Below are 68,666 nucleotides of genomic sequence, written 5' to 3'. Positions count from 1 at the left end.
CGAAAATATCAAGTGCCCCCCCCCCCCCCGGAGAAAAAAAAACCTGGAAGAAACACCGTACCTGAATTACATATGGCAACGTAGAGGCCGTTTGGTATAGTACTGACCACACTCTTCATACGTCCTATGTCACAGAAACATGTGAACTCAACTTAACCTGACCCCCATGAACCGCAAGGTTCAAAGGGTACTTTTTTAAAACCACCCTGACCATGTTTCAGTTTTAGGATAATGTAGGTGTTGAGGTAATGTTGAAGCAAACTCAAGTAATAAATGAGAAACTTGAGGTGGTTTACACTTTAACCTTTAAAAAAGTAGCTTAACTTGGTTTACTTATTCTTTATCTGTTTAATTACAAAAGGTTCCCTCCAATCAGTAGGCTCATTTTTTTTGTGTTGAAGCACGTTAATGAAAAGTTGGTAAAAAAAAATCCTCTTGTAATTGCTAGCTTCTCTACTCCTCACCGCCTCGTACACACACAAACACATCCCCCCACACACACCCGCACACATACACTAACGTATACACTCGTACACACACATACAGTATCGTATACACTCAGACACGCACATATTCACCTACACACCTCTCAAACAATGGTTTTTAATTTAATTTAACTTAACTCAGCCAAGTTGTTTTATTTGTAAACAAAAATTAATCAGTCTGTAATATTGTATAGCATGAGGGTTTTTTATATTATTATGTAACATAATATGGGATGGTGGATAATAGCCGTGCTATTATACACTTTTTATTTATTTATTTTTCAAAATTTTCACCACTTGTGCGTTTCTGTTTAATGATTCATTTTCCCGAGGAATTTCAGGAAAAGTTTTGAACAATTATTACAAAACGTTTCAGCTATTAAATGAAAAATCGTTCATACATCTTTTCTTCTGTATGTAGGGTGAAGAAGGGTGGCGATCAGTGTTTCTTTCAGACTTTTTTCTCTGGGGGTCACTTGCAATTTTCGGGGGAGGGATGGGGTGTGGGGGAGGGGGTGGAGTAACTTTTTAGGGGGGGGGGGGGGGAGGACGACAACGACGACGACGACGACAATGGTAAAAGTATTTATTTTCTATATAAATTCTATTTCGTTCGGGAGGGGGGGGGGGGGTGGTAGACATTCATAGGGGATGGGTGGAGGAGGGTGGGATGGAGCTCGCTTTATAAAGATTAGGGTAGTGGGTTAAAAGTGTTCTAATTTTTATTTTATTTTTTTGCATACTCTATGCACGACCCACGAAATAGTTGTATCTACGGCATCCCCCCCACCCCCAACTCATCTCTACTTGAGTATGACGTCGTGACCGCTGGAATGATCTGCATTCCAAGTCAAAAAGATAATGCATTAAAAAATGGTACATTAAAAAATAATGGAGGTGTAATTTATCATTAATAAATTACACCCCTGGCTTTGACGTCATCATTCGTCACCCACATCCACCCCTGCCCTCGGCTATGGATATATTTATTTCAGTTTACTAACCCCTGCATATATAAATAACGCCGATCATATTTTTTTTTGTTCTAGAATTATCTATGCTAACGGGAGCTGATACGTCCCCGGCTATCGTTTTTTTTACAGCGCGTACTTGAGACTCATATCATATTCATGTTTTATTGTAGGCAGCAATGTTGGAATTCTCACGTGGCTAGTGCAGATCACTTCAAGAAGGTCTCGACTTCAACTCCCAGTTTGGAAATGAATTTTAAATGTCATTTTAAAATAATATACTGTTACTGGTAAGCTAGGAAATTTTGTACTGGGTTTCTGGTAGGCCTATAGAAAAACAAAGAAATCTTGTACTCTATGACTGATATAGCAAAACAAGTAAATCTTGCACTGTATGACTGGTATAGCAAAACAAGGAAATCTTGCACTGTATGACTGATATAGCAACAAGAAAATCTTGCACTGTATGACTGGTATAGCAAAACAAGGAAATCTTGCACTGTATGACTGGTATAGGAACACAAGAAAATCTTGCACTGTATGACTGGTATAGCAAAACAAGGAAATCTTGCACTCTATGACTGATATAGCAACACAAAGAAATCTTGCACTGTATGACTGATATAGCAACACAAGGAAATCTTGCACTGTATGACTAGTATAGCAACACAAAGAAATCTTGCACTGTATGACTGGTATAGCAACACAAGGAAATCTTGCACTGTATGACGGGTATAGCAAAACCAGGAAATCTTGCACTGTATGACTGATATAGCAACACAAGGAAATCTTGCACTGTATGCCTATAAATAGTATCGCAAAACTATGAAATCTTGCTCTTTAATACTGGAATTGCAAAAAGTAGAAATATTGCTCTTTATTACTGTTTTTGTAAAACGTGCATATTCCGCTAATATAATTATGTTGAAAGTTGGTGGCGATAAAGTTTATAAAAAATTGATTAAGTATTTATAAAACATCAATAATACACTTTTGATACTTACTCATTTTCATGGGGAAGTAATTTTAATACAGGGAATGGAAACCAAATTTTTTTTTGTTGTTGCGCGGCTAAAGTTAGGACTCATGTCAAGAAGTGGGGGTTGAGGCCATGCCCAGTGTCATATAGATAGCTGGGCAATGGCCCGTGTCATATAGATAGCTGGGCAATGAGCCGTGTCATATGGATAGCTGGGCAATGACCCGTGTCATATGGATAGCTGGGCAATGACCCGTGTCATATGGATAGCTGGGCAATGACCCGTGTCATATGGATAGCTGGGCAATGACCCGTGTCATATAGATAGCTGGGCAATGACCCGTGTCATATAGATAGCTGGACAATGACCCGTGTCATTTAGATGGCTGGACAATGACCCGTGTCATATAGATAGCAGGGCAATGACCCGTGTCATATAGATGGCTGGGCAATGACCCGTGTCTTATAGATAGCTGGGCAATGACCCGTGTCATATAGATGGCTGGACAATGACCCGTGTCGTATAGATGGCTGGGCAATGACCCGTGTCATATAGATGGCTGGACAATGACCCGTGTCATATAGATAGCAGGGCAATGACCCGTGTCATATAGATGGCTGGGCAATGACCCGTGTCTTATAGATAACTGGGCAATGACCCGTGTCACATGGATAGCTGGGCAATGACCCGTGTCATATGGATAGCTGGGCAATGACCCGTGTCATATAGATGGCTGGACAATGACCCGTGTCATATAGATAGCAGGGCAATGACCCGTGTCATATAGATGGCTGGGAGATGACCCGTGTCATATGGATAGCTGGGCAATGACCCGTGTCATATAGATGGCTGGGCAATGACCCGTGTCATATAGATGATTGGGCAATGACCCGTGTCCGGAAACGGGGCTGGGGTTATAACCCGTGTCAAAAAGCATAGCTTTGCTCATGACCCGTGTCAAGAAAGGTGGCTGGGATCATGACCTATGTCAAGATGTGTGCCTGTGTCATAACCCGTGTCAAGAAGTATGGATGGGGTCATAACCCGTGTCAAGAGGCGGGGCTGGGGTCATGACTAGAGATAATAAGAAACGATGGGAAAATAGTTTAACCTTCGGCGACATTTTGTTTTGAAATTCTTAAACACGCGTATCCAAACCTACTTAAACTTTTAGCTTTAAGCTCTAATTTGACAAAAATAAAGACATAATAAATTATCATGAACACAAATTTATTGCCTTTTTAGTATTATTGTCTTATTTTGTTTAATATTTATATTTAAGAAACATCCTAGGTCAAAACATCATGTGATGTTTAATTTTAGAATTTGTTATTTAAATTATTGTTTTATCTTAATTGTACAAACACTAATAAACATGTATTTGTCGTCTGCAGGATTGAGGGCATCGACGCAAAAGATTTTATGACGCTGTTGATAACACAAATGTATTCATAAACTTTCACCTGTTTCTTACATGCCTTTACATGGCGTGATAACAGCATGAATAAGAAGTTTTGTCATGCTTTGCACTACAATGACTTTTGATCTGAACCCAGTAGCGACAGGCATACACCGCATGAAACCACACTTCTGAAAGGCTATGAACGTGATTCTTTAGTTACACGAAAGAAAGACGTATAACAACTACCTACGTAACCCACCATCACCGCTTAGAACAGAATCTCTTCCAAGATTTCCAACGCGACTAACAATGTCATTATCATCGCAGAGGAACATTTTTTACGAAACAATTTTTTTATATTAAAAAAGAATAATCTAAAATTTATATTTAAACGTACATGAATTTACGAGTGATAAAACAACAATAGAAAAAAAATAGTAGAAATAAAAAGCCGCATTGAAACATATTACAGGTCATTATGGTAAAAATCTTAAACCCAATTCAGCTAGTACTGTAAACCTCCTTGTCAACAGGAAAAGTTACGGCGACCCAAACAGGAATTTTAATGAGCTGTTGGCTCCCAACACCCGGTTGTTGTTTGCGCAAATAAAAAAAAACAGTTCAACAAACTCAACAAAAGTATCTACATGTCTACATAACATTTTTGTACATTTTCTTTTGTAATTTTCATTTTTTTTAAAGAAATAATTTGTTTGCACCCTGAGACCGCTTTTTTATATTTATTTCATTTAAGGAGTAGGGGGTAAAAATGCTCAATATATATATATATATATATATATATATATATATATATATATATATATATATATATATATATATATATATATATATATATATATATATATATTACTCTACAAGACAATATTCAATATTTGCAAGCTCGATCAGAGTTTCTTCCAGGCATCTCTTCGGAGGTGGGGTTGAGCCCCCCCCCCCCTCCCCTCCCGAAGAAAGTCTATCCCTCCCCCGAACGAAATTATATTAATATAGAAAATACATTACACATGTGTTTATTAAAATTTAGGTTTTCGTGACTTTCAGACGGTACTCGGTATTTTAAATCATCAAATTGTTTTCAGTCAACAAGAATAGAACATAAAAGTTTGTCCTGAAATGTTGGTGCTGTGTGCTTCAGCTTTTTTTGACACGACAGCCCGACTACACCCCTGATGTCAAATTATTTCCTTTGTCTGAGATCCTATTTCATCAGTGCAATACACTCACGCTCTTTGGGCAATGCTGACAGACGAAGAAAAAAACTGCAGAACATACAAGGGGGAGGGGATGGAAGGTGTTCGGACATCACATTATACCAATGGTTGTTTTTTTAAAGCTAGCCAATTATTTTCTTCTTTCAAGTTTTGTATAACACCTGCGGTGGGGTGTTATTTGTTATTATTAACAGTAACATTATTTTGAGATATATTTTGAAATTCTGAAATATCAAATATTATACGATAAAGGCTATTTAGCCGTTTTATCGCAAGAGCTAATCAAAATTTGAATATTGTAGAGGAAATGACTATACATCACGCGAACAAAAGTATTCACCAGCCATTTATAAAAAATGTTAAAATTAGACACATTACAGTAAACAAAGAAAACATGTTCAAAAGTAGTATCTACCACTACATATAAAAAGAACCATTTTTTTTTTCGAAAGTATGATGGTTTTCAAAAGAAAAGCAGGCTGATATCGGAGTCAATGGCCTCAACTGGCGCATAACCAGTTGACACGTATCCTTTATTGTGATGGAGGCGTGGGCGAGTAGGAAAAAGCTCAATTTTTTATAAATTCGAAAAAAGTCTCGAGTTCAAACCCTCTGGCAGATAAGGCTCGGTCACTAAAAATTAAGAACGAAGAAGAAGAAGAAGAAGGTAATATTTGTATACATACATAAAATATATTTAGTCTCTGTATTATTTTTTCATGTTTTTACAGAAATTCTAGCTGAGTTTTCTCAAGGTTTTGTTGCAGCTGATGATTTTCTTTTTTCTTGTAGTATTTCTGACTTATTTCTTCATGATCTAATGATCCAGTATTTCAGGAAAACGTTAATTTTCTCGAGGGCTGATAAAGTGATGTTTTCCTTGAGACTGTTAATTGATATTAATACTTCTTTTTTCCTCTCTTTTTTTTTCGAATCAGATGAGTTCCCAGTCCATGTCTTAGCTTTGCTTAAAATATAGTTCTTTTAAATCTATGTCAGAGTAATTTTTTGGAATAAATCATGATTTTACTGCTAAATCTCAAAACAGTCTATCTATAAATATCCGTTGCTACCAGTCTATTTCATCTTCTGTTCTTTGTCTAGTCGTGTTAATTAAATTAAGTGAGATTGCTTTCTTTGTTTTAGCTATTTGATTGTACTAAATTACAATCTAAATAGATGTGTTTCTCATTTTTTGTTGTATATTTTGTTTACATGTTCGACATGTTATTTTAACATTTTGTTTTGACTTTGTATTTCGCGAAACTGTTTTGTTAAAAATCAGCCTGTTTGCTACTTCTCTTTTTATTGGTGAAATACGTTTAGTATGTAGGTTTCTAAATTATCTTTAATGTATATAGTATTGTGTTCACTGGCCCGACTAATTTTGGTGTATAAGGGTGTCGCTTATTGTGTGATTAGGATGTCGTATATTAAGTGGCGTAGCTACAGTAAAGCTAACGTAAGCAAGGCATAGGGGCCCACGGTATTTGGGGGACCCTTTTCCCTCTTTAAAAAGTAAAACTTTTACATTGAAATTTTAATATTTGTTTAATATAAATAATTTTAACAAAGAAAAGAAAAATTCAGCTTCTTTTCTATTGTAGAAATAATTAATAGTTCCAAAAAAGGCCCCCAGTCCTTTCTTACTTTACAAGTAGTGAGATTCAGTGGTGGGGGGGGGGGTGGTCTAACAGGGCCAATCCGTAATAATATTACTGAAGGCGTTGTACCTCGGCGGTCGTGTAACCCGGTGTGCCCTGGTGTCCCCCATGAGAACTACGGCGCCTATATTCGTTTTATGGAGCGTCATACATTATGGATACACATTGTATTTTGAACCTGAACGTGTGTTGGATATTTTTCTTCATCCCAATTCATCACCCCCACTCTCACATCTGGGTGGTTGTTGATTATCCCCCCTCACTGTACCCCCTTTGTCCATTTTTATCAGCATATAGTAAGGGGATACTGGAACAGTAGGTTGAGTCTGGCGATTTCAACCATGTGTAGTGATTCATACAGTTCGTTTGATTTCACTGTTAGGAACCACTCATTGGGTCTCCCCTAGTTGTAACAATTAAGGACTTGTTGATGACTAGTGTGTGTATCGTAGACAAAGATCTCTTCTAGAGTGATTTCATCTAGCTTTCTGGCTTTGCTTCCTTTTATGATCATTCTTAAGGTGTTCTTGTGGTATTGCCCTGGTGCAACCCCCTGGATGTTGATCTTTCTTATAAGTGAAGTTGTTGTACTCTCGATTCATCTGCTTCATTTGGGTAGTCGATTCTGTCCTCTGGGTGTAGTTGGGGCAAACTGGGGGTATCTAAAGAGACAGCCTTTACCACGGCCAGACATTTTTTTGATGAACAAGTGTTCGGAAACAGTTAAATAATTTTTTTTTAAAGTTAAAGAATTTATAGATTTTTAAAAAAAAAAATGTATTTATTTTTTATTTATTTTTTATTTATTTATTTATTTATTTTTAATTTTTAAATACTTTTAGGCGTGTAGCTATCACGTGGTGTAGGGATACTGTGGAGTTTTAAAGGTCGAAAATTGGTTAACATTGTTCTCATAAAAGAGTTCAAATAAGGCCGTACATGTTATTAAAGTTAACAAAACAACTAAGTATTAATTTAGGGATAATAAAATGAATACAAAAGGAGGAGGGGTCATTGGGGTCATTTGTACGTTGTGGACCAAAGTACCGTACATATATGATAATAGTAAAATATTGTCAAATGATGACTTTACAATGTTTGTTTGTAAGCTGTATAAATAAAACAATGCACAAATAAGCAACAATAGGAAACTGAATGACAAATGATAAATGAAGCGAAACAAGATGGGGACATGGGGGTTGAGGGGTGGGAGTCAAATTAATGTTGTTAGAAATGTATTTGAATAATACATCATCTTCAGTATTTAACATAGTATTTCTTCAGAGGGGTGGGGTCGTGGGGACGAAGTGGATGCAGTTATGGGGGCAAAATGATATTGGGATCATAGGGTTTAGGGGCGGGGGCGGGGAGGGTGTGATGAGGGGGGGTATTGGTTGGGATTAGGCGGGCCAGGTAGCCAATGCAGTGTAATATGCTCTTTACGTTTTGGTGTTGCTAATTATGGTATACGTGTTTGAGTGCTGTCATTGTCGAGTCGTCTACGATAAATCAAGTCTAGTTCGTGTCCCGTGAACTGTACCTTATCGTGTTTTGCTTTTATTCTATGGTTCCAAATGGTCTGTCTGTAGATAGCTACGGTCCTAGCTGTTTGCTCAAGGTCCGTCCTGTCTTTCTGTTTAGGGATTTTGTTTAAAGTTATAACTATATCGATGTTAAGGGTCTCGTTTTTTGTTATTTTGGTTTCTAGCGTCTTTTTGATGTTTTGTACGGTGGGGCATTCTAAAAGAATCTATATTTTTTTTTTTTTTTTTTTCTAAAAGAATCTATAGATAAACGCAAAGAAAGGGTTCCATCTCTTAAAACAATAAAATATAACTTTTTTTCATTTAAGTAAATATTTAGTGTCTAAAATACTTAAGGTTTTTATTTGTAATTAAAATCAACTTTTAATTTAAAAGAAAATGCTTTGACAAAATAGTCATTAAATTAAATTGAAATAAATATTTTGTGTAGAATGAAAACAAGAAATTTAAAAACATATTTTCTGACTATTGTAATACACATCAAGTTATTTTTCAACACATAATACATATTAATTCCCCTTGAAAGTTTTTTTTAATGTTAAAGGGAAGTAACAAGCAAATATATTTTTAATTTTAAAGAATTAACCTATTTTTCTTTAACATTGTTACATTTTGCGTGCCGTTTTTTGTTTGAACTTTCAGTGAGAGATTGTCTTGAGACAACAGGTCTAGTGAGGTACCTGATACAACAGGTCTAGTGAGGTACCTGATACAACAGGTCTAGTGAGGTGTCTTGAGACAACAGGTCTAGTGAGGTACCTGATACAACAGGACTAGTGAGGTATAATCTACGAGTCACAACTCAGATGAAGGTTTCAACATTTCAATACACTGAGATTCGCAAAGCCTGTTGAGTTCTTATATCAAACAAGTGTGAGGCGACATAAACGTCACCGGTTAGGTGCAATGTTGTTAGAGGCTAACTCATAAATGTCGCAGGGCACCATTTATTGAGGTCACAGCTTGCCACCAATGGCCCCGTCAAAACGACCCCGACAAATCGGCCCCGACATAAGAGCCCCGTCAAATTGACCTCGTCAAAATGGCCAGCGACATATGGACCCTGTCATAAAGGCTCCCGATAAATAGGCTCCCGCCATTTAGACAAATAGGCCCCCGTTTTATAGGCTCCCTACAAAAGTGCTCCCGTCAATAAGGCTCCTGACAAATAGGCTCCCGTCTTTTTGACTCATTTAGTTTTTCCCACAAAACGGCCCCCCTCATTACGACTCCCGACAAATAGGCTCCCGCCATTTAGTTTCTTCACAAAACGGCCCCGTCATTACGACTCCCGACAAATAGGCTAGCGTCATTTTGGCTCACGACAAAAAGGCTCCTGTCAATTTTGCTCCAGACAAAAGGACCACTGACAATACCTTTTCTGTAGAGACTAAGTCTCCCGGCAAAGCGGTCTCATAGAATATGTTGGTTCATGAAAAACTATTTCATTCAGGCATTAAAAAGATGTTATAGTAGTAGTGGAGGTAGGACAAAATGGTTACTTTTATGCCAATAGTGGTCATGCCATTCATTTGTCTGGAGCCAATATGTCGGGAGTCATTTTGTCGGTAGCCAATATGTCGGGAGCCCATTTGTCGGGAGCCAATATTTCGGGAGCCCATTTGTTGGTAGCCAATATGTCGTGAGCCCATTTGTCGTGAGCCCATTTGTTGTAAGCCCTTATGTTGGGAGCCAATATGCCGGGAGCTACTTTTTCGGAAGCCAGTATGTCCTGAGCCTATTTGTCGGGAGCCAATATGTCGAGAGTCCATTTCTCGGGAGCCTAAATATTGGTAGCTCATTTGTCGGGAGCCTATATGTCGCGAGTCAATATAACGGGAGCCCATTTGACGGGAGCCAATAAGTCGGAGCCCTTTTGACGGGGCTATTTTGACTAGGTCGTTTTGTCGGTGGTCGATTTGACGGGGTCATATTAACGGGGCCGTTTTGACGGGGCCGATTTGTCCCGGGCCGTTTTGACAGGGCACCCAATAAAACCAGCATTAGCCATAGAACCGGTTCGTGACCTACTTACCAGCCCTATAGACATGTGTGTCTATACTGCCGAGACACTCATGTGTCGTTGAGACACACGGCTCACTGAGACACACATGTCTTTGAGATGCATGGTCTTCTGGAACAAATGTGTCGTTGTATTTGAGACACAAGACATTCTAAGACACGCGTATATTTGAGACTCAAGACTTTCTGAGACATGCGTATCTTTGAGACACACAACTTTCTGAGACATGCGTATCTTTGAGACAAGCGACTTTCTGATTTTCTGAAACAAATGTATTCCATCGCCTAATCGGACACACGTCTTTCAGAACACCGCATTTGAAATCCATAATATATTCCCTTCTTTTTTTAATCCTCAACTGTACTGTTGGAAGCAATTTCCTCTAAAACAATAAAAAATTGTTGGTCAACCTGTTATGCGCCGTATGGACCATTGACTCTGATTTGAACCTGATATTCTTTCAGGATTTGTATCCATAGCCTTTGTCCGACCGAGAACAAACTACAAGTCAGCAGCTGTTTGCCGAGCATACTAAAACATCAAGTGCTCTTACCATCAAGAAACTGAAGATTTCTTTTTCTAACCTATTCGGCTAAAATGTGTCAGCCATTAAAGCACAGACTAGCGCCTTTAAAAAAGGAAGGCCGTTTTCCACCACATTTATAGAGCATTTATAAACATGTTTTAATAACCTATTTCAGTTTATATTTTCCCCCATCAAACAAAAAGTACTTTTCAGCTCCAATCTTAGAGATTTGTTTCAGCCAACCTGCCCAGACATGAGCGTGGTCCTTGTATCGACGACCAACTCCAGACTTAACAACACCAATGTTAGAGATTTGTTTCAACCAACCTGCCCAGACATGAGCGTGGTCCTTGTATCGACGACCAACTCCAGACTTAACAACCCGACAGCTCAAACACTAGAGGATGTCTTTAGTGCTGCTGGAGCGTTGAGTGACACGCCATACAAGTATGACATATTGGTGTGGGTTATAGAGGTGTCAAGTACCCTATACATTGTGTGTGTAGGGGGGGGGGGATGAGAAAAGATTATTTGTAAAATAAAGAAGATATCAGCGATAACTCAACTAACAATGGGGCCGTACCAACAGGAGGTCGTACATACAGGGGGGGGGGGGGGACGGACCCATAGGGGCGCACAACAGGATGCAGCACCAATAGAAGGTCATAGCAACAAGGGGTCGTACTAATAGGGGGCTGCACTAAATGAGAGCCGCAACAACAAGGGGTCCCACCAACAGTGCCGCAAAAACGGGGGCCGCATCAGCGGGACCCGCATGCGTGTCTGTGTGTGCTTGTGAGTGTGTGTGTGTGTGTGAAAGATTCTAATTCATTTAATGTTACCCGTTTTACCTGTTTTACCTGGTCATTTCGATTTTTAGCTTGCCATAAAGTATGACATTTACATCATACACCGTACCAATAACTGTCACTCGATTGGCCTTTGTTACAGAGGGTGGAACAATAAGCCAATAAAATAGGACTGGGTATTCCAAGGCTACGGCGCAGAATACTATAGGAACAACCTTAGAGCTATTTCTGCCGACCCCTTTGAATAAATTTAAAGGTCACTTAACTGCAGTTTGCAGAAATGCGTGTTAGAAACTCCGTTCACTTGTGCGCTGGGGAGGGGGGGGGGGGGGGTGGGTGGAGTGTGGGTGATTGGGGGAAGAAAAGGAGGGGGGTAAATCTTCTGGTTGCTTAACTTTGGCGTTAAAACAATAGTGAACTTTGAACTTTGTGCACTGCTTATTGTAGCATATCACGTTAGATGCTAGGTATATGGATCATTGTGATAAGAAATGGCAGTGTAAAACTTTACACTTAGGGGCCGATGTACGGTGCGTAGAGGGGGTGGTGGGTTCGGATACCGACAAGTTATAACGGCTCTGTGTTTTTAAAAATAATATTATGGACCAACCTTTGTGACGGCGTAGCCTAAGCGTTAGAGCGCTAGGCTGCTAAAACCGAGAGTCACGAGGTCGAATCCGGGTTCAAATCAACGTCCATGACTTCACACAGCTGTGATGGGTACCTAATTCACGTAAACGCGGCGGAGCAAAATGCTGACCCATACACTATCTCTTCATATGCCGAGGTCAAGAAACATGAACTCAGCTTCCTCTATCCAATGGATGGCTAGGTCCATAGAGGATTCTTTACTTTTTTTTTTTACTTTTTGACGTTGAAATTAAAGTCATATTCAATTTGTTGTTACAGTAACACAGTCTGCTTTAAATCCCCTTATATGTAAAAATTACCTGTTTCTTAATTTGAAAACTAATTAAATAATTTAATTTTTTAAATTCGTAGACAAAACAAATGCTTATTATTATTATTTAAAGTTTTAAAATTTGTTGTTTTTGTGTTGATAAAGTTATTAAATCGTTTATGTAAAGTGCAGGATTTTCCAAGCTTAAGAAATCTTGAGGCTCCATAAATCATGTGTATGATTTTTATTGAGGCTTTCTGTCTGGAGCAGGGGAATAACTCGTCCTCTTGTCTACAGGGACCCCCCAATCAGTCGGGTCACAAAATTATTTGCATATATTTTGCTCAGGTATTATTTAGTCACATGACTACATTTTATTTTGACAACTTCATATCGTAGGAGGAGTAACGTGTTTATGAAGCAGTTGTTGTGCAGATTCTGTCATGGATTTTATTATTAACATATGTAGAAGGAATCAATGCGACTTTTTTAATATGTAAAAATGAAAACAAAAACAACCTTTTATTACGTACCTCTACCGCTGGTAAAGATAACGCAATACCCGAATTTGTTTAGGATGGCCATAGACTGATGACTTACGAAACTAAAAGGTTACCAGACAACAAAAACTCTCCGTGGACTCGAATATAATGTCTAGGGTAAAAACACACACGAAGACCTTCTTTTAATCAATCTACAACCTTCTAATATGTATACAAGTCTAAATAATAAATAGCTATGTAAAACAATAGAAATATACAAATAATGACAGACCCAACTTACGAGTTAAAGGGTAACACACTGAAACTACTAACACTGGATACGGTACCTAAGTAATCAACACAACCTACACGTTATCAAACTGAGACAGAAAAATACTGAATACACTGGTACTTAGAGATAATTGCTGCTTAAACTAGAAAATACAACATGGCGTCGTACGTGGCTCTCTCTCCTGTGGATCTCTTGTGGGTTGTCGTGCGAGGAAAATTCCTACCTTACACAAGACTCCAAAATTATGGGATGTCGATCTCAATGTTAAGGACCATTGGGAGGAAGTCGCCAAAGCACGAGCCGAACGAACTCAGTGGTGAATACTATTACATGAGCATGATGGAAAATTTCTTTAGTTTGAAAAACAGACCACTCAAGGCCAATTAAATAATTTAAAAAATCAAACTATTAAAAAAAGAAGACCTAAGTAGGTCACATCCACCTCCTTTTAAAGAGGCAGATTTGTTATAAAAAGAACACATATCGAACAAATCTGACATAAAAAATGGTAAACAGAGGTGGCAAACAAAAAATTCCACGTAAGAAAAAAACGTCCCAAGAATTCCAAGGGAAACAATTCTACCTTTAACAATTGTCAAAAGGGAATAATCCTTAAAGGGTAACAAAATATATCCATGTGAATAAAACATATGGGAAACCCGACAAGGTAATTTCCTGGATTTAAGGCCATCCATAACACCAGCTTAGCCATGATGTACATATTATAATAACTTAATACATATAATGAAAAACCACATTCAAAAGAGATTTACTTGAAAATAACAAGCATTTTCAACAATATGACATTCGTAGGAGTTTGCAGAATGCAGATCATTCACATTCTTGTGGCAGGGTAAACCACCCAATAACTTGAAAATGGTTACAGCAATCCAAGAACAAAAAACACATCAATCATGTACTCAATTTCATGTTTCATGATAACAGTTTTTTCTGGGTTAATTCGGTAAGGATGCTGCTTCTCAGGTTTGGCATCACCTACATCAACATCATGAGGGGGAACATTTGCTTCTTTAGGAATATCACCAAAAATAGAAGGAAATGTATTAATCAATTGTGACAATTTTTTTTACTCTCATCAGTGGATAGATGTACAAATTTCTCACCTAAATGAGACAAAAATGATGAATTTAACAATTTTGATGGTTTAAGTTTGTCATGGATAATATCATCAGATCTATCAGAAACACATATAGGTAAAATAACCGTATCTGTTGAAAGAGAACCTGTACTAGAATCATAGTACATTTTTAATGAGTTAACATGATATATCTGTTGTTTCTTCCTCAGATCTGGAGTGTTGATGACATAGTTCAGATCATTCTATCTTGCACTGACCGTAAAGGGTCCACAGTACCTTAAAGATAATGCATTGTTAATGGTAGGTACAGTAGCGTACGCAGGGGGGGGGAGCAGGGGGAGCGGCCGCTCCCCCTCTGGCCATTTTTAGCAAAGTGGCGCCTTTTTGGAAACTTTTTAAACTCAAAGTTTTAAACATTGATATTTGTTAAAAAATTATCTTTGGTCGGCACATTTGAAATGTAAATCTCTGTGAATATTGTTTTTGCAATTACCAGTAAAAGGTGTGTGAGCAATACAGTGATCTAACCCATATTTTCTTATTATGTCAAAAAATTATCTTTAATAAACCCAAAAAGTCAGTAGCTAATTAAAAAGTGCTTGATCTGAAATGTAAGACCGTTATTTAAGTTAAATGTAAGCTATTATTCCGAAAGTTGTGCTCTTATTTGGAAAAGCTGGTTTTTATACCAACTCTGATTTAAAAAAGGTTCATTATGCTGTAATACTTTAGCATTTATGATGACAATATATTTAATTCTGATTGTAGACAAAACATATTTTTACAAACGAATAGTGTTAAGCTACTTTATTAGATTCGAAAGTATTTATTGATTTGTTTTGATATTTATACTAAAATGTGTAGACATATATATATTTATATTAAGATATTGATTATTTCCCCTTTTCTCTAGTCTTAATAGATGTCCCAGGAATTATTATGTAATTTTTTTACAAGGATTACAAAACAGATTATGCCGCGTTCATTGTTTTTGGTTTTAGTGTGTTTATATATATATATATATATATATATATATATATATATATATATATATATATATATATATATATATATATATATATATATATATATATATATAAAACCTTTTGTTTTTTATTCGTCGGCCTACATTGTGTGTTTTTTTTTATTTCTTCAGAGTGCTAATTTAGATTTATTTTACATCATATCGAAGAAATAACATACAGCTAATATATATATATATATATATATATATATATATATATATATATATATATATATATATATATATATATATATATATAGTTATATAGAAGATATTACAAATTGGGCGCCTTTTTTGCTATTTCCGCTCCCCCTACACCGAAAACCTGGATACGCCTCTGGGTAGGTACGAGATCAAGGACTTTCTCGCCTGGATTGAATGTTCGCTTTTGAGTGACCTTGTCAAATAGTTCTTCTAACACAGGAATCGGTTTCAACGGGGCTATTTCTATACAGATTTATCTTCCGACATCTCTTCGAGGAGTGGGGGTGGAGGGGTGGACACACGCACGCTTACCGCATCTTCCCTCTTCCAACGAAATATAAACGTATATAACTTATATATAGAATATATAACAAGTGTCCGCCCCAGAGGCGTAGCGGGGGGGGGGGGGGGCGGATCGCACCGGGTTACACCATTTAGGGGGGGGTGACACCAAGGCAAAAAATAGAAAAATATATAGAGAAAATTTTGAGGGGGGGGGTGCAAATCGTAAGTTTGAGGGGGGGGGGGGCTGCAAATCGAAAATTGAAAGCTTGTCACTGGGAAGGGTCGCTACGCCTCTGGGGGGTGACACCATTAAGTGCCGCACCGGGTAACACCCGACCTCGCTACGCCACTGGTCCGCCCCACACCCCGGAAATTTTAAGTGCCCCCATTCTGGGCACCCAACGGCTGCTACAAGTACTTAGAGCTTCAGCGTCTTTCAGCCGAAGAATGGAAAGTCATCTCTGACGATTGTTATTACATCAGAGCAGTGGCGTAGCGAGTTCGTGTGTTACCCGGTGCGGTCCGCACCCCCGCCCCCCCCCCCCTCGCTACGACTCTACATCAGAGCTAAATCTCTGAAAATTAACAGAGCTTTAGATTTTAAATTTTAGCTAAATGATTTTGGAAATAACTTATCTGAACATTTAAAAAAAAAAATTAGTAAAGCTGTAGATCATAAGTTTAACTTAGATTTTAAATTATTTGTAAAATAAAACGCCCCGTTTGAATTTTAGCACAACCAACCACTTGAAAGTCGCATACTGTTTGAAACCAAAATTGTCAAAAAAATATTATAAAATACAAAATAAAAATAAGAAAAGCAAATTAACTTTCACTGAAATCATTTTTTTTTATTGAGAAATAAATCTTTCTAGAGGGTTCCACTCTCTACCAGTAGACAGGTGACGGGTACGTTCGCACCTCCGTTCTCCACATGGTACGGTTATACCCAGGTCAAGTAGTCCCGACCCCCCACCCCCCTCTACCACCCCTCAGTCTGGCTGGTCTAGTGTTCTGTTGTGACAGCGCCGCCCACCTAGTTTCCCTGACAGTTTTATCTTCCATGAGCATTAATTGTTTCCTATTGTCCTAAGTGTTTGTTGGTAGACAAGTTATATATCACACCTAGGTAGCTGGGTGTTATTTTTCAGCTATTTTTTTTTACTCTACTTCTTGTTAGTACATACAGATTTACAACTAATTTCACGAATACAAATCTATCATTTTCAGACTTTTACTCTTTCCACACCCATGTTTGACGTCGCCCCCCCCCCGAAGAAAAAAGTCTGGAAGCAACACTCTTTGTAGGTAGTTACAGTACCTCATTTTGTTACAATTTACACCTTGTTGGCGCGATGCCCTATTCGACCCTGTTAAGATCTTGCATTTGTTAGTATAGTATTGTGGGTTGTTCCCAAAAAGCGTCCGCTGAAATTTTAAAAGGTTTTTTAATAAGGAACCACATTGGACGTCCACAAAGATTACTCTATCAAGTGTTCATTATGAATACATATTGTTCTTCATTTTGACGTAGTTTAAGTGTCTATAAAGTTGTTAATGCCTGAAGGAAAGACAGAATATTATAGACACGTAAGGTGGGCTGGCGGGGACGGTGTGGTCGGATAGAAGAGCTTACACTTACTTACCCAAAAGTCACGGGTTCGGATCCCGGGCTCGAATCGCTAGGACGTACCTAACCACCCAGCTCACGTTAAGGAAGTAAAGGCGGTTGGGCATAGTGCTAACAACAGAAGCCGCCTGCATGCCGAAGTTATTAAAACAGATGAACTCTACTTCATCTGTCCCAAATTAATAAGGGAAAAGATGACGAAGGTGGGTTTCTAAACGACAATGCTGGATAACGTATGGTGAACACAGATTTTAACGTGAACTTCAGCGTGGGTTTATCACACAATTATCGACTAGATTATAAAGGATGTGTAACTTCATTATCTCAACATTACATCTAGAAAATCTCGACTTCACTTTTTTTTTCTCAATTTTAATTCGGCACACCCAAATTATCATAAAACTCGTACAATCAAATTGAGCAAGAGACATAAAAAAAGAAAACTGACGTAATTTAATTTTTATGAAACAGTGCGATCCCAACCACTACGCTAACCCAGGTGCGAAATCACGTGTAAGGCTGGGTTGAAGAGAAAAGAATAGAGTAGAAAAGGTAAACATTTGAAAGCAGACCAACATTTTTCTAGATTAATTAGATATTAATCAGGGAACGGTGAGAATGTGAGATTTATTAGTGTTGTTAAGGTATCGGGCAAAGAGAATTCATACACACTCATACACACGTATGTAAATGTGTGTGTAAATATATACATATATATATATATATATATATATATATATATATATATATATATATATATATATATATATATATATATATATATATATATATGCCTATATATGTGCCTATATATATATGCCTATATATATATGCCTATATATATATATATATATATATATATATATATATATATATATATATATATATATATATATATATATATATATATACGGGTGAGTCCATGGGAGGGGTTATAACCCCCCCCCCCCCCCCACTTCCCACCCCCCTTGCCTACTCCACTGCCTACGACAGAGCAGCGATGTCACTGCACTATATGAGTCAGCATGAATGAAACTGCACCCACTGACCTTTCCCAGACGGCCACCACTCACGCCGACCGACCCCCCACTCCCACGCCCTCCCCCGTCAGCTGCTTCACCCAGACGATGGGCTGATACGCGGCAACCGGATAGCCCAGGAGAGGTGAGGTGTTACCTGTAAGCGTGACCTGCTTAGGTCACCACTCCTCCTGCGCCAACCTCTCCTTTTTTTCCCAATTCGGGGACAAGGAATTCGATACCTAGACTGACATCAGTTACCGGAAACCGATTGGCTGTTGTTGTTTGTCGTCTGCGCCAACAATAGTTACTGTTCTTTTTCGCTTTCTTTGGATATATTTTAATAATTTATTTCACGGACTCAGGTAAGAGAATTATTTGGATTGAATATTTTCAAAGCGTGAAGGTAAACATGTTTATATTTAATCAATGTATAATATATCGATTTTCAAACTGTTTGAAGTTATTAAATTCACATTGTGAAAATAAATATTACAACCTCAAAAAGAAAAAAAAAACTCTTGAAAAACGTATATATATATATATATATATATATATATATATATATATATATATATATATATATATATATATATATATATATATATATATATATATATATATATATATATATATATATATATATATATATATATATATATATATACTAGCTGTATGTCATTGCTTCGTTATGATGTAAAATAAATTGAAATCAGGACTCTGAAGAAACAAGAAAAAAACACAATGTAAGCCGACACAATAACACACTTTATCACCCTAAAATATAAATATATACATACAATACAACCAAAACCAATGAACGCAACACAATCTGTTTTGTAATCCTTGTAAAAAAAAACAATTTGACATTATCATTTCTAGAATATTGATTAAGACAGGCGAACTAGGGGAAATAATCAGTCTCTTAATATAGATATGTGTATTTCTACAAATTTAATTGTAATTGTCAAAACAGATCAATAATTACTTGAGTATGTAATAAAGTAGCTTAACAATATTTGTTTTGACAAAAATATGTTGTCTGCAATCATAATTAAATATATTCTCATCATAAATGCTAAAATATTACAGCCAAATACAAAAAAATCTGGAATCAGAGGTGGTATAAAATCAAACTTTTCAAAATTAGAGAAAAACTAAATCGAGTAGGTGGAACATTCTGAATAATAAACTTCATATATTAATTGGTTTTGAAGTTAAGATTATTCATTTTTTATTAGCTACTGTTTTTTGTGTTCTTTAAAGATAATTTTTAACATAATGATAAGGTATGGGTTGGATCACTGTATTGATCACACACCTCTTTACTGGTAATTGCAAAAACAATATGTACAGAGTTTTACCTGTACCTGATTCAAAAGCTATGATTCTGGCGGCATGGTACTTTGGTACCTCATTACACGTTTTCCCAAATGTACCTAACAGATCAGTTCGAAGTTGGTTGGGGGGGGGGGGGGGGGGTTAACTTCAGGCGGGGGGGGGGGAATAACTAAAGAAGAGCGTCAGTTTTTAGATGACTGTTCTAAACATACATATACAAATATACATATATACCGATTTATAAATAGATTTATATAATCGAAAATATTTACGTTAATTAAGGTAAAATGAAATTTCGTTTTTCTACAAATTTTATTGCCTGTACTCAAGTATTAAGGTCAGGGGAGGATCAAGAGGGTAACTACACGGCAGAGGAGTAGCGACCCTTGACAAACTCTTAATTTGGCGCCGCCTCCCCTCCCCCCCCCCCCCCCGGGACAAACTTATACATCTTTTATATTTATAATGCAAAACTTCAGCTAAAATAAGCTTTTGATTTTTTTTTTCAACCCATTTTGGCGCCCCCTACAGTGGCGGTGCCCGGAAACATATATATTCCTTCCCGCCCCCCCCCTCCTCTTCGCTACGCCTCTGCTACACGGGTTGATGACAAGGCCCCAACTATACAGAATAAAATTATAATACGTATTTAAAAAACATGAATGATAATTTGAAAAAAAAATCATATTACCTAAACAAAGTGTCATATTAATAAAAAGTCAACCCCCCCCCCCCCTCATTAGATTTAAACTTATTAGAAAAATAGGTTTAAAACTCAACGTAAGGATAATTAGATTCGGCATTCAGTAACACTCTCTGAAGCGAGTTCAATTAAATGGTAGGTAAGAGAGTTAAGCTCGCTAAGTCATGTAGACATTATTTCTTAATACGATAGCAGGTACATTAGAATGAATGTTAATTTAGATTTTAATTAAAGTGAAAAGGGTGTTTCTGGGTCAATAGAGTAAACAAGGTTTGTTCATGTTTGTTATTTATACAAGACTTTTAATAGCGTCTTGTACATTTTTTTAGATAAATCTTCATGTACACCCATTTTAAAATTAACACCGTGTGCCTTTTCAACAGAACATGACAGAAATCCCATTTTAATTATCCGGGTTTTAAAATATTTTAAATTTTGCGGGACCTGTTCGCGTTGTCAAAGAATTCAGATGATAAATGACAAGAAGCTAAAAAAAGCAAAACAAAACATATCGTATCAGAATAGCTTGTTTAACTTTTAACAAAGTAAAATAATAATCGGGTACAGATTAGAAACATGTTGTTATGTGGTTTATATATATATATATATATATATATATATATATATATATATATATATATATATATATATATATATATATATATATATATATATATAATTTGGAGAACCTAGCTAAAACGGGACTCAAATATCTTGTTTACGTAGCCAAACACACACACACACACACACACAAACTGACAGACAGAATAAATTGCAAAACAAATTCATACCGACCCGAATAGTTGCAAAACGTATTCTTTGTATGAGCACAATGCTTTCTCTATATTCCGTATACGAGAAAGTAAAATATGCAAGCGATTGTATGACGTTAGTTAGAAGCCGACACTGGCCTCACAATCGTGAGAAAATAAACATTGGTGGCAAACGGTTGAAGCTACGCATTTGGCTAGTTGCTCTTTTGTTTTAGTTAATTTTGTTTTAGTTAATACAACCAAATTTAGCGACCAGATGCGTATGTAAATAGTGAAATTAAATCGAATAGTGCTGGGAAATGTGCAGACGTTTCGAAGTGTGATGACGTATGTGCGTGTATGGATGGGTGGAGTGAAATTCAGATGGTTGGTTTAAAAATATATTACGAATTAGTTTTTATCGACATTCTTACGCTTCAATTATTTTATACGTCACGTGTCATATATTTTTTATATAAAACTCATGACGTCAATTATGACAGATTACATCACGTGACTTGACTGTATATGATTGGCCGGCAGCTGTCGCGAGGTGGAAATAACTCTTACATAGCTCGATGTAGGAACTATAACTCTGAGAGACACTAGATCAACTGAGCTGCACACGTATACGTTATTTCAACCAACCAACTTGTACCTCTGCTTAACATAAGCAATCGACTACATATTCTTTAGATATTTTATATATATATATATATATATATATATATATATATATATATATATATATATATATATATATATATATATATATATATATATATATATATATATATATATATATATATATATATATATATATATATATATTATATATATTATATATATATATAAGTTTATATATATATATATATATATATATATATATATATATATATATATATATATATATATATATATATATATATATATATATATATATATATATATATATATATAATATATATATAATATATATAATATATATAATATATTTTATATATATATATATATATATATATATACATATATATATATATATATATATATATATATATATATATATATATATATATATATATATATATAATTATATCATTGTTCGTACAGGCTAAAAGGAGGGGCAAGAATGCAACTGAATACATATTTTCTGCTGTGTATTGTGACCGTCTTCACAATCGCTGCCGGAGAAAGCAAGTTCACATGGATGAAACCCGATCACTTTGACGAGATCGATGCCCAGTTTCGATCAGTCACGGCCGAGAACTGCCGGACTAAAAACAAGGAGGCGCTGGTGATGAGGAAGGATGTGGTCACCCAACTTCCGGTCTACAACCAGCTGCTGTCCAGGGTCTGGTACAAAAACAGGACGTCCTTGATACACCTGCACAACATGGCGCTCAACAGGGCTTTCTTTTACAGGTGGGTCAAACTTTTTTCTCTATTTAAAAACCAGTGGATACTATTTTCAAAAAGCTTGTTTTAAATAACTCAATATCTCTAATATTGAAAAGCCGATAAAAAATTACACCCGATTTTTTAACACGTGTTAATAATTGACAGCTTGAAATATTACACAGAAAACTATGTAACTCACTGTATAACCATAACTCACTTATTTACATACAACTTGCTCTCGTTTATGAAACCCTAAACTGTGGAGTCACTAAGTCATGTGTTTCCTTGTAAGTCCGCACCACTCTACTCTAATTTTCAAGGCACCGGCCTATGTATTATTTTGTATCTTACAGTATATAATACCAAATGCTTTACTAAAATAATTATTATTTTGAAATGTATTTAAAATAGTTAAAAATATATCAAGCTACTATTTATCGCCTATAAAATACAATAATAAAAGATTTTTGTTCCAAAAAAAAATAACATCATACCATAGATCTTTTATCCGATTCAAATATGGATTAAAACACATATTTCACTGTTGAACCTGCCAGTTCTACAAATACGTTTTACAAAGGGGTCGTCCATAAATGACGTCACACTCACAGGGGGAGAGGGGGGGGGGGGTCTGTAATTTTGTGACGATGTGTGACGAGGGGGAGGGGGGGCGGGGTTCAGATGGTGCGACGTTACACTTTTGCATTATAAAAAAGCAATGTTAGAAAACGAATTTTAAACGTTATTTCGCGTTTTAGAAAACTGATTTAATAAATTGCAATGGGAATTGATTAGAATACTCTGTTTTGACAAACTTCAGACAAGATTATGGAAAAATATCGATGTTTAAAGAAAAATTCAACTGCAATTTTGAGGGGGGTTGTAGGCTGAGGTGTGACGTCATTTTAGGGGGGGGGTCTGGTTTTTTTGTGACGATGTGTGACGGAGGGGAGGGGGGAGGTAAAATCGTCCAAAAAAGCGTGACGTCATTTATGGATGACCCAAAATAAGTAAAATAATTAGAACATTTCATGAATAATTTGACATGAGTATCACACTGGGCAAATTATAATTTACAATTGAACATCTCAATATTAAGAGTTGGGAAAACCTATTTGATAAGTTCTGTTGAAGGTAATTTGTGGGGCACAAATAATTTCACATTGTAGACGCCTCGCAATGGATTATTTGACGCCTTTCTGAAGTAAATTTTGTGATGTTTTTAAAGTAACTAACGGCCAACTAAAAATATGTCTTCGGCCCCTTGTGTGTCATGCAATATTTGAACACACTGGGAGGTTTATCAAGGGCGTATACTCATACATTGCTAGGTGTGGAGGTGGGGGGGGGGGATTGGCTGGGGTATCAACAATTCTCGTGCAATTTATAGACTTGTATTTTATATTCCTTTATGGAATTCTGCTTTGAACATCAATTCTCTAAAACAAAATTGTATCCTTTTTTAGCGCAATTTCCATTCTGGAGAATTGCGTTTATTAACCCGTCATTTCTGGATGTATGAATGTATGAATGTATGAATGGATGGATGTGTGTCCGCAGCTTTAAGTCGTATCTCCTCCTCAACGAAGCAATATCGATGACTAGTTCCAAAAGCAATTATGTTAAGCAAGTTACGAGGATGAACATAGGCTATAAAAATTCCGGGTTTCTTTCATGGATTTCCTGGAAAAGCCAAAAAACTTCGAAAAAAAGCAGTTTTTGGCCCATTTCTCAGCAACCAGACCACTTAGCGACTTGAAACATGTACCAATCGATTCCTGCCATAATTTAGAACAATATTGCCGAAGAAAGTTTTCAAAAACATCCTTTCGTTCGGTCACAAAAATTTTTTTGAATTAATTAAAATTTGGACCGAATTAGTAGGCATTTTTTCCAACCACACCACACGCGTCATCACGTTCAATAGCTGCACCATCACGTTCTATGGCTTCGTCATCACGTTCAGTAGCTAGGCGCGCAATGGTTTTTAGTCATGTAACTCTATTGTAAATAAAACATGTAAAATACTGAATTTTTTTTTAATAAAAAACGTTTTAATAACTAACCAATGGTTTTACTAACCCTGCTCTTGATTTACGCTACGACAGAGCTATTTTTAGATAACATAAGGAAATTGCGCTAAAATTGTCACTAGACTTTTTAATTAACTTGTTTTCTTTTAGTTTTCCTATATCTTTGTAATGTCTAATGTCTTCAAAATCAAAAGTATGCGATAATCCCAACCAGTGGCGTAGCTAAGTCGGGTGTCACCCGGTGCGGCACTTAAAGGTGTCACCCTCCAGAGGCGTAGCGACCCTTCCCGGGGACAAACTTTCAATTTTCGATTTACACCCCTCCCCCAAACTTTCGATTTGCACCAACCCCCCCCCCCCCCCTCAAACTTTCAATTTGCACCCTCCCCCTCTTAAAAGACTATTTAACACTCGAATTACTCACATAATTAAGTGGAATTATCATTTTTCTCTATATATTTTGCTATTTTTTTGCCTTGGTGTCACCCCCCTAAATGGTGTCACCCGGTGCGGTCCGCACCCCCCCCCCCCAACGCTACGCCACTGATCCCAACACATTTACTGTATAAGTCGTTCCTCTCCCCCCCCCCCCCAGCTACATCCTACAGAAGATGAACACGTCGGAGAGCTTCAGTAAACAACCGGGGTGGATGTACATGTACTTCAGCGCCACAGCCGACGTCAACGCCAACCCTAACTTCATCAACGCCAGCGCTTTTTATTTCGATGTCAACTGTCACTACCCTAACTGGTGAGGTTGTTAGTTTAACCTTTTATTAAACCTAGCTAGTTTGTTAGTTTAACCTTTTGTTAACCCTAACTGGTGCGTTTGTTAGTTTAACCTTTTGTTAAACCTAGCTAGTTTGTTAGTTTAACCTTTTGTTAACCCTAACTGTTGCGTTTGTTAGTTTAACCTTTTGTTAACCCTAACTGGTGCATTTGTTAGTTTACCTGTTCGTTAACCCTAACTGGTGCGTCGGTTAGTTGCTAACCCTAGCTGGTGTGTTTGTTAGTTTAACCTTTTGTTAAACCTAACTGGTGCGTTTGTTAGTTTTACCTTTTGTTAATCCTAACTGGTGCGTTTGTTAGTTTTCCCGTTCGTTAACCCAAACTGGTGCGTCGGTTAGTTAAACCTTTTGCTAAACCTAGCTGGTGTGTTTGTTAGTTTTACCTTTTGTTAATCCTAGCTGGAGCGTTCATTAGTTTAACCTTTTGATAACACTCACTGGAGCGTCCATTAGTTTAACCTTTAGATAACACTCACTGGAGCGTCCATTAGTTTAACCTTTTGATAACACTCACTGGTGCCTCCATTAGTCTAACCTTTTGTTAACCCTAACTGGTGCGTCCATTAGTCTAACCTTTTGTTAAAATGCCACTTAATTTAACGTTTTGTTATCTTCAACTAGTGTGCTCTTTAAATTACCATCCTATCTTATGTTCCTTTATCGGAACTATAAATCTCAAGAACTGATCTAAAGTTCCCCAAACATTACTTTATGTTCCACTCCGGAAAGTACACCCTAAGACTTAACTTTCTCAGCTCATGACCTTGATGCAGATACACTCTGGTCGTGACCTTGACGCAGATACACTCTGACGTGGTCGTGGTCGTGACCTTGATGCCGATACACTGTGACATAACACTGGCTGCAGCATGCAACACGCATGCGCACAGCAGACGAGTTAACGAGCGTAAAATTTAAAGTGTCAAAACGGGTTTCGCTAATGTCCGTGAAAGTGTTAGGGTCACATGACTATACCGTGACATAATTGGGCGTCTATGGTGACTTAAATGTGACTCTGATTAGGTAGGATTGAAACGGATTAGCGGGTTTAAAATGCTTTAAAGTCTGTATAGGTTGGGAATAAAAGTAAAATTGGAAGATTACATTGTACAATTTCAATAATAAGCTTTTTTTTTTTAAATATAAAAATACACTTGGCAAATTTTATAACCAGACCTCCTTTAGCGAACACTTATTTAAATAATGTATTCATCATCATCACCTTATTCCGTTTGTGCCCAAAACACATGGGGCAGATGAAGTAGAGTTCTCCTGTTTCAATTACCTCGGCACATTATGGGATATGTGGTCAGCATTATGCTAAGTCATCTTTACTTTCCCTAACGTGAGTCAGAAATCCATAAGAGCTGGGTGGAATCATGGACATAATGCAGTGACGAGACCGAAACGAGATCCGAACTCAAAACATTCTGGCCACCAGTCAATCGCTCTACCATTCAACCATACCATTCCCTCAATAATTTATAATTTAAAAGTATGTTTGTCAAAAATTTTCAGGATGATGAAAAATGTTATTATTTTTATTGAATGTTAATGTAGTTTGTAATTTGAGCAACAATTTCAAGCTACATTTTTGGGTCGACTTATTCTCTAACTTCGCAACTAGAAAGACATTAAAAAAATGTACTACTGTAAGCGTCGAGAAAAAAAGTGACTTTGTCTAAATATTATTCTAAGTAGGTCGTAATATATTTTAAAGTTTGCCTCTATAATAATTTACTATATATATATATATATATATATATATATATATATATATATATATATATATATATATATATATATATATATATATATATATATATATATATATATATATATATATATATATATGTCTCCCGAGAACTGACGGAAGATTCCTATTCTCAATCGATAGACTTGTAGAGAACTCAACGACACTGTTGTTGAGAAACATGCGCAATGGGTGGTATGGTATTGGTGATTGTTTTAACCAAATCCACAAGATCTTGCTAGATAATGGACGGAGACTACCTCATGCTACAATGTATCACTTGCCTCTGTGACGAATCGTTTGCGCTTGGAACGAATTGATTCCTCTCTACAAACGTGCTGGTAACAATCACTGCACAAACTGCAAGTCGACATTCTTTTGTGCTAGCTGCAGCCATGACGAAAGGGTGGCAAGTGGCTGCAGTGTGACGCGTGACGTACGTGACACGCATTGCGTGACGTACGTGACACACATTGCATAACCTGGCGATAATCTGCCAGGCACCATGCCCCGTATGCCAGGCACCGTCTAGCTTTGTTGAAAACTAGGCTAATACCATGATTGGAAATATGTGTCTAAAGGCTGTAGAACAGGCGCTCTTAAAACACTGGTAGGGGTCGGCGTGGTCGAACCGAGAAGTCTCGCGTTCGAACCTTCGGGCAGATGAGGCTCGTTAGCTGGGGACAGCAACTCTTCTAGGAGAGACAACTCTAAAATCAAACAACTGCTGCCTTGTAGTTTGGTATTGGTTGGACAAAGGCTATGGATGCAAATAAAAAAAGAAAAGCAGGCTGAAATCGGTGTCAATGGCCTCAATGGCGCATAACCCGTTGACACGTATACTCAATTGTGTTGGAGGGGATCTCTTCCAACACTGAAAAATTAAGAACAAAGAAGAAAACAATGTTCCATGACTCTACAACATACCGATTTTGCATTTACAAAAAGTATTTATGGCGAATTGGTGCAAAAAATTTTTAATTTCTCTATATTTTTATAGACAATACTCACATTATTGTCAAGCAATCTTCAATAATAACAAAAATGAACGTAATTCATTTATCAAAGCAACTACAAAACTTACAACAGAAGTATCAAATGACTTTGAAACATTTTATTTAGCAATTTAGCGTATTGTTACTGCTAATTATAACTTTTACGGGTATTTTTTCTAAGAAATTGAATGAATTGTTTTCGAGGCCGTTTCATCTGCAAAAGTAAAAAGTCACTTACTGTAGGCTACTGTAAAATCATATCCTAGCCCGAGAAACAAAGTTGCTTCAAAGTTTTTACCTTCGCTGGATTCACACCATTCAGATAGCGATGCTGTAAAAGGGGAGATAACCTCCAGTTGCCTACTCAGGTCTAATTGTATTGTCTAAGTTACCTCCCTTTAACCAATAAATTTAATGCCATTTTTATTTTTTTGTTTCTCACCCGCAAAATGGAATTGTAAAGACAACACCAATTTAAATTTTAAAGTTGTATACTAGAAATAATTTGATCCTAGTTTTCATATTGAGTCCACTCATCGCTGTTGGGTACCTGGCATTAATTTGGATCTTAGTGCCCAAGACGACTTATTTAATCGGTGGCTTGGCATTACGCTGATCACAAATCACTTCTGACAAACGAAAGCCAAGATTTGAACTCTTGAACTCTACAACTTGAGACCACCCGGCTTGACACATGAGTTCCATTAATTGGTAACCGCTATGCGTCTTTAACTTAAAGATATGAACAGGTATATGTACAGGCATATGTATATGTACAGGTACAGGTTTACTACCAACATAATTGTAACACAACACTACAACCCTTTGACATAATGTAACTGGAACTGTATTCCATCATATTTATGAAACAGTGTAGTTAACGGTTTCTTCAGACCTTTTTTATTCCTTAGGGTGGGGTGTCTAATTGAAACTCCCGAGGAGGGGGAGCGTGGGGAACAGTCGCTCTGTAAATATCCTTTTCCTGTTTGACACTGGTTAAAGTATATATTTTCTATATACATTATATTTTTCTATGTCGGGAGGGGGTGGTAAGGAGCGATGGGCGTGCTCGGGATAAAGTCTCCCCCCCCCCCCCTGGCCCCGTACCCGGAGCGATTCCTGAACGAAACTCCAGTACCGTTCACCAATAAACTCCTGGCAAAATGTGAATAGAAATGAATTCCCCTACATGTACACGACACTCCTGACAAAATGAGACTAGAAATGAATTCCCCTACATGTACACGACACTCCTGACAAAATGTGATTAGAAATGAATTCCCCTACATGTACACGACACTCCTGACAAAATGTGACTAGAAATGAATTCCCCCACATGTACACGACACTCCTGAAAAAAAGTGACTAGAAATGAATTAGGTACACGACACTCCTGACAAAATGTGACTAGAAATGAATTCCCCTACATGTACACGACACTCCTGACAAAATGTGACCAGAAATCAACAAACTCCTAACAAAATGTGACTAGAAATCAACAAACTCCTAACAAAATGTGACTAGAAATCAACAAACTCCTAACAAAATGTGACTAGAAATCAACAAACTCCTAACAAAATGTGACTAAAAAACAACAAACTCCTGACAAAATGTGACTAGAAATCAGCAAAAACTCCTGACAAAATGTGACTAGAAATCAACAGACTCCTGACAAAATGTGACTAAAAAACAACAAAATCCTGACAAAATGTGACTAGAAATCAACAAACTCCTAACAAAATGTGACTAGAAATCAACAAACTCCTAACAAAATGTGACTAGAAATCAACAAACTCCTAACAAAATGTGACTAGAAATCAACAAACTCCTAACAAAATGGGACTAGAAATCAACAAACTCCTGACAAAATGTGACTAGAAATCAACACACTCCTGACAAAATGTGACTAGAAATCAACACACTCCTGACAAAATGGGACTAGAAATCAACACACTCCTGACAAAATGGGACTAGAAATCAACACACTCCTGACAAAATGTGACTAGAAATGAATCCCCCTGCAGGTACACGACCGTCCCGTTCAACAAAACCATCCCGTTGTTCGGGCCTAAGGTCTACAGGTGGGACGACACACGTGACCAAGACAACTACCTGCGGGAACCCACCAGACAGGTGGTGCAGGCGGTGGACTACGGCGCCGGTCAGTTCATGAACTACACCAGCCCGAAGTTTAAAATGAACCCTTGGTGAGTCTAACATTGCAGATGTCAAGCGGGGGCGGGGGTTGGGGGGATATGCATTTCTCATATCAACTAAATCATTGTTCAGTTTTATAATATAAAACATTTCCAGTACCTAGTAAGGATATCTAGGGTTTAACTTCCTTTACTAATAAAGTTTTGGTGATTTGTTCGGAGTATTTGTATAGCAGGTAACTTGTGTCATTCCCAGGTATCCAAGTTGGCTACCTGACATTACTGGAGGCATGGACTCACTGACCAAATATACCTACTATGTGGGCATTAAGATGTCGAACGTTACAGGTAGGATACGTGTCAGAGGCGTTTGGAGGAAACATTACATATTCACATAGTAATATATTTACATTAATAATTCGTCGGACGTTTGTTACGTCAAAATGAACTCTCTTTTGTCAAAAATCCCAGGTCCCACTGTGAAATATCCCTATTGGCATGTAAATATAAAATTTGCACAATCCAAGTTGTGCTGTTAAAAACAAATAGTATTTCGTTGACACATTCTAGGCTTATTTCTCCCTTCTACTCATTGGCGAAGCGAGGTCGGGTGTCACGCGGTGCGGCACTTAATGGTGTCAACCCCCAGAGGCGTAGCGGCCCTTTCCGGCGCCCGGGGACAAACTTTCAAACTTTCGATTTAAACCCCCCCCCCCCCACTCCACCCTTTGTAGTATTTGCTCTAAAAATACTTTTTAACACTCGAATTAATCACTTGAGTGGAATTATCATTTTTCTCTATATATTTTGCTATTTTTTGCCTTGGTGTCATCCCCCCCCCCTAAATGGTGTCACCCGGTGCGGTCCGCATCCCCCCCCCCTCGCTACGCCACTGCTTCAACTACATGTTTAGTATGTCAAATGTTTGGTATAAAATCTTACTTACTTCTTTGGGGTTAAAAACTATAACGCTACTTGCACATCGTAATATGTCGTATGATTTTAAAATGTCCCTTTTATATTAATCCACCTGTGGTAGATTTGTTACAGACACTACGCAGTGTAACACACAACATTCGGTTAAACCAGAATCCCTTCTATCTCTCCCCCCCCCCCTAGGTAAGTTTGAGACCAAGACCTTCCAGCACTTTTCTTTCTTCGGCCCATCATCGCCCGGCGCCCACGAGACAGACCCCCGCAACCTCCCCGTCCAGTTCACCCCGCCCTACTTTGACTGCGGCGGTGCCAACAAGTGGGTGGTTAGTGCCGTCTCGCCTGTCATAGACTTCATGCCTCGATATTCGAACTTCACCCACATGCGGAGACCGAGGTAAGTTCTGAAAATGGTATTTTGTCTAGGAAAAAAAAAAATAATTACAATTTAAAACCCAGTGGCCCGTTTTATAATGATTACTTAAAGAATTCGTATTTCTCCAACACAATTCTTCTTCGAAATTGTCACACACACAGACACACAGACACACACACACACACAGACACACACACACACACACACACAGACACACACACTGAACACAAGATTCAATTGACATTCGTCAACAGACGGTCAATGACCAAGGTCAATAACCCAGGAAAACAAGGTTTAGCGTGTGGGATCGTTCGGAATCTAAAAAAAAAAAAACAAGAAAAAAAAAAAAAAAAAAAAAAAAACAAGAAAAAAAAAAAAAAAAAAAAAAAAAAACAAGAAATAAAAAAACAACCGCTGTAATTATCGCTCAAGATTCAAGCATTCTATCACGGTGCTTCTTTCTTTGTCAGTTTAAAATTCAAGATTTTTTTTTTTTCTAATTTAAAAGTTAGAATGTAAAAAAAAAAAATAATTCGACAATTTAAAAAAAAATTAAATTAGATTGTAAACAAAACAAAACAAAAAAAAAGTTTTAAACAAAAGAAAAAGAATTGTATTAACCAATCAGCGTTGAAGGATCTTCAGTTCGTGAAAATCAAAATCCGCTAAATCAGTGTTAAACTAGTGCCAGGGGCAGAGGCGTAGCGACCCTTCCCGGCGACCGGGGACACACTTTTCGATTTGCTCCCCCCCCACTCAAGATTTTGATTTGCACCCCCCTCAAGATTTCGATTTGCACCCTCCCCCCCCCCCCCCCCCCCCTCAAACTTTCGATTTTCACCCCTCTCGACCTTTCAATTTATTTTTCCAACCCATTTTGGCGCCCCCTACGGTCGGTGCCCGGGGGCATATGTCCCCCCCCCCTCGCTACGCTACTGGCCAGGGGCGTCTAATGAAGCTTCGGTATGGGGCGAGGACAACACCATTGAGGGTGTCCACGATAGCTGGGAGATGAGGACATGGGTGCTTGATGGCTGAGAGATGTACTTTGTCATTTAAATGATCTGAATGAAAAATTATAATTTAAATTTAAATACATATAGGCCTACTTTAAAATAGTAAGATCTTTAAAAGTAAGTTGAGTAGGCCTATAGAAATAAAAAATATTATATAATAATTATATTAAGATATGTCACGAACAGGGCCGGCGCTACCTATAAAAAAAAAGTACGTAATAATTAATAATTTTTCTAAAGGAGTAGTGATCTATTTCGGCACCCAGGACGAACTATTAATTTTGTACACCCACCCCAAAATTAGATCTATATAGGCCTATATTAATTCGCGAAGGTGAAAACGCAACCCTACCTACCTAATTTGGAAAGGTCGGGGCGCTTTTTACCAGTCACTTTGCCTTTTTAATTTGGGGTCACATAATTGATGTAGAAAACGATTAAATAAGTTCGTAATTTAAATTTCGGACATTTCAAACGGTTTTCTAATTTTAATAGGGCTTGGAAGTCTCGTTTTCTCTAAATTTTAATCAGAAATCTGTCCTGGTGTATAGAGTTTTTTAATGACGGGGTGTTCAAAGTATTGCAATTGTTTGGTAAGTTTTGATGAATCGTTTAGATTTGTGAGTATTGGCGGAAGGCTGTTGCTGATATGGTTTCGTAGGTATAAAGTATCGAAGTGTTAAAGTGTCATAATTTTTATTCGGCTGTTTTGTAGATGAAGGTCTAGAGGAATCTGGTAATAGAGAAATGAGAATGGAGGTGATGAAGTATCGTAGTTCTGGAGTTCGGGAGTATTGATTCTTGTGGTATTAAGGTATCGAATTATATTGACTGTTAAAGCGTAGTAGTAGGTCCAGTGAAATCGTTGTTGATTGAGAGTATCGTGTGTAGAGCTCAGTGTAGTTAAACGAGTTGATGTCCTATTTCTGGAGCATCGAGTCTAGTTATGTTTAGGTATCGAAGTTTGATATGTGTTGTGAATGTAGTAGATAACCGTTCTCTAGTTGAAAAATTTTAAGTTTTTTTGGGAATCTATATTACCACTGTTAAAGTATGAATATATAATATTATAATATTAAATATAACGAGCCGGCCCGCGGCATAACATACGCCGCTATTTAGTTGTTTCTAATTTTCAATAATTCATAATTTGTGAATTCGACAGTACCAACGCTGACACTGAAAATATTTCTTTAAAACACTATAAGTAGCTCGTTAAGGACCATAACCCCCCCCCCACTTCCTTCCCCCCCCCTCCCCCCCCCCTACGTTTAAAATCGTTGGCTCTGCTTGTAAACATTTAGAGTGAACACAGCTCACTAAAACCGTGTAGGGGTGGGGAGGTAGGGAGAGCGTTTGCAGCTTGTTTTCTAACGGCACGAAGAGGAGAATTATATATATAGATGGAATTTATAACTAACCGCAAACTACGTTTTTTCTCAAATTATTTTTTTTATATTTAATCAATAATTCTAGCAATGTCTTAAACAGTTACCCGAGTTTTAATTTTTTGAAAGGCGTCCCTTTGTTTAGGGGATCCAAAATTTTAAAGATGTTGTTTTTCACAGAGACACAGTTAAATGTATGTAATTAAAATTGAATAGAACAATATTTAATAAAGATACCATTTTTAAACTTTCAAAAAAAAAAAAAAACTAGCAGTTAAATATTCAATAGGTAAAATATATCGTTTTTACAAAGCGACATAGTTTATATGAAACTTTTATTTTAAATATTACTTAATGAAATTTAAACTGTTCTACTGTGTTTTTCAATCATGTCTTAGTTACACTTGGTTAATTTAGCTATTCTTATGAATGTTATTTCCCTTGAATTAATTTTTTGTATTTGGATTTTCAAATTTGAGATAATTCGTTGCTTAACTTTACATTCATTTCAAATTCCTGCACCTTAGGTTGACCGCTTACATATAAATACAACTTTAGGTTATTATTTGTTATTGTATAAATTATATAGAGCTTAAGTTCTAAACAAAATAGTTTGGTAGATTTTTTTTAGTATTTATCAAGTTGAAAAACAAATACATCAGTAGCCGATGTAGATTGCAATACTTAACTTTAGTAGACATACAGTATTAGTCGTAAATTAAACATCTAGTTAATTGTTTTTTCATATTTTCATCCTCTCCTAAAGGATTCATGTATAACAATTTTAGGCTGGAATCTATAGTGTAGGTAAATCCGTGCCCCAATAAATTTGATCCAAGCACAGGCATTGTTTATATTTAAATAACTCAGTTTTAGAAAACTGTGAATAGGGTATAAAGGGAGATCAGTGTCATTTTTTAAATACAAGTTGCGCTACTCTAAAGATAATTATCTTTTTGATAATTATCAATACTTACCTTTTGTTTGATTATAAATGATAATAATCAAGATAATGCTATAATTAATATAATAAAAACATACGAGGTCTACTAAACTTTTGATCCAACTTTTTCGTATTAAATTAGAATTGAACCTAAATGTTTTTGAGAAAAATAAACTAACAAATTTAACGCTAACATTTATTCTTTTATTTTATAAGCTTTTGAATTATTTTTACAGATGTTCTCACCTTCTCTTTAAAATCCCTGAACATATTTACCTTTAGGGCCGCGTCATGTGGTTAAAATCTGAGATTGTTATAAGTCAGGGGTCGTTAACCTGCGGCTCTCGAGACGCATTCGGCTCCTTTAAAGTCAAGATGCGGCTCTTCAGCTTCATGCACAAATATTATTAACGAGCCGACCCGCGGCGCTTCATATGCCGCTATTTAGTTGTTTTATTTTCTACTTTTCAGTAATTCATAATTTGTGAATTCGACAGTATCAACGCTGCCACTGAAAATAATTGCTTTAAAACAACTATCAGTAGCTCGTTAAAGACGATAACCCCCTCCCACCCTCCTTCCCCACACCCCCCCCCCCCCGTAAAAGCAGCCTCCTCTTAGTTACCTCCCCTAAGTTTAAATCGTTTCAAACTAAATTATCTGCCCCTAATAGCCGTCACTAAACCCGGCTCTACGATTGTAAACATTTAGAGTGAACCACAACGCCACTCCTGCGAATTTGACTTTTTACTCAAGGCTTTCATACAACAAGCCCCACGGCGTACTGGGCGGTAGTGTAGGTAAATCCGTGCCCAAATAAATATGATCCAAGCACAAGCATTGTTTACATTTAAATAACTCAGTTTTAGAAAACAAGGAGGTACATTGAAAAATTGAGTAACTAAATATTCTAATAGAATAGCGAGTGTTTATTGTTTATATTTATTATTATATCGTTCATTACCGAGTGTTGAAGACTAATATTTTCATGAGTTTATAAATAAAATAATCTCTTTATATAATTCTCTTCTTGGAGACCTTAGAAAACACCAAGCTGTAAGCGCGCCTAGCAGGCCCCTCTCTTCCTCTCTAGACATATCCCTACCACCCCCACCCCCACACGGTCTGAGTATATTAAAATGTTAGTGGCTCTTTGAAAACTGGGCAATTTTGTAAATTGTAATTTTTGGCTCTTCTGTCTCAAAAGGTTGCCGACACCTATCTATAACATTTATAACCTTTTATTTTTCAAAAACAAAAAAGTCGTTGCATAATCACACAATATAGACATTTTACAATTATATCTAAAGACAGTCAAGCTTAAAACATGTAAGTTCCGTTTTGGAACTCACCTTCAGAGGGCTGCAGACTCCCCAACACAAAAAGAATTTTTTTCTCCCGGGAGGGGGGGGGGAGCTCTTAAATTTTCAAAAGGGGGGGGGGGGGGGCTATGTCGTAAAGTAAAAAGTAGACTCGTGGACTTAGCAACAATTTCAATAAAATGTGATTACGCTTGCAAAGTGGAATTGAAGGAATAAGTACACACTTTTGAGACGAATGAGGCAAGTAACATTTGATTTTGATGTCTACTTATAACGTGTATGCAACTGATAATAAATTAATACGTCACTTTTAATTAATTGTTTTCTTCCACATATATTTTTGTAATTCATTTGTGTGAAAGGGTCGTTTTAATAAGTTTTGCATAGGGCGCTAAGGGGTCATCCATAAATGACGTCACACTCGTAGGGGGAGGGGGGGGGGGGGTCCGTAATTTTGTGACGATGTGTGATGAGGGGGAGGGGGGGGGGTTCAGATGTTGCGACGTCACATTTTTGCATTATAAAAAAGCAATGTTAGAAAACTAATTTTAGACGTTATTTCGCGTTTTAGATAACTGTTTTAATAAACTGTAATAGTTTAGACAAAATTTTGGAAAAATATCGATGTTTAAAAAAAATTCAAACTTCAATTTTGAGGGGGGGGGGGGTTGTAGGTTGAGGTGTGACGTCATTTTAGGGGGGGGTCTGGCCTTTTGTGACGACGTGTGACGGAGGGGAGGGGGGAGGTAAAAATCGTCAAAAAAAAAGCGTGACGTCATTTAGGGATGACCCCTAAATAACTTGGCGCTGGCACTGGCTATGACCCTCCCGGTTCAAGGACACAACTAGAGTTTATGTTGAAGCCTTACTTGTATGTAACAAACACGGCTAAGCTCATCACATATAACTGTCACTGCTTATCTTGACCCACCTAAAGTAACCTCTGGTAGATGTCATAACTTAACCCGTGACTAACCCGACTAACCTCCCCTGTGTTGTATCACCCCCCAGGGTCGTGGGGGTGTCGGTGATGGACACCCACTTCAAGGAGCTGGACTTCAACGCCTGTGGGGTCAGTGACGGCAACCCCGGGCCCAGCTACCTGGCAGGTGTGCACAGGTGTCGGAAAACAACGGGGGTACGTCTAATCTTTCTCACCCGCTCCCATAGTACTGTTTGTTGTCTCCTTTTCCTTCATGCAAATTAAACAATCTGAGAAACGTTGTATACGTTGCTCTGTCTCCGATAAATCAAATTGAATGGAAAGCTGGTTGTGAAAAAAAAAAATGGGTGGAGCTAAAAAAAAAATTCGTGAATAATTTATATCCAAGGGAAATAATTCGCATTTGTTTTATTTGAAACTCTTAACCTGTGTAAACACAAATGTTTAACTATAGTCTGTACTGTTAGGAGATAAGGAGATGTTACCTTAACTCTAATCTGTATCGACGATAGGATATATGACCACGCCCTACATATCTTAACTGAATCGAACCATATGACATATATATATATATATATATATATATATATATATATATATATATATATATATATAAATATATATATATATATATATATATATATATAGACATAAATATATATGCAAATAAATAAATAATAAATAACTACATATATATATATATATATATATATATATATATATATATATATATATATATATATATATATATATATATATATATAAATATATATATATATATATATATATATATATATATATATATATATATATATATATATATATATATATATATATATATATATATATATAGACATAAATATATATGCAAATAAATAAATAACTACATATATATATATATATATATATATATATATATATATATATATATATATATATATATATATATATAATTTTTTTCTTGTCGTCCCATAGTGTAAACACAAGCCCGGCTACGGGTTTAAGCGGGGCGGGTATGTGTGTCACTGTGTCCCGGGCTGGGGCTACCCCTGGTATGTTGAGTTCCCCTACCAGGGCGACCACGTGGAGAAGGCCACGGTGGATGAGTACAAGAACGGCTTCACATGCAGGCAGGTGTTGTGTGAGTAGCAGCAGTTGACTTTCTTCTATTGTTATTTTTTTTACCTGTTTTAGCCAAGATTTTCTTTACTGTAAATATTTTTAAAATAGACATTAGATATAAAGATAAAATATAATTTAATAGAATCGTCCTAACCTAGGTTTTATTCACAATTAGCCTACATTTTAATGTGTTGTTTTAACTTGACTCAATTTAGACTACCCTCGTTCTCTGACTGAAAAACAATTTCCTTTAAATTAACAAAAAGGTTTATAGTATTGTATACAGTTCTCGTATGTTTAACAATCTTATGAGATTGGAGTAGATAAGATATGGTTTCCAGTGTACTATATATACACCTCAAAACCGAACACTGACAATAAAGACAATATGATACACCAAGTTGTCAGATAACTGATCATAGAAGAACTTAATTATGGCACATTAAGGTGTTCTAACACTGACCATACCTGACCACGACATACTATAATTATGGTACATTAAGTGGTCTGAATACTGACCACAGCAGATCATATTTATTGTACTCCAAATCTTTTGAAAACCATAGCAAACCATAATTATGGTACACTCAAATCTCCCAAACACTGACCACAACAAGCTGACTCAGGTGTTTGTTGGTTCCAGTTCGCCAGGTCCTGCCTGTGGTTGACCACATGCCAGGTATCAGCATAGAGGGCGGGGACATCTTGACCAGCAGTGGGGGCGTGGTCATCACGGATGCCAATAAACAGAAGTCCAAGAGGTCAGCAGAGAGGAATGAATCAGGTGGGTACAGGTGTGTTGTGTGCGTCTTGGTAGGTGTGCGTTGGAATGTGATTGATGTATGTTTTGTGTTAGCTGTGGACGCCGTTTGTTATGTTGACATACTGGTTTGCATACAGTTATGGGCTATTTGTAAGTAACATAATGTAAAAATACAGAAATAAAGTTTGGGAATTATTAGTTTGATAAATTAATATAAAACATATGCTTTTAAAGATAATTGTTTTGTTCTATGTACACAGCAGCTGTTACAGAGAAAATTGACGTGTACACGGACACATCTGGTAGAGAGACGAATAGGACGGGACACAGAGATTATGTTGTTGAGACAATCAATGGACACACACTGGATAGGATTGTAGCATTGGCCGACACAATCAGGGAACTTAGGGTAGGTCCAAAACTTTATAAATGTATATATATATATATATATATATATATATATATATATATATATATATATATATATATATATATATATATATCAAAATGCGAATTTTTGGTGATTTCTGTCATGATGGTTTCTGACTTAGAACTTTAAATAAGAGGTAATTAGTTGTTAACTACTACCGTGTAAAATAGTGTAAAATTAACATCCTAATCCCCAAATGTAACCTAACCTATTCTTAACTCTGAAATCTACTACTACGTGACCTGAAATCCCTATGAAAGAGTACGTTATAGTTAGTTAAATTATATTGTGATTATTGTTTAAAACAGTTACATTTCTTTAGTTTTACAAGTAAAAAAATGCCCTAGGTCTTTAAAATGTACATTTTTTAATATATATAATTGTCGTTAAAATATCCTCAGGAAAAAAACGAGCTGGAAAAAACTTTTAAACTAAAAGGTTTGTCAACAACCTATGACCTTTCACCTCCGAGAGATGACTATGTGATGAACAACAAAGTCGATGTGAACATCGAAATGGAATATCAGGTAAGTAAATCAATTTAAGTTCGATCATGCTTGAAGCTAAGGTTTGAGTGAAGTTGTAGTTACTTACTGTTTACACTTCCCGCTTTTACTTAAAGGTAAGAAGTGTCTAATCAATCACGATAAGTACAATTGCGTTTTCAAATTAGAAAATTGGACGTTTAATGTACCAAAACAATTGATATGGGTTTGGTTAAGGGTTAAGGTTATATATATATATATATATATATATATATATATATATATATATATATATATATATATATATATATATATATATATATATGTGTGTGTGTGTGTGTGTGTGTGTATGTATGCATGTTTAAGAGTGTGTGTACACATGTAGCATTAGGTTTTGCATACGTGTTGACCTTTACTTTAATTTAAAACGATAGCAAAATTTATGATATGGACATTGATAATTAAATGGACAGAATTAGCGTGGTACGGCTAACCAACTGACCCCTGTATCTTTCTCTGGCAGAAGGACGTGGCCGAACACAGGAGATACCGGCGGTCGCTGGTAGACGACGGGTCGACCAGAAACTACACGCTGGCTTCTGAGGCCCTCCGGAAACACATCCTGGAGCTCCGGGAGCGGCACCAGAAGCGGTTCCAGTCCGGCAGGGCGGAGGCACCGTCCGTGAGACGTCAGAAGAGAGCGACAGTGTTCGATGACCAGGCTTTTGACAGGTGAAGTCAGAGCTGCCTCTTGTGTTATCCGTTTGCTAAGAATTTCGTATTGAAGTATTTTTTTTTCGTATTTTTAGTACCAATCTAATCGTATTCATAACGCTAATCCTAATAATAAAACTAATAGTAACCCCCAAAAAGATACCGAAAGATGAGAATAAATGATCTATTAACATAGTAGAGGAATTTGAAAAATTCAGTAAAGATTTGTATTTGTTACTCTGCCAGAGGAAATATTTGTGTTGTCATAATGTTGTTGCGGTTTTCAGATTATAATATTTAACGAGCTGACCCGCGACGTTATATACGCCCTCATCTAGTTGTTTTATTTTCTGCTTATCAGCAATTCATAATTTGTGAATTCAACACTAACCCCTCCCACCAAGTGAAAGCAGTTGTTTACAGACAAAGAAAAGATCAATCAGAAATTGTTACCTCCCCTTCATTTCAAATCGTTTAATACTAATTTATTTGCCCATAATAGCCGTCACTAACTCGGCTCAACGATTGTAAACATTCATGGTGAACCACAGCTCACCTGACAGGTGGGGATGAGAGTGGTGGCTAAGCTGCGTGGTGTTTTCTATGGTCTCCATGAAGAGAATTATTTATAGATAGCTCTGGTTACATAAGTACTGATACACGTCACACTCTTATACTAAGTAGTATATCACCACAAGACATGAACAGTCGCCTCACAGAATTCACCTAGGATCATCTTGGCATCAAACAGCATGCAATCACTACATTTCAATCAACATCGTATTGCCAATATCCGATAACTACTATCATTACAATGACTATTATAATATCAATAACACAGTAACTTTGTATAGAGATTTACTTTGGTCTAATTAGGTAAATGAGTTCTTTTTTCTTTTATTTCCGATGTTACAGAATGATGCGGATCTTTCGCCAAAAAGCGTCCGTGACGTCATCGAACTGTCACAGACTACCAAATCACCAGCTCCAGCTGCCCGGAGACGTCACTTTTGGCGCCAAGACGCAGTTTGAGACGGAGGGTCGAACAGCTGTCCGGCTGACCCAGTATTTATCCCTGTACCTGCAGGTGGGAGGGGCGGCCACTGGCGTAACAGCCGCCGTCAAAAAATAATTAGTGTCTGTGTTTTTTTGTTGTATACACTGGTACCCAGTGTTTCTTCCAGACTTTTTTCTCCAGTCGAGGGGGGGGGGGGACTAAAATGTCCGTGAGCGGGGGGGGGGGGGGGCACTGTTAAAAGTATACATTTTCTAAATAAATTATTCCACTTCCTTTTTTTTTGGGGGGGGGGGGGGGCGAAGAGATGACTGGAAGAAACTCTGCTGGTACCTGTTTCAGATTGTCTCACTACCAGCCATCAAGGACCGGATATTCCATCCACATTTAATAAAACTATTCATCTAATTTTCCTATACCCCATACATAGGTCATTAGCCCGCATTAAAACAATTAACCACATGTTTTAAATTCTCTTTACCTAAAACAAGATTTACGTTTGAGTTGATACGAATGTAGCAATACTTACATTTTTTTTCTCCATAGAATACCATTAGAGCCTATACACTAAAAAAACCAACACTATCCACATCCCATACTTATAGAAAAGTAAAGTTACCCTGTCGCACTTCGAGGTCAACGGGGCAGGTGAAGTAGAGCTCGCCTGTTTTATCGACCTCAGCATGGGAATGGCTATTGAAGTCAGCACAACATGAGTCAGGAACCCACCAGAGCTGGGTGGGCTCAGTGACTTCCTACGAACACAAAGCTCGGGATTCGAACTCGATACTTTCTAGAAAGCTGTCTTACGCTCTTCTATCCGACCAAGCCGTAGCACATCCCAAACGCATTTTCACCAAATCTCAAAGACACCCTGAAAAACCATAATGATCCATGCACAAATTCTCCAAAACTTTACATTTCCCTTGAATACTCTTACACTCCATAAACAAAAATCCTGCAAAAACTCAGTTTCCTTAGAAGACCATAAGACATATACCCACATCCACCAAAACTCTAGCTTCCAATAGAATTACACAAGGCTCCACACACATCCACCAAAACCCTCGTTTTCAATAGAATCAAACAAAGCCCCACACACATACACCAAAACCCTAGCTTCCAATATAATCACATAAGATCCCACACACATACACCAAAACCTAAGACATATACACATCCACAAAAACCCTAGCTTCCAATAGAATCACATAAGACTCCAAACACATCCACCTAAACCCTAGCTTTCAATAGCCTTACACAAGACCCCAAAAACTATTTCACCTAATTCTAGCTTCCAATAGAATCACACAACATCCCACAAAAACCCAGCTTCCAATAGAATCACACAACATCCCACACAGTTCCACCACCACCCTCTACTTACCCACAGAACGTGATGCCGGATGAAAACTACGGCAACCTTCGTGCCGGCGGCATCCTCCACGTCGACCAACTGTATGGCGAGGTCCTGGCCAATGTCATGGGCAACTTTAAGATATACACGGCTGGCCTCTTCTTTGACAGGTAATTATAGGGCCATCTGGGCCATGCTAAGGTTGGCCAAACTTGGCCAACTTTAAGATATACACGGCTGGCCTCTTCTTTGAAAGGTAATTTTATGGCCATCTGGGCCATGCTAAGGTTGGCCAAACTTGGCCAACTTTAAGATATACACGGCTGGCCTCTTCTTCGACAGGTAATTTTATGGCCATCTGGGCCATGCTAAGGTTGGCCAAACTTGGCCAACTTTAAGATATACACGGCTGGCCTCTTCTTTGAAAGGTAATTTTATGGCCATCTGGGCCATGCTAAGGTTGGCCAAACTTGGCCAACTTTAAGATATACACGGCTGGCCTCTTCTTTGACAGGTAATTATAGGGCCATCTAGGACAAGTTGAAGTTGGCCATATCTGATACTATAACATGTATGCAACTAAAATAAATAGCGCGGCAAAAACAAAATTACTCTTTTATCAGCGCTGTTGCATTAGATGGTAGATTTAGATTTTTTGATAATCATAAATCTGGCATCATAAGTCGATTTGGATCTTACCTTTCAAGAAGGTAAACGCCATAAAACAATCGGAAATACCGCGTTTTTCTAAACGTTATAAATGCACATAAAATATTTCCCCGTAGCTAAAAATATACGTTGACCTAGTTTTAAGATACATGTCTACTTCCGGTAGGTACAAGTTTCAGAACCAGGACCGTAGCGTCCGTGAGTTGTTTGGACCTGAGGCCTACAGAAAACAAGGCTCATACTTCGCAGTGGACAGGGCCGGCTACTCCAAGAGCTACGTGGACGAGGAATGGTTCCTTAGGGCTAAAGCTCAGTACGCCAGTAATCTGAGTGGGCTTAAGCTCTACAAGCTCAGAGCTTACGTCAGGTGAGATATACTCAGTATGATACAAACTTGGGTGACCTTAAGCTCTTTAAACTCAGTTTAGCTCAGATGAGATGATCAGTACGCTACAAGCTTGGGCGATCGTAAGCTTTTTAAGCTTAGAGCTCACGTGTCATACTACACACATAGGATATAATTACAAAATCTATTCTAGCATTCACCTCTGCAAGTTTTTCTACAAGTCAAGGCTGTATGGTTCTTCCAGTTTAGATATTAAGCACCAAATTGAAAAAAAAAAATTATACTTTATCGTTTTATGATTCATAGTACGTTAACTATCTGATTAAAAAAATCAGTACCTTGTGTGCTTCATAATATTGTAAAGTAAACCTTTCTTTGTTTATTTTTAACCTGATATGAAAACATAGTTAAGTAGTTTAAATATAGGAATTTCAGAAATGATTATTATAATCTATTATGTGTGGCTATGTAACAAATTCCGTAAGAGTTAAGTTAGGGGCTAAAATGGATGGTAGACCAATCACACTAAAAAATAATCCATTGTCAAAAGTATCTTTCTTTTTTTTCAGTTTAGTTCTTAAAAAAGAAGTAACACACTTTAAAACATACAACCAGTGTTTGTTTATTTTTTCGAAGTGTCTACTCGGAATAAGATTTTTCGGCAAAAGATAGTTCTGCGCATGCGCAGTGACCTATGGCTAGGGTTAGGGCTAGAATGAGGGTTAGGGGTAGGATTAGGGATAGGGTTAGGGATAGGATTAGGGCTAGGATTAGGGTTAGGGATAGGATTAGGGCTAGGGTTAGGGTTAGGATTAGGGTTGGTATTAGGGTTCTGCGGTTGTAAACACACGCATGCGCAGTACCATCGAAAACATCGCCGCTAAGTCGTAGTCCATTGCGCATGCGTATCGCATGCGTATCTTATTCCGACTAGAATCGGCCTTATTTTTTAGTAGGCTAATGGTTTAAAAACGTTACTTTTTGTACGAATGTGTTTAGGTCGGTGTTAATTTTTGGACGAACGTGTTTAGGTCCGTGTTAATTTGTGTACGCACGTCTTTAGGTCCGTGTTAATTTGTGTACGCACGTCTTTAGGTCCGTGTTAATTTGTGTACGCACGTCTTTAGGTCCTGTTAATTTGTGTACGCACGTCTTTAGGTCCGTGTTAATTTTTGTACGCACGTGTTTAGATCCGACCCAAACGGCACCAGTTCTGTCCGCCATGAGTACTTCCCCCTGACCTACAGAGCCGCACCCTATGAGGCCGGCTTCTGGACCAGACCGTACTTCCGGTGTGATGGGAATATCGACTCGTGGCTCATCAAGTATGTCAGCCCATTCTTTGGGCTCGACTCGCTGAGGACTAGGCTGGAGTTTAGGTCAGTTCTAGGTATTGGGGATCTGTGGGGTGTGTGTGGGAGGGGGGGGGGGTGATGGGATCTTGTTAGCTGACTGGTTTAGGTAGTTCTAGATATTAGGGAACTGAGGGGGGGGGAGGTGATTGGGCTTTGTTAGCTGGCTGGAGTTTAGGTCAGCTCTAGGTATACGGAACTGTGGGGTGTGTGTGTGGGAGGGGGGGGGGGGGCTTGTTAGCTGGCTGGAGTTCTAGGTATTGGGGAACTAAGGGTGAGGGTGAGGTTGGGGGTAGAGGAGGGGAGGCAGGTGAAAATATGGGCCCCTTTTGGTTAAATGGTGCTTAGATCAGCTCTACGCATTGGGTAGCTAAATAGGACGCAGGGAGAAAAGAGGGGGTGGGGCCGAACATTGTATTGAGTTCTAGATCTGGTAGTGCTGTGGGGGAGGGAGACAGGGATAAAATGAACACACGAGATTATGCTTGCAATTCTATTCCAGAGGTGTGGCGACGGTGGAGGTTCCCCTGAATCTTCTAGAAATCAACCAGTGCCCCATGCCGTATTCTGTCCCCAACGCCTTTAAAAACACGGCCCGGTGTGACTACTTTTCTACCAATGTAAGGTTTCCTGGTTTGATCTCTTTCATTATTTAACTATCTTTATCGTAAAGTATTTCAAATATATTTAAAATGAAAGCTGAAGAGGGGATAGCGCCTCTACCACAAAGCTAAAGTTTGCGTTAAAGCAATATACTACGGTGTTAAAGTAAGGATTTAGTTAAGTCAAGTTACTAATGAATTTGGGTGTATTCGACATACAAGTGCCTGATTATGCCACAACAGTGGAATGTTCGTAAAATATGGATATGCTTTCTATGTCTTGCTAATGCCAACGTTATCCCTCTCTAAATCTTAGCCCATGTGGTATTATTGTCCAAACTCCTAATGTCTGGTCGGAAAACTGATATTACGTTATTACATACAAATCAACACACTTGTTTATTGAATAGTCCATTACCTGACTGAATAATTTGGAAGGTTAATCTAAATTGTGCAGAGACTCTAAATGTTGTAGGGATACTCTAAATGTTGTAGGGATACTCTAAATGTTGTAGGGATACTCTAAATGTTGTAGGGATACTCTAAATGTTGTAGGGATACTCTAAATGTAGTAGGGATACTCTAAATATTGTAGGGATACTCTAAATGTTGTAGGGATACTCTAAATTTTCTAGGGATACTCTAAATATTGTAGGGATATTCCAAATGTTGTAGGGATACTCTAAATGTTGTAGGGATACTCTAAATTTTCTAGGGATATTCCAAATGTTGTAGGGATACTCTAAATGTTGTAGGGATACTCTAAATGTTGTAGGGATACTCTAAATGTTGTAGGGATACTCTAAATGTTGTAGGGATACTCTAAATGTTGTAGGGATAATCTAAATGTTGTAGGGATACTCTAAATTGTGTAGGATTATCTAAATTTTGTAGGATACTCTAATTTTTTTAGGATACTCTAAATTTTGTAGGGATACTCTAAGTTTTGTAAGGATACTAAATTTTGTAGGATACTTGAAATTTTGTAAGGATACTCTAAATTTTGTAGGAATACTCGAAATTTTATATTGATATTCTAAATTTTATAGAGATACTCTAAATGTTGTAGGATACTCTAAGTTTGTAGGATACTCTAAATTTGTAGGGATACTCTAAATGTTAAAATGATGTAAAGATACTCTAAATGTTATCCACCTCTCCAGTGCGCCCCCCTGGCCGGGTTTCCCTTCCAGCGCGGCTCCTACAGGTGCAACTGTCGGCTGGGCTTTGATTACTGGCACCTGGATGGAAAGTTCTGGATAGAAGGCGCTCTGCTGGAGCTGGAATACGAGAAGAAAAAGGCCGGAATATTTAGCCGGTAAGTTATTACTTTCTCGTATATACGAAGTATAGAGAAAGTCTTGCAATCGTGCAAAAAAAAAAATCGAGATTTTTACAAATCTCGACGTTTTACACCTCACTGATACGGAAAAACATAATTTTGCAATCTTGTCCGTATGTCTGTGTGTCTGTCTGTCTGTGTGTCTGTTTACCTGTCTGTGTGTAAACACGATAACTTGAGTACCGTTACAGCTAGGTTAATGAAATTTCATGTCTAAGTATTTTATCAAAATCGTAGATCCGTATCAACTTTTGAGCGATTTCCGATAACCGCAATGGGTACTTATCTACTTTGAATTTTTATAAAGCCTATAACTTGAGTACTATTTCAGATAGATAAATGAAATTTCACATGTAAGTAAAAGATCTAATTCTCTACCTTTTATCAAATTAGGAGTAATTTCCGTTGACCGGAAGTACTAATTTACGCTATTTCCGATTTCTTAAAAAAACTAATGTAAATTTATAAAGTACTAATAATATTGCGCACTATGATGCACATTTTGTTTTGACGATCGATTGGTGCGCAAATCTTTTTCTATGAGATTCTATTCTATTTTTTAAAATTTAAGTAATTAAAAATCATGTCTATATTCCAAGTTATATAAGAATATGCGAGAAAGTTTAGGGGAGATCACTCCCGGTTTATTTTTAACAGGTAAATCAATTTTTAGCCAGTAATTAATTCTTATGCCGGTAAGTTAATTTTTTTGCTAATGTGTCAGATATTTTGTCATTAAGTCTGACATTTAGTCAAAGGCATTTAGTTAGCTAGTATGTCAAATATTTAAACATTAAGTTAACTATCTAGTTAGCCAAAGCATTAACCGGTAGGTCCAATACTTAGCCAGTGAGTCAGATATTATTAACCAACCATCAGTATACAATATTTAACTGGTGAATTTACATAGCCTAAACTTATGTATATGTCTATGTATATGTCTAGTTTGTTTTAACTCTCCTTATAATTTTTGTATGATCATACAAGCACATCTCAACATTTCAGGTTTGACTTGTTGAATTGCCGGGTATCGTCTGCTGAGGATATTACACCAACTGTCTTCTTATTATACCTGACTGTGGTCGTTTCTCTAGTCACCACATAGAAGACGTTGGTAGAAGACCTTCAGTGCTTCGCTGGGTGTAGCCATTGTCTAGCCACTGTGCAGCGAGTTTCTAGCCATGGTCTAGCTACTGTGTAGCGATTGTCTAGCCATGGTCTAGCTACTATGTAGCGAGTTTCTAGCCATTGTCTAGCCATGGTGTAACCATGGTGTAACGAAGGTGTAGCTTTACACTATTTATTTTTCACCACAGCCAACATATGACGTCATGTATTGGCTCATACACCAGAGAAGAAAGTCTGGAAAACGTCAACTTGTTTTCTAGTCAACTCAGATTATGGTTTAGGGGTATACATGCACAATGCACTCTTTACATTGACGTCAAGGGCACATCATTCTTACCATTAGAGCACATTACTCTAAACATTGCGTCAATGAAACGATACTCAACAAAGACGTCAAAGGAACATCACTTTTATCAATGGCTTAAAGGGACATCAATCTTAACAATGCGTCACATGAATATCACTTTTATCAATGGCTTTAAAGGGACATAAATCTTAACAATGGCGTCACATGAATATCACTTTTATCAATGGCTTTAAAGGGACATAAATCTTAACAATGGCGTCAAATGAATATCACTTTTATCAATGGCGTCAAAGGGACATAAATCTTAACAATGGCGTCACATGAATATCACTTTTATCAATGGCGTCAAAGGGACATCAATCTTAACAATGGCATCACATGAATATCACTTTTATCAATGGCGTCAAAGGGACATCACTTCTACAAATCGCGTCAAAAGGGACATCACTTCTATAAATGGCGTCAAAATGACATCTCTTTTATCAATGCCGTTAAAGGTGCATCACTGGCGTCAAATGGACGGACATCAATCTAAAACCTATATGTCATGGGCACATGCCTGTATACATTGGCATCAATAGCACACAACTTTTACTATTGTCATCAAGGGGATATCACTATCATATCACTATCACAGTTATTTTCTAGAGCACGTAACACAACTCGACTAGAAATACTTCATGAAATGACGATTTGTATGTGTTAAACAAACGCATACAAAACAATGCTTTGTAAATACAATGTATTTTCATAATACAATCAGTCTGTAATTGGTTTTATGGTCAAATTATGTTAAGTTCTTTTGTAGCAATTTTTTTTCAAACTTCAACGATTCATTTATTTCTTATGTGATTACTTACATTTTAGTATAATTTTATATTAATGTTATTAGTTACCCCTTAAAATATTCTACATTCGACATGTATCTATGCATATGGCAGTAACCCCACATATCTTTAGCTTTTAGCTAAGGTGAACAAGTACGAAACCTTCTTAACACACATCCAGTCAAATGTGACATCACGTGCAATCTTCAACAGCCACATACATTAGAATCTAATTTGGTATTACAGCACATCTCCTAGTTTTACGTAAAATTGAATACAAACTACTGTCTTCACGTGGATTCGAACCCTCTCCTCTCTCAGTTTACACGGGCTTGGGACCGTCACATAGGTGCGAGCCATGTGGCCTGATTAAAGATGGTTGGCCAGATGAGATTCGAACCCTCTCCCCTCTCAGTTTACACGGGCTTGGGACCGTCACATGGTAGGCAACCATGTGGCCTGATTAAAGATGGTTGGTCAACCGGGACCAAGGCCATTGGGTAGTGGGTTGGTTAGTAGTGTGTTAATGTGTTAGTGGGTTAGTGTGTTGGTTAGTTTGTTAGTGAGTTTGTTGCTCAGAGTGTTAGTGAGTTAGTTAAATGTGTTAGCTGGTGTTGTGTGTTGCTATGTTGGTAAGTGTGTAAGTAAGTGTGTCCAAAAGTGTGCTAATGAATTACTGTGTTGGTGAGTTAGAGTGTTAGTTTACTGGGTGTTCGTAAGTTAAGTGCTAACGTTTATTAAATGTTGACCGAGAATGAACATGTTGCAAGTAAACTTACATTTAAAAAAAAAAAGTACATTGTTAAAAAGCAAGTTGTTGTTTTGTAAAAGTTGTGTCCCAGGTACTCGAAAAACAAACAGCAGTAACTGACATGGTCAGAAGAAAAGATGCGTACAATATAGAAGTAAACAACGAAGAAATATTACAGACACATTATGTGAGCATCGATGTTTTGAGCAGAAACTCTACATAGACGGCAACTAAAGAATACTGTAGACAATACAGCTCTGACTGTAAACCTTTAAAAATTAATGAAAGATCGTAGCCAATTGACCTAAAATAAAATTTAAAGAATTTATTTTTCTCTTAATATTAAGCGAAGGATAAATTAGATAATTTAAAAGTAGTAAATAAAGTATAGAAAGATTGGAGAAAATTAGTTAATTAAGAAAAAAAAAATGATAGTGTAGCAGCGAGCCGGTGTAACTTTTTTTACGCTGGTTAATAATTTAGACAAGAGCTTTGCAAAAGAAAGAAGAGTAGTAACAAGAAAGTGTTCACAAAGCAGTTAATAATTAAACTGTCTAAAACAGATTTAGTGCTAAGACAAGAGAAATGTATGGTGAAATGTCTGTCCTAAAGACGGTGGAATCTGTAATTATAAAGTAAGAGATTAGGTGCCAAAATTAGTATTTTGTTATTTTTAACGAGTTAAAATACATTAAATTTGCGTTAGTAATTTAGTAATTTAACACAAAAAAAAAAATTGTTATAAAATAAAGACAGCATGCGTAAGAAAAACAGAGATTTCTAGAAACAAAAACAGTTACAGAAACTTGGCCCTTTCAGCCATTGAAGGGGCAGCACTCAGACTTTCTATCAATGCCAGAATGCCCCACCTGGCTTCAGGGTCGGGCTGCAGCAATTTCTCCAGGATCCCCTTGTGTGCCAGCATGGGGTCGGGCCAGGGGAAGGTCCGGGTGACCTCTAGGTAGTCCTCGGGCTCGGTGATGACTTGTTGAAACAAGATGGCGTAGTTGACGACACCAAAGGCGAACATGTCGATCTGGAGGAGAGAGAGACGACAGATGGTTTAAAAGATAAATTCAAATGTTATATAAGCTATTGTTAACAATTTGTTTCTACAATAGCAAAGTTGTGAGATGGTTTACGGACTATATACAAGTATCCTAAGTTTAACGTGTTGTTTACGATAGTGAAGTTGGGAGTTAGTGTAGGACTTAGTGTTGTGTGTAATGCCTGCTATAGCTACGTTAGGAGCTTGTTTAGGGCTTAATGTTGTGTGTGTTACCTTAATACTTAACGCCTACTATAGCTACGTTAGGAACTGATATAATGCCCTATGTGTACACGCTCTTACTTGTTTTCTACGTTAGAGAAAATAATTATTTATATAAATAGAAATTAAAGTAATTCGATATAGAATGCTTAAAAGAATATAAAAAGTCGTACCTTAAATCCATCATAAGATCCCTTAGGTTTAGCCAACATTTCAGGCGCCATGTATGGATAGGTCCCCTTCTTTTTGTGGACTATGGGGTTGTCAGGCTCGACAGCGCAGGACAGATCAAAGTCCGTGATGTAGACGCGCTGGTAGGCGTCCAGCAGGATGTTGTCCAGCTTGATGTCCCTGTGGGCGATGCCCTGGCCGTGCAGGTACTTGATGGCGCTGCACAGCTGCAGGAAGTAGTGGTCGAAGTGGCTGAGGTCGATCCTGCCCACCACGTTGGTCAGGGCGCCCCACTCGCAGAACGGCAAGACGATGACGCTGTGGGCGGGAAGTTTCATGGCGCACTCGATGGGGATGATGTTGGGATGCTGGAGCCTCTGTAGTAGGGAGAGCTCCGTCTTGAAGATCTCCAAAGACTCCGGGTCGTTCTCGTAGACCTTCAGCACCTTCTTGACAAAGTGGTTGCTTTCGTGACAGGCCAGGTAGACTTGGCTTCTGGTGTGTTTCAGGGTTTTGATCTTGATCAGACCGAAACCGTGGTACAAATCGAAGGTAGCAGACATTTTGACGTGTAGTTTTGGAATAAACCGGGCAATCTCATCAACGAATATCTCGAAAATGAAATGACCGGACTCTGTCCAGTGTAGTTTATATAGCAAGTGTTGCAACCTCCCTCCCCTCCCCCTCCCCCGCCCCCTCCATCTCATACTTTCGGACAATACCCTCGTTATCTCCTCCTTGTGTTTACATAACTTTTCAATGATGGGCGGGCTACAGGTGTCACGTCAGGTGGGACAGGTGAGACAAAGTTGCGTCCCTTGAATAGGTGTAAATGATTGTTTGTGTATCCTCGTCACGGGTGGGTGAACACGCCGCCGAGTCCACTTGTGTTTACCTAGGCTAATGTAAACAAACGGATAACGATCACAATAGACCTAATGAAGACGGTGGGTTGTGTTGTCCAGTTTAATGATATCAGGAAATGATTAAATTTTGGTAAAACGAAAATCAGACATAAAGCGGACTTAAAGGAAACTATTTTATTCAATTTTAGAGGGATAGATCTACTAATTTTAGTCATTTTTTTTAATTCATGCACATTTTTTTGTATTTATGTTATATTTATTTTTATGTGCTTAAACTTTTTTTTCCGCATCGAATTTTATGTTTGCTATTTTATAGACATTATATGAAAGCATAAATCGTCAGTTTCCCTATTGGTGTGGTTTTTTGCCTCCATAAGGCACTGTTGTGTATAATAAACACTGTATTGCAGTTTTGTTTTAAATTTTGTCTTGTGGTATATGTTAGTGTTGCGTACAGTTAATGTTAAAACAGGTTGTTTGTTCGAAAAAAATAAAATTTCTAGATAATAATTTATTATTTGGCGGTCGTAGTTGGAATTCCTCTAATAGGTTTCTATTTAGCTCAGAAAGAGAAAGAATTGCGTGGTCAGTCTCGAAGTCTTTCTGGCTCTAGGAATGTACCTTATAAGAAATAAATCCAACCGTCATACCATTTAGATTAATAATCACATAGTTTATCACTTGGTCACATACAAGGTACGCCAATGGACATCGTTGTTCTTATTTTCGTTTTCAAGTTAAAAATAATTTCTCAAATAAAAGAGAAATAACACGTTTAGAATTCGTTAAGGCTATTTTTGTGGTTATCGTTTGTTTACTTAGCTCAAATAAACAAATGATGGTCTTGATCGCACGGATTCACTCAGCTGTGAATGGGCCACTCACGCATCAATGGACACACATTCAAAGTTTAAAGGTTAGCTTCTGTAACAAAGGGTGGAACGATGTATGACAGAAATAAACACCAACAACTAGTTGTACCAAAGACTCATTCAACCGATCGATCACGCCCCAATCACGTTATAGATCTCACGGATTTATTCCCCCGATATAGACTTACCCTTGGGATAAAAAACTTATCCCAGTAAAACTTCAGGATACTTTTAGGTCACGAGAAGAACGTTGAACGAAGCGACGCCATGCGAGCGTACGTCGACGGTAAGCTGGCTCGTGTGTCGTCTACGTCACGTGCGGTAAATGGGTTGTCCCCAGCATCACGTGATGGCGAGCACCAATCGGATGCGGCGTCTTACTCGTGTGTTTAGAGCAGCAAATCGACACAGATTAAGAGGATTGAGTAGCGTTGTTATAAATAGGTTTTTAAACGTGTCCTACATCTAGTTGAGTTAACGCTGTTTGAAATAGGTTTTTAAACGTGTCCTACATCTAGTTGAGTTAACGCTGTTTGAAATAGGTTTTTAAACGTGTCCTACATCTAGTTGAGTTAACGCTGTTTGCAATCAGGGGCGTTGTACAAGCCAGTTTTTTGTATGGACTGGGTGTTTCCAAGGGGCTCGGGAAATTTTAAAAGAGCCCCCATTCCAAGATTTGAATACTCAAAGTGTATTTTCCCCATTCAAGCCTCATAATCATAACAAGGTTGGTGGAGCTTCACGCGACAAGTTAGTTTTAAAAGTCAGTGCACTAATAGGCTTTCTATAGCTCCGTTCCTGAGTGAAAATTGAACTTATTTTTTCCTGGGGGCCCACTGTGATTGTTAACTTGGGGGCCCACTGGGATTGTTAACTTGGGGGCCCACTGGGATTGTTAACTTGGGGGCCCACTGGGATTGTTAACTTGGGAGCCCACTGGGATTGTTAACTTGGGGCCCACTGGGATTGTTAACTTGAGGGCCCACTTGGATTATTTACTTAGGGGCCCACCGGGCTTATTTACTTGGGGCCCACCAGGATTCTTTACCACTGGGGGCCCACTGATATTATTTACTTAGGGCCCCATCGGGATTCTTTAACTGCTGTAAGTCAGTTAAGGTCTATCAAACTCTATTAGATGACTCACGACGCTGATTGCAATAGTCTATTTTCATTACGTCACTATAGGTAGTAACAGTATAGGCCCACTATTAAATGTATTGTCTTCTAATAAAATCAAGTGCAATTTGTTAATATAGCACCTTGACATTGTTTTAACAAAGATTCAACAAAGATGCAACAATTATGTAACACAGATTCAACAAAGATGCAACAATGATATACGAATGATGCGACGAAGAGTACAACAAGGATTCTCAAAATATAACTTTGATATACGACAACTACAAACACGTTGCCTAGACGGTAATTAACCAAAATCTGGACGACGCTAATTAGACACAATAGCAAGCTACATCCCCCCAGTATTTACCCTAGTCGAGAGAAAGACCTGGTGTCAAATGACTCGGAAACAAATCTAATTTGTTGACGTGTCATGCTCAGCTCACATGACCGGAACCCCGATAGTCGTGACGTATTTCACAAGATGGGGAGCCCCGAGACGCCAGCAAGAAAAATGGCGGGTTGTCGGATTGTGTGCCTGAGAGTTAAGATAGCTTTTAAAACAATCATACAATATTTGTCCAATTTTTTTTTGTTTTTACAGTGTTTAGTTTTTGTGTTCGTGTAATTATTATATATATATATATATATATATATATATATATATATATATATATATATATATATATATATATATATATATATATATATATATACTAGGCATACTGCCTAGCTTCGCTTAGGTTTTCAAAATTATTTGATAATTTGAATAGTAATTATTAGGTGATGGATGAGGCGTGGAGTGCTTAAATGTAAACAGTAATGCTAATTTTAGAGAAGATGTTGTATGCCTATGCTCTTTAACATCAGCTTTTAGAGAAAATGTTCGAAAGTACGCAATTTATAACTAAGATGGAAATAGAACTACAGAGGTTCCATGAACAGTATATCTCATAATTTATATTACATTGACTTTTAAAATTAATTTTTTATTTAATTATGATACGTAGCTTAATTAATAACTTATTTTTATCTAACACAAATGCTATACTTTGTCGTTTTCTGTTTCTGTTTAAAATAGTATACAATTATTTGAAAAATAATTATTTAAAAAGGTTACCTCCCTTGGAAATTAACCGAATGACGTATCTCTGTGTTTACTTTTTTTTTAAACAAACAGTTACTATGCTTATATAAGAAAATACGATATATAAACATATTTAACGACTACAATAGCTTTTTCCGACGGGATTAAAGTTTTTTTGTTACCCTCCAGGGTCGGTCTACGACCTCAAATAATATTAACGGGATCGATCGTCAAATTATTTATATATATCTCATATAAGAAGAATTTCACTCGCGGTCATCTTTTAGCACTGGTCGAGGGCTTTGAGTCTGACCAACAGTTTTTCCATACGGCCTAGTCATCTATAGAAGTGTATGCAAAACATTAGCATGATGTACAGAGGTTAAGGAGCGTAAAAATTGTGTTGAAATTACCCTGTTTTTTCCATAAAATACAAAGATTATATAGGGAAATACGACTGGTCAGTTTTGACCCCTTTACGAAGTTTTCCCAGATATGCCGAGTTTTTTGTGACACCCCAAGGCGTTCTCCTACCACCTCACAAAATATCAAGGGGGGTCGTCGGAGGAAATTTTTTTTCGTAATAGAGCTCATATAAAGAGAATTTCACTCGCAGTCACATTTTAGCCCTCGTCGAGGGCTTTGAGTGAAACCGACAGTTTTCCCTAAAGGTCAAGCCATTGACCTAAGAGTATGCAAAAATTTAGCCAGATATACTGAGTTTAAGTACCCTAAAGCCTGCGTTGAAATGACCCTCTATTTTTCCAATAAAATACAAAGATTATATAGGGAAATACAACTGGTCAGTTTTGACCGCTTTACGAAGTTTTCCCAGATATGCCGAGTTTTTTGTGACACCCCAAGGCGTTCTCCTACCACCTCACAAAATATCAAGGGGGGTCGTCGGAGGAAATTTTTTTTCGTAATAGAGCTCATATAAAGAGAATTTCACTCGCGGTCACTTTTTAGCCCTCGTCGAGGGCTTTGAGTGAAACCGACAGTTTTCCCTAAAGGTCAAGCCATTGACCTAAGAGTATGCAAAAATTTAGCCAGATATACTGAGTTTAAGTACCCTAAAGCCTGCGTTGAAATGACCCTCTGTTTTTCCCATAAAATACAAAGATTATATAGGGAAATGCGACTGGTCAGTTTTGACCCATTTCCCGATTTTTCCCGGACATGGCGAGTTTTTTGTGACACCCCAAGGCGTTCTCCTACCACCTCACAAAATTTCAAGGGGGGTCGTCGGAGAAAATTTTTTTTCGTAATAGAGCTCATATAAAGAGAATTTCACTCGCGGTCACTTTTTAGCCCTCGTCGAGGGCTTTGAGTGAAACCGACAGTTTTCCCTAAAGGTTAAGCCATTGACCTAAGAGTATGCAAAAATTTAGCCAGATATACTGAGTTTAAGTACCCTAAAGCCTGCGTTGAAATGACCCTCTGTTTTTCCCATAAAATACAAAGATTATATAGGGAAATGCGACTGGTCAGTTTTGACCCATTTCCCGATTTTTCCCGGACATGGCGAGTTTTTTGTGACACCCCAAGGCGTTCTCCTACCACCTCACAAAATTTCAAGGGGGGTCGTCGGAGGAAATTTTTTTTCGTAATAGAGCTCATATAAAGAGAATTTCACTCGCGGTCACTTTTTAGCCCTCGTCGAGGGCTTTGAGTGAAACCGACAGTTTTTCCTAAAGGTCAAGTCATTGACCTAAGAGTATGCAAAAATTTAGCCAGATATACTGAGTTTAAGTACCATAAAGCCTGCGTTGAAATGACCCTCTGTTTTTCCAATAAAATACAAAGATTATATAGGGAAATACAACTGGTCAGTTTTGACCCACTTCCCGATTTTTCCGAGATATGCCGAGTTTTTTTTTGACACCCCAAGGCGTTCTCCTACCACCTCACAAAATATCAAGGGGGGTCGTCGGAGGAAATTTTTTTCCGTAATAGAGCTCATATAAAGAGAATTTCACTCGCGGTCACTTTTTAGCCCTCGTCGAGGGCTTTGAGTGAAACTGACAGGTCAGCCGTACGGCCAAGCCATTTACCTATAAACATGCCGAAAATTAGCGAGATGTAAAGAGGATAAGTGCCCTAAAATCCGTTTTGAAATGACCCTCTGTTTTTCCCATAAAATACAAAGATTATATAGGGAAATACGACTGGTCAGTTTTGACCCACTTCCCGATTTTTCCGAGATATGCCGAGTTTTTTGTGACACCCCTAGGCGTTCTCCTACCACCTCACAAAATTTCAAGGGGGGTCGTCGGAGGAAATTTTTTTTCGTAATATAGCCCATATAAGGCGCCGGTCAGTCGAGGTCAGTTTTGACCCCCTCTCCGTATATTTTTCGACCAACCGTCACCGGCCCTCGTGTTCTTCTTCTTCTTCTTCTTCGTTCTTAATTTTTGTATATGTTGGAGGAATTAGACAACAAGTCCAACTTCATGGACAAACCGGACTGTGGTTTCCAGTTTGTCAGGTGTCCCATATAATTTTTCCCTGAGTGGGGTGGGCTGGGGCCAGTGTCTGCCTCTTGCCTGGCTATACAGAGTATAATCCTGGAGTACGTGCTCCGTGTTTTCCGGGGCCTTGCCACAAGGACACATTTCGCTACACCCAACCTTCAGTTTTTTGTGCATGTGTTGATTTAGTCTGTTGTGGCCTGTTTTAAGTCGAAAGATTATGTATTGTTGTTTTCGTGTTAAATTGTAATAGCCGTCGTCTTTAATGTAGTGAGGGTGTGTGACAGACCACATTTGCGTTTGTTTGTGTTTAATTATTCTTTTTATTTCTTTTGGGTGTAGCGAAATTTCCGGTTGTGGTTTCTTTCCCCCAATTTTTGCCAGCTGGTCTGCGATCTCGTTACCCTGGATCTGGCAGTGGCCCGGGATCCAATGCAGCACAATTCTGCTGCAGGTATTTTTTAGCCTCTCTAGTGCTGTCATGAGTGTTTGAATATAGGACTCCGGATTTTGTAGGGATTGCAGGACTGATTTGGCATCTGTAAGAAATACAATCTGACTATTCGGTGATTCAGGGTGTTCTGACAGGAGGTTTGCTGCGTGTTCTAAAGCTTCTTTTTCTGCCCTAAAATTGTCGGATAGGCTGCCTGTGGCTATTGCCTTTTCCAGGCTTTTTCCGCTTGGCCATTCAATAAGGATGCCAGCCCCGCCGTTTTTTGTGGCATCTTCAGCTGAGCCATCTGTGAAAACTCTAATCCAGGTATTGCTGGGGTACTGATCCTTAATGTGTTTATTTGTTATTTTCTTAAGTTCTTCTAGATCATAGTCAGATTTTTTTCCTATGGTGTCTATTGAGTCAATAATGGTTAAGTGACAGTGGGAGATCCAAGGCGGGGAGAGGTTTTGAGTTTTTATTGCTTCAGGAATGATATTTTCGATTTCATATTTCTTTTTCAGATTCTTTGCTTCTTTGATGAAACTTGTTCTTTGTAGTCTGGTTGATGGACTGGGTTTCTGGAGTTTTTGTTTTAGGTTATGGTTTTCCAGTGCCTCTAGCTTTGTGTAATGAGTGAGGATTTTTGATTCTCTTCTTTCTTCTATTGAGCTAAGAGCGGCTATTTCCTCCATAGCATTTATGGGTGTTGTTTTCATGGCTCCTGTCATTATTCTCAAACCAATGTTCTGAACTTTGTCAATTTTGCTAATATTTGTTTTTGCTGCTGAGCCCCAAGCCGAAGCACCATATTCTAACGTAGGTCTCACATAGCTGGTGTAGGTTTTTTTCAGGATGTGGTGATTTGCTCCCCAGTCTGTTCCTGCCAGTTTCCTCATTAGATTAAGTCTTTTGATCCCATTACTTTGTGTGTTTTCTATTTGTTTTCTCCAGGTAAGTCGAGTGTCAAAAGTGACTCCTAGGTATTTGGGGTGGTCATTTTTTTCTAGCTCTTGGTTTTCTAGGGTAAGTTTCATTTTTTGATGTTTAGTTGATAAGGTGAAGATTGAATAAGTTGTTTTCTTGGTATTGATGGATAAGCCCCAGTTTTTGGTCCATTTGCCGAGCTTGTCAAGTGTTTCTTGAAGACGAAATTTTGAGGTACCAATATATTCCTCTGTGCTGATTAGTGAAAGGTCGTCTGCAAACATGCTTCTTTTTACTCTCCTTGGGATGTTTTCATTTAAGTCATTTATATAAATGAGGAAGAGAGTAGGAGACAAGACTCCTCCTTGAGGGACTCCATTTTTTATAGTTACTGTGTGACTTCTTTTTCCTTGCATGGAGACTGATGCTTTTCGGTTGCTTAGGTAACCTTTTATCCAGTTTAGCATGTTATGAGATACTTGATGGTTTATTAGCTTTAGAATTAAGCCTTGCTCCCAAACCTTGTCAAAGGCATTTTCAAAGTCGACCCACACTATTGAGGTTGGTTTTTTTTCTTGAAAGCCATCTTCTATTTCCTGAGAAATGAAGGTGATTTGGTCTTCAGTAGATCTGCACTTCCTGAAGCCTGCCTGTTCGTCTGCTAGTAGATTGTTCGATTCTAGAAACCAGGTCAGTCTGTTGTTTACTACTCTTTCCATCAGTTTACAAACGCAGCTTGTTAAACTTATTGGGCGATAGCTATCGACTTTGTTCCTGGGTTTTCCTATTTTTAGAACAGGTATCATGATTGCTTTTTTCCAAATATTTGGGATTTTCCCAGATTTCCAGCTTGCATTAAATATTTGGAGCAGTTTTTTCTTAGCATTGGGGCCCAAGTGCATGAGCATATCATTTGAGATTTTGTCAGGGCCTGGAGCTTGCCTAAGTTTGAGGAGCTTCATTGCTTCTCCGAGCTCCTTCTTGCTAATTCGAGCTACCATTCCAGTGGAGGAGGGGGGAGAGACTTTCTGTAGTTTTTCTTTAACTTCAGTTTGATTTTTAACCTCTTCTACTCTTTGGTGGCAGATATTTATTTGTCCCACTTTGCTGAAGTGGGTTATAAATTCTCTCGTGTTCTATTGCCCCAAGGCACCATCGTGCCAAATTTGACGCGCCTGCGGCGCCGGGAAGTGCCCTGTCGGGCACCCGACCACTTTGCTTTATATATATATATATATATATATATATATATATATATATATATATATATATATATATATATATATATATATATATATATATATATATATATATATATATATATATATATATATATAATTTAATCTATATATATAATTCTCCCCTTCGAGCCGTTAGAAAACAAGCTGCAAACGCTCTCCCTACCTCCCCACCCCTACATGGTTTTAGTGAGCTGTGTTCACTCTAAATGTTTACAAGCAGAGCCAACGATTTTAAACGTAGGGAGTGGGAGGGGGGGGGGAGGAAGTGGGGGGGGGGTTATGGTCCTTAACGAGCTACTTATAGTGTTTTAAAGAAATATTTTCAGTGTCAGCGTTGGTACTGTCGAATTCACAAATTATGAATTATTGAAAATTAGAAACAACTAAATAGCGGCGTATGTTATGCCGCGGGCCGGCTCGTATAATATAATAATATAATAATATAATAATATAATAATATAATAATATAATAATATAATAATATAATAATATAATAATATAATAATATAATAATATAATAATATAATAATATAATAATATAATAATATAATAATATAATAATATAATAATATAATAATATAATAATATAATAATATAATAATATAATAATATAATAATATAATAATATAATAATATAATAATATAATAATATAAGAATATAATAATATAATAATATAATAATATAATAATATAATAATATAATAATATAATAATATAATAATATAATAATATAATAATATAATAATATAATAATATAATAATATAATAATATAATAATATAATAATATAATAATATAATAATATAATAATATAATAATATAATAATATAATAATATAATAATATAATAATATAATAATATAATAATATAATAATATAATAATATAATAATATAATAATATAATAATATAATAATATAATAATATAATAATATTATATATATATATATATATATATATATATATATATATATATATATATATATATATATATATATATATATATATATATATATATATATATATATATATATATATATATATATATATATATATATATATATATATATATATATATATATATATATATATATATATACATACATACATACATACAGCATAAAAAAATTGTATAAACGTTACTAAATTGTGTAAAGCACTGTTTCAATGGGAGAAAATAAATAAACATGCAGACATAAACACATCAAACATCGATGCAGCTAAGCGTTTGCAAACTTATAAAAATACGGACATAAACACCTTATTTTTACAGTATAAATTATGTCCTTGTTTGTAATAGAATATGAGCCCTTGCATGCCCCCCACCCCCTTCCGACCCCAGCACTTAATCCCAGCGTTGTCATACACTCCTCATATGTGGGATATTATCTATGTTAGCCCCCCCCCCCCCCTCCATACCCCCACCCCCAATCCCTCACCTGTGGGATATTACCAATGTTAGCGTGCGGTAATATCAGCTCAGTTGAAGACTGCATTCTGGATGCGTAAAATCGGTAGACATAGGTCACCATGTTGTGTTTGATGCTGGGGTTACACCACAGTGTTCCGGAATATATTCGTTTTACATTAGTGTTCATGAATACATTCGTCTTCCAGTTGTAGCGCATGACCTGTAAAATAACGAGGATTAATGTATTATTTAATGAAGAAGTTACATGTTTTTAAATGTGCCGGTTTAGCCATGTTAATTATAAATGCAAAATTGTTTTATCGTTTTCTCTGCATCAGTCTTAAAAAAAATAGATAAACGTTTAGTATTGTGGTTTGGTTCTAAAATAAATTAAGAGAGTTTTAACCTTGCAGTAAAACTCATTTTTCGTGAATATAAACAAAAGCTTGGCACTTGGTTACATAACAATAGTCTTGATTTTATCAATCACAGGCTTTATTTTTAAAAAAATATCTATTTCATAGATTTAAAAAAATGTTTATTTGAAAGTTAAAAGCAGCAACAACATACACGTATTCGAATCACGTGTTTTTGCTTACTATTTTGTTATTAAGATTTTATTTTTAAGAATAGCTTTAAAATGTAACACTGAGTAAACGAAAAAAAAACTCGTTAAAATCGATCCTCAGTAATAAAGGTGGAACAAATTGATTTAACACAGATTTTTATTTTATTTTTATTGAAAAATTAAGTTCCACTTTGTATTGGTAATACATATTTAGATGAAAATATTCAGAGCATTTACCGTTTTACGTTTGTAAAACCCAAATCGGAAATTTCAATGGTGAATAATCATCCCATACGCTAATACGATTTAATCTATAGATAAACTTTATGAAATTGTATTTTAAAAAATCTAAGTAAAGGTTATCTAAATAAGATACGCATTAAAGTGAAAAATATAATACCTTTTTCAAATGTGTGACTTTTTTCTATTGATGATAATCGGAATGTGATTTTAGATTTCAATTTCTTCCAATAATGTTTCACTATTATATCTGGTCGACGTCATATATTTCGAATTACTTTATAACAATAATTAAAAAAATTACATTTTAAACTGCTCATACTATTTTAACATAATAGTTTATTATGATTGCTCAAATCAAAATTCGCAGATACGTGTACGGAATTTTATATTAAAACTTTATATATGTATATGTTACGGTCAAAGCCCGAAGTCGGCCAATGCGCGGATTGGCCAATATCGCCTCCCATTGACCGGTCAAAGTCCGAAACTTTGCTTGATTTCGGCCTTTGGCCGGCCAATCCGCGGACTGGCCATGGTGAAATAGCTCTTGATTTCGGCTTTTGGCCGGCCAGTCCGCGGACTTAATTAGAAGATCATCTGGCTAGGAACGACCTGCCAAAGTCCGAATTAGAATATCATGAGCAGACTCTGTTTTTTTTTTATGCCGTAAGGATCATGAAATTTAGTCTTTATTGATTATTAATTAAAGTAAAGACAGAAACATTCAAATTTTTTTATTGTACTATAGTCTCAATCAATCAATATTATCAATTGTTACAGTAACTTGAACTTTTATGTCATTTAGAATTACATTGTAGCTTGTTATTTTTACACTTGCAGCGATTTGTTGTGCACTTGGTTGTGCAATAGCAGCAAATGTAGCCTTGGCCGCCGGTCAGTGATTGTGAAGATGCGATGGTTCGAAATGATTTTTCCTCAGTTCCAACGAACGACAATGAGAGCAGTTTTTCGTGAAGAATTGAAAACTCACTTCTAGCATATAGTTGTTTTAGAACACCAAGTTCCGTTCCAATCTTGTAGAAAGCGCCCTCGACGCTCATGACAACTGCAATGACGCTTCGGGGATCACCGCGACCCCTGTCTACTTCTGGTATACAGATGCGAACATTATCTCCACTTCAGCTTGTTTATAAAATTTGTATCTGATGTGTTAGCCGAGGATGCCGTTGCATTTATGGCAACCTCCATTTCTTGTTCAATGTTTTCAAGATCTTCCTCAGTAACTAAATTATTGAGAGCCTCTCTTTGTAGAGTTGAAGTGGTAAGTCTCACTTTTGTTTTGCATCTAAAAGAACGTTTTTTATAAATTGTATGAATTTAAATTTTCAGCCCAATGAGCTGATTCATTTGTCTGCATCCATGTCATCATCATGTTTTGAACATCTTGGTTGGCACGTTCTACTGAACCTTGGTTTTGGCTATGTCTTGGATTTCCGTGAACTAGTTTAAGTTCAGCCACATGTTATTTAGTTCAGAAATAACTTGATTCACAAATTCTCTTCCATTAGGATTTGGATTATTTATTTGGTCTCACGGTCCTTTTGGTCCATGTCGCATTGCATATTGAATGCAATAAAAAGAATACGTTACTCAGAATAATGAAAACGAGATCACAACTTAGTTAAAATAGGACATCCCCGCCAGTGCGGGCATTGGCTGACCAATGTATGAAATAATTTGTCAATTTAAAAATTTTCGGACTTTGGCCATCACGCCCCGGCCAGTGCGTGCATTGGCCGGTCAATGTAGAAAATATGCTGTCAAGTTAAAGGTCTTCGGACTTTGGCCAGGACGTCCAGGCCAGTGCGCGCATTTGCCGGCCAATGTACGAAATAGGTTCTCATTGCTAAGTTCTTCGGGCTTTGGCCAAGAGAGTCGGCCAATGCGCACATTAGCCGGCCAATGCGGGCTTTGGCCGCACTTCGGGCTTTGACCGTAACATATACACATATATAAAAATAATAAAACTTTTTTTCAAGTTTAACACTTAATGTATTGCATTTCTACAAGATAGTGAGTTAATTCCTATTCAAGTTTAACTTTTACATTTCAAATACAACGTTGTACGGTCGGCCTGTATATTGTCTGAGTTCAAATAGTTTGATCATGCACACATCGTGTGTCCCTTTGCTGCTAATGACGGTCGCCCTAACCGTGCAGACTTCAGACAGCAGGGGCGTATTTGACTGGATGAAGCCAGACAGGCTGGACCAGGTAGACGCCCTCGTTCACTCCGTCAACGCCCGCAACTGTCGGTCTAAGGCCAGTCAGGAGCTGCTCATGCGCAATGATGTCGTGTCGCAGCTTCCGGTGTATAATCAGCTGTTGTCCAAAACATGGTATAAAAATAGAACGGCGCTGATTCACCTTCACAACATGGCGCTCAACAGGGCTCTGTTCTTCAGGTGAGTGGTGGTGGGTTTGAATCCTGCTCACACAGGGCGAAAATTTTAAAACTCATACTATATCTTGCATATACGCAACAATTACATGATAGCAGTAATATTGTATGCCCCAGCTATATAATACTATTAATATTGTATGTCCCAGCCATATCCTAGCTTGATATTGTATATTCCACTCATATATTAGATTGATATTGTATATTCCAGCTAAATTCTAACTTCGCTCTATATTCGTGCTATATCCTAAATGGAATGTATGTTCCAGCTAGAACCCAATTCGATATTCTATTCTCCAAATATATCGTAACTTTACTGTGTATTTTGGCTGTATCCTATTTTGACAGTATATTCTGGCTATATACTAACTTGACTGTATATTACAGCTAAATCCTAAGTGACTGTATATTCCAACAATATTATACACTGATATTTGTATATTACAGCTATATCCTAACCTGAGTCTGTATTCCAGCTATATCCTAATCTGACTGTATATTCATGCTATATCCTAACCTGACTCTGTATTCCAGCTATATCCTGCAACAAATGAATGATTCCAGAAGCTTCAGTTCCCAACCAGACAGGACCTATCTCTACCTCAGTGTCGCGGCGGATGTCAACTCTAACCCCACCATGTTGAACGGCAGTGCCTTCTACTTTGACACTAACTGCTACTACCCCAACTGGTAAAAACCGTACTGCGCAGCTAACATCAGACTATCAACTGTATATCCACTCTTCCACATGACTATCCACCGTATATCCGCTCTTCCACCAGGCCATCCACCGTATATCCACTCTTCCACCAGGCTATCCACCGTACATCCACTCTTCCACTATGATATCACAGTATATCCACTCCACCAGACTTTCCACAGGCTATCCACCTTATATCCTCTCTTTCAATTATATATTCCCTGTCTATCTACTCTTCTACCAAGCTATCCATCGTATATCCACTCTTCCACCAACTATCCACCGTGTATCAACTCTTCCACCAAATTCCCACCGAATATCCACTCTTCCACCAGACTATCCACCGATATCCACTCTTCTACCAAATATCCACCGTATATACACTCTTCCACCAAATATCCACCGTCTATCCACTTTTCCACCAGACTATCCACCGTATATCCACTCTTCCACCAAACATCCACCGTATATCCACTCTTCCACCAGGCTATCCACCGTGCCATTCAACAAAACCCTCCCCCTGTTCGCGCCCCGAGCGATCAGATGGGACGACACACGTGACCAGGACAACTTGCTGAGGGAACCCACGCGGACAGTGGTCAAGGTCACCGATGTGGGCAGTGGTGACTACAGCAACTACACTCACCCACAGTACAAGATGAACACGTGGTGGGTGGTGTGGTGATAGTACTGTCACTGTACATGATGTATGACTGCGTGGCCTAGCGGTAGATTGTTAGACTGTTAACGCGAAAGATTCGAGTTCAAATCCAGATTCAAGTTAGTAGAACGACCCAGAGTCCACCCAGCTCTCATGGGTAGGCTACCTAACTCACTTAGTTTATAAACCAGCAGTTGGCGTTATTTAATCAAACACAAAGTGTGCTATTTGTCTCAATCATAATTAATGTTATTTACCTATTGACCACTATACAGCAGCAAATACATAGGCTTATTTTGTTAACACAAAATTGCTTTTGCCCGAATGCGACAAATGCCTGAATGGTCACTTGCCTCAATGCGACAAATGTCCGAATGGTCACTTGCCCGAATGCGACATTCGAGCTAATGTCTTTCGTATAAACCTCTGGCTCCCGTTTTTTTTGTTATATTTGGCTGATAATGAGACTCCCATCATTATAGAAATTATCGCTGGGAATTTTTCGAAAATAAAAATAGCTACTTCAAAAAATTAACAATGTAATCTAAATTGCGCATTGTAAGATTCTAACCCTCCACCTGTTACATAAGCAGTGGCAGTGTTAATGTATGTCTGAAATTTTGATTATGGCTACATTTGGTTACGGAATAGTGTGGGCAAAAATCGAGTGTTGTCGTTGAATTTGGTGTCTTTCAATATGTTCCAAGTTTGTATTCCAAGTGATGTATAGTGTCTTTCAATATATTCAGGTATAAAACATGGCTGCCTGACAAGGCTGGGGTCAAGGATTCGATGACCAAGTTCACGTATCATGTTGGGATCAGGAAGTCAAATCACACAGGTAAAGTTGTATCATGTGTTAGAGGCTGATCAAAGACGTGGTTAATGCTTAAGTCGAGCATTGGATATATGGTCATAAGGGGTGAATAGGTTAGGCATTGTCATTTGTGTAGATGGGGCATTAGGGCATTGTCATAGGCGTAGATGGGGCATTAGGGCATTGATCATAGGCGTAGATGGGGCATTAGGGCATTGTCATAGGCGTAGATGGGGTATTGGGCATAGGTGTAGATGGTGTATTGGGCATAGGTGTAGATGGTGTATTGGGCATAGGTGTAGATGGGACATTGGGATATCGGGCATAGATGGAGCATTGGGACATTGGTCTTAAACGTAGATGGGGCATTGGTCATAGGCATAGTTGGGGCATTGGAGTATTGGGCATAAGCGTACATGGGGCATTGGGGAAATTGGCATAGGCGGAGATGGTGTATTTGATTGCCGTTGTTTACAATTGTCCTCATAAATAATCTGCCCTTGTTTCCAAATTGTATAACCGCTTCTTTTGTAATTGATATGTCATTATTTCATTAATTACACAACCTCCTCATTACTTTTCAACATTTCATTTTTGTTTTATTGGCAGCCCTGTTATGGCGAATCTGCACTCTTCAGTATAAATCTGCCCTTATTTCTTCAAATAATTTGCCCTTATTTCCACATCCCAACCTATTTTCTTTCTAGAATTCTCTGCCCCAAACAGCGGCCTATTGCCTCATCCAGTAACCACTAAGTCCCTTTG

At 37.4% G+C, this 68,666-nt stretch overlaps 2 protein-coding genes across 2 annotated transcripts; one reads left to right on the top strand and one right to left on the bottom strand.

The window, feature by feature from the left end:
* The first annotated feature begins 22,484 nt into the window (after positions 1-22,484).
* Positions 22,485-50,197, top strand: LOC131932801 (uncharacterized). Its single transcript, XM_059289713.1, has 18 exons — positions 22,485-22,790; positions 25,395-25,550; positions 30,360-30,542; positions 30,748-30,839; positions 31,611-31,821; positions 37,481-37,607; positions 38,388-38,553; positions 39,178-39,318; positions 39,558-39,706; positions 40,129-40,254; positions 40,736-40,944; positions 41,842-42,013; positions 43,335-43,468; positions 44,134-44,334; positions 45,504-45,692; positions 46,168-46,285; positions 47,431-47,585; positions 48,615-50,197. Exons 1-18 carry the CDS (start codon positions 22,498-22,500, stop codon positions 48,712-48,714), a joined length of 2,922 nt encoding a protein of 973 aa, XP_059145696.1. The 5' UTR covers positions 22,485-22,497; the 3' UTR covers positions 48,715-50,197.
* Positions 50,198-51,418: 1,221 nt separating this feature from the next.
* Positions 51,419-52,626, bottom strand: LOC131932799 (uncharacterized). The gene is made up of 2 exons (XM_059289712.1): positions 52,066-52,626; positions 51,419-51,658 (listed from the first exon to the last, which is right to left on the bottom strand). The coding sequence occupies exons 1-2, from the start codon at positions 52,624-52,626 to the stop codon at positions 51,419-51,421; spliced, it is 801 nt and encodes a 266-aa protein (XP_059145695.1).
* Positions 52,627-68,666: the final 16,040 nt, after the last annotated feature.

The sequence above is a fragment of the Physella acuta genome, unplaced genomic scaffold (genome assembly GCF_028476545.2).
Source record: "Physella acuta isolate Inbredline_101_S28 unplaced genomic scaffold, ASM2847654v3 ptg002285l, whole genome shotgun sequence".
NCBI classification, from domain to species: domain Eukaryota; kingdom Metazoa; phylum Mollusca; class Gastropoda; family Physidae; genus Physella; species Physella acuta.
The sequence above is the reverse complement of the archived record's forward strand: the minus strand, read 5'-3'. Positions and strand labels throughout refer to the sequence as shown.

Coding starts and splice junctions, on each gene's coding strand:
- LOC131932801 (XM_059289713.1), top strand. CDS start 22,498: ATGCAACTGAATACATATTTTCTGCTGTGTATTGTGACCGTCTTCACA. Junction 25,551..30,359: donor AACTGTCACTACCCTAACTG/GTGAGGTTGTTA, acceptor ATCCCCCTGCAG/GTACACGACCGTCCCGTTCA. Junction 39,707..40,128: donor ACACAATCAGGGAACTTAGG/GTAGGTCCAAAA, acceptor AAATATCCTCAG/GAAAAAAACGAGCTGGAAAA.
- LOC131932799 (XM_059289712.1), bottom strand. CDS start 52,626: ATGTCTGCTACCTTCGATTTGTACCACGGTTTCGGTCTGATCAAGATC. Junction 51,659..52,065: donor GATCTTATGATGGATTTAAG/GTACGACTTTTT, acceptor TCTCTCCTCCAG/ATCGACATGTTCGCCTTTGG.